Source organism: Tenrec ecaudatus, chromosome 10 (genome assembly GCF_050624435.1).
Source record: "Tenrec ecaudatus isolate mTenEca1 chromosome 10, mTenEca1.hap1, whole genome shotgun sequence".
NCBI lineage: Eukaryota > Metazoa > Chordata > Mammalia > Afrosoricida > Tenrecidae > Tenrec > Tenrec ecaudatus.
In genome coordinates, this window is record NC_134539.1 from 54536554 (window position 1) to 54608642 (window position 72089).

At 42.9% G+C, this 72089-nt stretch overlaps 1 pseudogene; it reads right to left on the reverse strand.

The window, feature by feature from the left end:
- Positions 1–18747: 18747 nt before the first annotated feature.
- On the reverse strand, positions 18748–34082 carry LOC142458516 (galectin-3 pseudogene; annotated as a pseudogene).
- Between the last annotated feature and the right edge of the window lie 38007 nt (positions 34083–72089).

Consider the following 72089-nt stretch of genomic DNA (forward strand, 5'->3'; position numbering starts at 1 on the left):
ATGGTAGAAAAGAGGGTCAATGGATAATGGCATGAGTATTTACAAGAGACCTGAGGGGAATGACTATAAACCCCAAATATGGAGTCCCGGAGCAACACAACCATGTCCCTGGAAATCGCTGTTCTTCTGTTTGAGGTGTCATAAATTTGCAAGCCCAACAGGTATTGCTGTTAGACAGGCTCAGAGGATGATTCTGGCACAAGCACCTTAGCCTCACTAAGCAGCAATATCTCTGTGTGTAAATCGGGAATGTCAAGTCCTACGTAAGATGATTGCAGTGAAGATGAAATGAATAGCATCTGTTAAGGATCGAACACAGAGTGCTTGTGATTAAGGAATTAGGATATTTCCTTTCTTCCATCGTCTCTCTACTCCCTCTGTCCTGGATGCAGAAATGTATTGAACTTGTATTTCAAAAAACATCATGAGAAAGGTGGGCAGAGTTTTCTCAAACTGAATAACACCTGGGAAGATCAGCCTGGAGCGAGGGGAAAATTTGAGGTGGGTCTTGGCATGATTAATAAACGTCAAGCCACGTTAGTTAAGTGATGCAATTCATATCCATCCTTCTAAGAGGCAATGCCAAGCAATGGGAAAAGACAAGTGTAATGGAAAGATTGGGCATTTGGTTCAGGTCTGGCTATGTCCTTGGTCTAGTGACCCAGGATCCCTCATTTGCCATCTCTAGTCTTCAGTTTTTCTGTCTCTCAAATGAAATGAAAGGAGGAACATTTGAACTCTACAAAGCTAGATGAGATTCTACATATTTTGAGTGCTGAAGGGGTGCGTTCCACAGAGCCTAGAGTATGTACATCAAGGATAGCAACCGGGGCGGAATTTACACAATCTTCTATTTAGATGCACCAGGGTCTCGGAGGGAATACTGGAATTGATTGGAATATTTGGGCCCAGACCTAAGTTCTAAAGCAGTTGATGAAAAGATAGGTCCTTTGGGAGCTGCAGGGGCCCTTGTGGTGCCATGGGTTAAATGCGGACTGCATTTGGAAAGGTTTATGGCTTGTACCCCCAGCTGATCCCTGGGAGAAAGATGTGGCAGCCTACTTTGGTAAGGGTTACACCCTTGGAAATCCTATGCAACCATTCCATAATGTCTACCGGGCCTCAATGGATTAGACTTGACTGGACATCAGCGGATTTGGTTCTCTTTATCTGGCTTGAAGTTGTAGTAATCAAGAGTCTCCCCAAATGTGAAATGTTAGGCTATCCTCCAAGAGCAACTCTTATTCCATAATCAAACCCTTTGCCACTGAGTAGATGACAATTCTTAGTACCCTAGAGGCAGAGTACCCCCGCTCCCTAGGGTGTCCCAGACTGTACATTTGTGTGGGAGCAGAAAGCCTCAGCTTTCTCCCATAGACTAGTGACTTCAAATGGCTGACCTTGTAGTTAGCAAGCCAATGTGTAACTGTCTGTGCCAAGCCTCCTTTTTCAAGGAGAAATAGCTGTAATGACAATTGTGCTAGTCTGGGTAGACTAGAGAAACAAATCACAGAAAATCATATGTGTATATAAGAGAGAGCGTTATATAAAGGGTAAGTGTACATTAAGGAAGCCTCACAACCCAGTGCTGCCCAAGTCCATAAGTCCAAGATTAGCCCACATATCCGACACCAATCTACAAAGTCCTCCTCAATCTCACAAAACAAACGCAATGATGTCGACTGTAGGAGGAAAGCCAAATCAGTCAGCATGTAAGCATCTCAGTACTGGCAGGGGTCTCCACACGGCTGCTCCAGCACCCAGGGCTGCATCGGGGTAGGTCCATGTGGCTTCTCCTTGGGGATGTCCTGCAAGAAGTGAGCCTTGCCAGCTGAAGCAAGAAACTGGCTAAGGCAGCTGGACCTTGGTCAGACCATCAGAGAGCAAGAGACCTGAGAACTAGAAAGTCAAGGCACACCAAGCCATTTAGCTCTCTGCCCTTCAATTAATCCTGCATGTGTTTATCAGCCAGGTTGGCACAATAAACCTTAACTATCTCAATCTACCCTTTGCCAACTTGGCACCCGTACGCAATTCTTTAGCCTAACAATTACAGTGAAGTAACACAAATACCTTAATCCTATAACCCTGTGAAAGTTTGTAAGCCAACTACCTCATGCCTTTATCCCCCCAATCTTGGGTATTCAATTTCTGTACTGCTCACTTATGTCAACCCAGTGCTCTGAGGAGACAGTCATATTTTTCAATGTGAAGAATCTTCATTCCATTTGGAAACTTGTGCAGTCCACATCAATAAGCAAAGTCAAATCAGGAGAGGCCATCCATAAAGTCAGCAACAATATGCACCAGATCACGTGCTCAAAAAATCTTCAACTGGTCGGGTTCTGGTCAACTCAATATGGGCTGCCTCACTCAGCCTCCACAGGGTGCCCATTGGTCACCTTGCCTTTAGACCATGGGCTCTCACCAATACTCAACAAGCCTACCCCCCTCGTGCTAGTCATGAGCCTTAGACCAGTCAACCCACTATAGGCTTCTTTTATTCCTGTAAACCAAGTCCACAGGTGTCAGTGATCAAACTCAACCCATCCCTTATTGCTGCATTTCTCCAACTTCCACTCAACAAGTAGATCCAGGGGGTTACCTAGCAAGCATCTCAGCTTGCCCACAGACTCTCTCTTTAATGTTCATTCCTAAGGGGGAGTTTTCTTCATGGTTCCAGATTCTTCCCAGTTTCTGACAAAGACCACTGGTTCCTGAGTACTCCAAAGCACTGGGTAGGGCATATCTTTTCAAAGCTTTCTTTGCAGTTGTGGCCTAAACCCATCTAAAGATCAAATGTTAATGGCTGAAAGAAAGTGGGCTTACAAGCTTTCTATTTTCATACTTCTCAATAAACATTTCTTTAAATCATTATATTGATAAGAAGAAATCAGTATAAAAATAGAATCAGATACTAAACTGAATTCTTAAAAGTGTCAAGTTCAATCCTTATTTAGCTTATCTAAATCCTATTTAAACTATTTGATTTATACCAAAACATGGGATTCGGTCTCTGAGAGCATTAAGCCAGATCCAGTCTTTCTGTCAGGCACTCTGACCTTCTGGCAGCTACTGTCCTTAAGCAGGCATGTTTTCTGAGAAATTCAAAAGGTAATTTCTACCCCTGAGCTAAAAATATACATTAATCACATTCATCTTCACCATTTTAAACAGGAATAAACAAAGACTACAACCAAATAGAATAATCAAAACTTTAACTTTCCATGTTCTTTCCAGAAACAACCGAGCAATCTGTACCTTTATCTGACTTCTGGCTAGCCAAAGAAGAAAAACTAACACGAGGGAGAGGTCAAATAAACATCTACTCTCCATTTTGATTTGTTTCTCCAGTACCCCACTCCTGGTATGATAATGTATTAGTCTGGGTACATTAGAGACATCCACAGAAAATCATATGAGTTATATATAAAGGGCAAGTGTACATTAAAGAAGCATCCCAATCTAGTGCTGTGCAAACCCATAAATCCAACATTGTCCCATATGTCTGCCACCACTCTACAAAGTCATTCTCAATCTTGCAAAACAAATGCAATGACGCCAACTACTGGAGGAAAGCCAAATCAGTCAGCATATAAGTATCTCAGCACTGGTGGGAGTCTCCATGCAGCTGCTCCAGCACCCAGGGCTGCATTAGGGTAGGTCTCGCAGGAAGTGAGCCTTGACAGCTGAAGCAGGGAACTGGCCAAGGCAGCTGGACCCTGGTCGGACCATCAGAGAGCAAGAGACCCAAGAACTAGGAAGGCGAGACTCACCAAACCATTTATCTCTCTGTCCTTCAATTAATCCCACATGTGTTTATGGGCCAGGTTGGCACAATAAACCTTAACTATCTCAACAATGATCATCATCATTCATTAAACATTTTCTCACATCTAGGACTACGTGCTCCACATGCAATATCTGGCATGTTTTCATACAACATTAGGTTGCTACTATTGTTCTTATCGTTTTTTAATTTTAAGTGACATAGAAGGTTCATGGCAAGGTAGGATGGGAACTGTGACTATCTGACGCCACAGCCTGTGATCTTAACACTTACAACCCCCCTTATCTCTGAGGATAGCTACAGAGAGACCCTACAAACGTCTGCACCGCCACCGCTGCTGCTGCCTTTCTGTCAAGGACCACAAATGATGGTGGTGACAGGCTACCCTTTATGTAGCTATCTCATACTTTTCCAGAATACCTTTTCATGCATCCTGCCCCACTGCTTCTCGCGATTGTCCTGAGGAGAATTCACGATGGTATCATTCCCATTTTTCAGAGAAGACGAGGAGGCTCCAGGCATGTAAGGCACTTGAATAAAACCATGTCCTTAGTGAGTGACAGAGGTCAAAAGCAGGACTTTTGGCTCCAAATGCAGCCCTTTTCGTGGGGACGAGGTTGCAGTCTTCCTGGAGTGAAATGCAATGGCCCTTCTGGCAAGAGGTAAATTGAGGCACTGACCAGCCCGGCTGGCCTTCCATGCTTCTTACAGGGAGCACATGGGGGTGTAAAGACTGGGTGTCCAGACTGGTCGCTCTGCTCACCGTCCTCTCTGCTTCAGCGGGCTCACTCTGTTCGCCTGCTGAAAGGTTCCCTGGCGTCAGTTTAGACGAGAAAAACAACCCTTGGCTTGATCAGGCTCCCTCAGCACACGTGCCTCAAAGAGAGGCACTCAGCAAAGAGAGCTCAGATGTCATTAATCACTGCTCCGTTTCCACAAAATGCTGTCATCCCCCGTCCCAGACAAAGGCAGACACCCCTGGGGGAGAAATTCTAGAAACAGAAGCCAAAGCATGTGCCCCAATGCCAGACAGGAAGAAAGGGGCTGCGGTGACTGGAATGTCCGGATCAGGGTTAAATCCTTAGAGGTCCTGCGGGGAAAGGGCTTACGTGCAGACCTGTCAGGCAACCAGAACCTCAGCCTCCAGAGCAATCACCCAGAATTAAATCCGGATGCCCTCTGTTGGTGCTTTCCTGTAATGTTAAGATTTTGGAGATTTAGAAAGGCAGCACGTCTTGCAAGACTCTGCCATAAACCGCATATGAAAACATACGCACAAGTGCACACACACACACACACACACACACCTCTTTTTTAATTCGCAGAGTCTACAAAGTGTAGTTATAAGTAGTCGCAGTTGGACCTGCTATACCAATGGATGTCAACCTTCCTAATGCCGCTAGTCCTCATGTTGTGATGACCCTCCCCCCCTCAACCATAAAATTGTTTTTGTTGCTACTTCATCACTGGCATTCTGCTACTGTTAGGAATCGGGTGACCCCTGTGAAAGGGTCGTTCGACTCCCAAAGGGGTCACAACCCAGAGGTTGAGAACCACTGTTCTGTACGAAGATGCTAGCAAAAGTTCATGAATAAAATTAAGTTAAAAGAAAGAGAAATGGAATTTTTCTAAGAACTTTCTGAAGCCTGCTTGTACACCCGAGTCTTGTGGTTTGGGGTTTTTAAGCTGACAGATATAAAGGGGGAGTGTTAGAAGGGAATCATTTTCTCAAGCAAAATGCTAACAATTTTCAAGGGATAGTTCATTGAACACGTATGCTATATGCCAGCAATGTGCCAAGTCTTTCACCCACACCACCATGTTAGATTTTTCAACAGCCTTATAGAGTAGGCATTGTGCTCTCTCATTTACAGAGGAGAAAAGTGAGGTGAAGGGATATTATTAATTGCTCAAAGTTAGCAAAGTTAGTACTTGGCAGTTCTAGGATGCCAACCCAGCTGGATTTGGCATCAGACACCATGCTGTCTCCCAATTTATTTAGAGATGGCCTGGATATTCTAACCCTCTGTTTCATGACCTCCTCACTACTGTGTACAACAATATAGATATCAGGCCACTCTCAATGGCTACCACTGTGGAACATACTGGTTGTTCCAAGAGATAATGTTCTGTGTTTCTACTCCTGTGTATAACCGATCGAGGAGACAAAGGGGGAAATTAGACTATTACCTCTGATACTGCTGCTGGGCCTGCTTCTACTTCATCCTTGGATCAACTCAGCTCTCTCTCACACACATGCACGCACACGCATGCACATGCACACACACACGTCCCTGCTACAGTGGATGATAGCATGTCTCCACCCACAGTGAGAAAACCTGCCCAGGTTCCAAAACTCCAAAAATACTGCCCGCATTCGAGGGATTCCGACTCACAGTGAATGACCCTGTAGGGCAGAGAAGTACCTCTCTGGGTTTCCAGACTTCACAATCTTGATGGGAGCAAAGCGCCTCACCTTTCTCTTGCATTGTGTCTAGTGGGTTTGACCCACTGGCCTTGTGATTTGACATTCCGTGTGCTGCCCACTCTGCTATCAGGATACCTTTGCCTAAGCTTAGCAAACAGCAACAGATAGCTAAGAACATCCTACCCCACCCCTGCAGACAGGAAGGTACTCCTACTCTACCCCTGCAGACAGGCAGACAGATCCTGGCAGACAGAACCGATGAAAGTACAGATTGCGTTTGGGATGCCCATTGCTTTATCTAGAGATCAGCTAGATTCTTTCTCCTCCCCTGGGGGTCAGAGTAGGGCAGCAATAAGTATGGCAATGCCCCCCAAGTGACAGAGTAAGCAGAGTTAAGTGTAAGCAAATCCAACTAAATGTTCTTTTAGGGGTCCACTAATTCAGAGTACATAAAGTTCCTTTTTGCATCATTGGTAAAGTTGCCAAGTACATTAAAGTTGCAATCAAGAATATGTAGAACAATTAGACTCCTAAAGAGAACAATTTTCAGGCACTACATTATAATTAAGGAGCCTTGGTGGCACTGTCAAGCGTTGGACAGCTAACAGCAAAGTTGACTGCTCAAACCCAACAGTGGCTCCTAGGGGACAGATGAGGCTCTCTGCTGCCTTCGAGGTTCACATCCTTGGAAACCCTGTATGAGTTGGAATCAACCCGATAGCAGTACGTGGGGAGCATATCTAGCCTATTACATGATAGCTAGGAATGAACATGTTTATGGTTTTCTAAGCATGATCCCAGAGAGACTTGAATTGTATATCATGGGCTTCTCAAGTAGAGGCTGACTTTCTCCTACAGGCTTGGCTACTAAAGGAGAGATTGGAACTCTGAGTCCACCCTGAGGAGCCTCGGGAAAAGGCCTGACGATTTCCTTCTGAAACATCAGCTACTGAACACCCGGCAGAGCACAGAACTACACCCACACGCAGGAGTCGCAGGAGTTGGAATCCAATTCAATGACAACTGGCTATTGGTTCCCCTAATTAGTCGAAAGGATCTGTCCTCTGTATGTTGATGAGTTATCAAGTGGAATTCTCTAAGTTACATCATAAAATGGAAAGTCAGTCCAGAGCCCACCTTTCACCAACTTTAAATTCTCTGAAAAGCCTTCTTTTGCTAACTTGTCGGGTCTCTGTCTTGACAGAAGTTAGAGGAAAATCAATCCCCCTGTTTGGGAGTGAGACTCAATCTGAAGGCAATGGTCTTGTCACATTTAATTATTTCGAAGTCCACTCACTAGGCCATGAAAGTGTCAGTTTCACCTGAGTGACACTGGGACCAGGAGAGGGAAATTGACCCAACTGTGGGAACACAATAAGTTGTGGTTAATAATAAGAGCAACATTTGAAAGTTAAGGTAGAAATTTTCCCCAGTGAAGGAGCAGGGATATACCTGCAGATTGATTTTCTCCTAAATAGTTCTCAGGAAGAAAAAACAAAAAACAGAAGAGCTTTTGGAAATATGTGCACAAAGGGATTTTAAAGATTATCAAATCAAGCTGTTTAGTTTATTAATACAGTGATTAAGACACCTATGATAATTCAATAATAATTCTACAGCAGCCATTATTTATTCACCATTGATGATATGTTGGTCACTTCTCCAAGGTCCCCTGGTGGTTAAGTGGAAAAAAGGGGCTTGAAACTAGGCTTTCTAATTGCTATTATGTATTTATACTAAATTCTAAATTAAATAAGTTCCATTTAAAACAGTCTATGTATGCATTTTTATCTCCTTCAAATTTAAACAACAGTAAAGTTCAAATGACTTATTAGTTTAACTCTAGCATAGATTCCTTGGGTGTTAGAAGTGATTAATAAGCTCAGTTGCTAACCAAATGTTTAGTGATTTAAATTTACCTACAGGCACTTTGGAAGAAAGGCCTGGTAATCAACTTCTGAAAAAATCTGCCACTGAAAACCCTAATTCCACTCCGATGTATCTGGATTCACATGAAGAGTTAGAATCAACTCAAGGGCAATCACTGGTAATGGTAGAAGCATAAACTAAAGCATTAAATACTCTGCCATGGCATCAGATCGCAATGAATAAATCTTTCCTTTTTAATATACATTGAACATCGAGAACATTCCCAAGAGGGAACCATCCCTTCCCTCATGTAAGGCTATGAGAGTAGTAAACGTTTATCCAAGCTTGGTGATTTTCAATAATTGGAATGGTGGACGAGTGAGGGCTAATGGTTTCATCAACAGGATTTTGGAACATTACAAATGATGGCTGTTCCAAAATGTTAAATGCAGGGGACCAGACGCCACAGTTAGTGAAAAGTAGACTTTCTACACAAAATAAAGGAATGAATGTAAGCATGTGCAACTGCAATCCGTGGGTTTGAACCACTGATTTTACAGTCCAACACTCACCCAACAGCCCCATCCAAACTCCTTTATAAATGACTGGAAGACAGCAATTGCCACTGATGAGCATTATAACAGTAAATCTAAAATTTCACCAAGAGGGTAAATTATTTGGGGGTACTAATTAAAACATAGGCCCCTGGTCTCTACCTACAGAGATCGTGATTCAGTGGACCTTTGATGACATCCAGGAATCTGGTTTCGAAGCAATCATCTCAACTGAGTCCAATGCAGATGTAAGCCTACATTTACAGGATATCCCCTTTATGCATAGAAAAATGCATCTTTAGGCAGGGAAAAAAAAGAAAGAAAAATGTATCTTTAGGTTAAATCAACTTGAAGAGTTTTTTCTTTCAGACAATTCTTCACCAGAAAACATTCTTATGAATGAGTTGGAAGGGAAATAGAAAGCAATTGATGACCCCACAAAGGCTGGAAAGATAATAATAGATGCATTATAAGGCTTAACTCAAGTTAGTTTGCTGTCTACTGGGTGCTCAATAAAAACGTGTTGAATAAAGAAATGAAGGCATATATATTTTTCCAGTCAAAATAAATAAATTAATAAGTACAATTCAGGCATATACGAGGCCTGAACCATGTTTATTTGAAGTGAAATGAATTTTGAAAAATTCTTTGTCAGAAAGATCCTTAATATTGACGTCAGAACCAGACCGTCTAAGTTAACACCTTCCTTCGCTGCTTAGAAGCGGGTACTCTTCGGGCAATTTAATGTTTGTGGGTCTCCTGCACAAGAAGGGCAATGGTGTATGTGCCACGTAGAAATGCTACGAGGGATAACTAAACACGTGCAAAGTGCTCAGAACAGTGCCTGCTGTATAAGCAAGAAACAAGTGATCGTTTTTATTATTACTCTTACCTTTTTGTTGTTGTTCAAAACGTTGATAATGTTGCAAAGACTCAACCAAGGCTCTGGTAGACAATCCTCATTTGTGTGCTGAAAGGGAGGAAAGAAAGTGAGCCTCCACTTGGACCCCCACTCAGCAGTTGATTTTCTGTGCTGTGGGGTGATGACTTGTGGGTTACCATGATGCTCGAAGCTGTGCCACCAGTATTACAAATACCAGTAGGGTGCTGCATGATTGACGGGTCTCAGTGAATTTCAGGGTGAGACAACTGAGGAAGAAAGCCTGCTGATACACTCCTGGAAATCAGTCAATGGAAAACCATTTACGCTATGACAACACAATGTTTTCTGATTGTTGGGAAAGCATTTGAACTATACAGTGCCTGCAAAAACAGACTCAGGCATGACCACAACCATGAAGGTGGTGCAGGACCAGGCACTGATTTGTAATGCTGCATGTGAGGTCAGAGGTTATTTGGTAGCAATGAAGAACAACAACATGTGTCAGGTCCGGTACCATATTCTCACCATTATATTTATGCAAGAGAAATGGAGGCTCAGAATACTAATATCTTGCTTGAAGTTGCGCATCCAGTAAAAGGAGAAAACAGGCTTCACCCCATGGTTATTCTGATTTGGAAATCCCTGCTCTCTTCACTCCTCCATGCTTCCTACCACCCTAGGATGGAGGGTTCCGACACTCGGAGTCAGAAACTTCCCCTCTTAGTGATACTAAACAAAGCATTTAACCTCTGGATGCCTTAATTTACCACCTGCAAGATAGGAGTAAAGGTAGTTAATTAAATAGGGTGAGATAAGAATTAATCAGTGAAGATTTGAAATGCAATGTGAAATACAAAAGTAGCATCTAATCAAGCCACTGTCATTATAAACAATAATAACATTGTCACCATTTAGTCCATAATCTAATCCATTAAGTATTGACTCACTGGCTCTGACTATTATTATTGATGATTAATGAGGATAGGACATGAATTTAGTGAAGATTTTTTTCATGGCTTCAAATCTTCACTAGGTAGGAGGAGGGGAACTGAATGCTTTTCTTTATCTGAAATGTACTGGATTTGGATTTGTTGTCTATTTTTGTGTTCCTTTCTCTCTCCTTCAAAATTCCCAGAGGCCCACTTGAGATAATGGAGTAAATGAGTCAGTCTGTAAAAACACATTCTAAAGCCCGCGGTGATGCCTACTGCCACACGTGGTAGCTGAGACAGCGGCCCATTAGGGAAGTGCTGGTTCAAACAGAAATGTGCCTGTTTTTCGGGATTCACAGGAAAATTCTTGAGAGGAAGACATTCCCTCTGTTTGTGAGCCTAGAATCCACACACTACCATTGACTCCATCCCAACTCATAGCAATCCTATAGGACAGAGTGGAAATGCCCCCGTGCGTTTCCAAGGCTCTATACCTTTCCGGAAGCAGACTGCCTCAGCTTTCTCCGGTGGCGTGGGTGGTGGGTTTCCACTGCACACCTTTTGCTTAGCGGCCGAATGGTACCAGCAGGGCATATTCCAGGGTGAGCATCAGAGTTTAACATTTCTGAGGGAACTCTGACTCCATGCTCAACCAGTTGTGTGGATTTAGTGAGTTGTGGCACCTCCTAAGGAGTTCTAGTGGGTACATATTAGGCTGCTCACCAAGAGCTCAAGAGTTCAAATTCACCAGCTGCTCTGCAGGAGAAAGTGGAGGTTCTTTGTTCCTGTGAAGATGCCCAGTATTAGAAGCCCAACGTAGGGCTGCTATGAGTCGGATTCAACTGGATAGAAGTAGCTATGTTTGTTTTTGAGACCTCTTCATGACAAGATCTGAAAAGAAAGGGGGAAAAAAAGGCACATTAGCTTTTCCTCAGATAGTAAGGTTGTTTTCAGGATCAAATGATGTGGCATACATGCTGAACATTTTATTGGGCATTAGCTCAACTTTCAGAGATGTTCAGAAAGAGAAAGCAAAACATTCACATCATTGGCACATATACTATTGTGCAATTTATTCATAGAGTCATTGTTAGAGGGTGTTAGAAATTTACTGTTTCAAACTGATGTATACCTTGCCTGAAAAGTCAAGCCACAAACCGCACCATCATCCAAGGCATAGACTACCTACCTGGGAACTTTGCTCATCCACAGAGAATTGGATACACAGTTCCTTTCTTAAGAAGTTTATTATTAAATACAGTTCCTCGGGGAGGAAAAAACCAAAAACTTGATTGGGGAAATTGCCCCACTTTCTTATTAATCCTAAACCCGGCACTCATTAGTTATGCCCAATAGCATGAGAAATGAGTCCAGTAAGAGAACCTGCAGAATTATTGCAAGCATGGCCACAGTTCTTCATTCTTCCCGTCTCCACAGCCTTTGCAGCCTTTGCACAGTTTGGTAGGCCTCCCATCAAGGCCAAAAGCTCTGCCCACTTGCCTAAAATGTGGCCTTACGAAGTCCTCTGGCTAAGGGAATGTAGTCAAAGCAAGAATGCATCGATCCTAAGTCTTGGCCCCATAGGGTCCTTTGACTGCCCCAACATTGCCCTGGGAAAAGCTACGGCTTCCTTTCAAAAGAACGGATACCTAATGGATGAAAGTCTGGTTGAGGGCATCCAAAATCTGCTCATGGTCAGCAGAGTTGCTAATTTGATCCTAGCTGACTGCATGTGTACAGGTGAGGCAAGCGAAGACAAAGACCACTCAGCTGACTGATGCTTGCTGTTTCAGACAGTTGTGTTAGGTGTGGTTTGTTATATAGAGGCTGCTAGTTTATCTCAATTTACAACAGAAATCTCCATGCTTAAGATTTCTTTTCATGATTGTATGAAGCAAAAAGTAAATGAAAAATTTTTCACTGAGCCTAAGTCCACTAGTAACTCGATTTGTCAGATCTCTAATTGTGGTTGTATTCTTCGTCATGGAAAATAAAAGTCAAAGCGCATTTATCTAAAATTTGAGGAAATTTATAATACTTCAGAGACAAATGGGAAGAAGATATAGGAAATCTATCCTGTGAAAACACTTGTGAAAGTCACCGCCTTAAGGCACCAAAACTCCAAACCAGACTCAATGCCATTGAGTCAATTCTGATGCATCATGACCCTGTAAGACAGGGAGAACTGCCCCCGAGACTCTAACTTTTGATGGAAATAGAGCAGCTGGTGGTTTTGAACTGCTGATGGCCATCATGCCTCTTCAAGGCACAGCCACGAGAGAACACTGATATTTAGTCAGAACGTCTAGAATCTTTCTCTAGTTTGCTGAGTAATAGCCTCCTACAAGATATCCCTAGTCAAATCGCCAGACACTGTGAGCATTGCACCTGACATGGTCAAAGGGACTATTACATGTGATTAAGTTGAGATAGGAGATTATCTTAGACTATTTGGGTTGACCGTAAAGGTAATTTCCAAGAGTTCTTATACAAGAGCTGTACTATAGTCAAAGGAGGAACTCAAGGAATGAAAAAGATAGAAACAAGAAGTTTCTTGTAGTGACTGAGAAAGTTCTCATGAAAAATACAGGTGGCCTGCAGAAACTAGAAAAGACAAGCAAACAAACTCTTTTGGCTTGCTTCTCCAGGAAGAACCTGCCTTTCTACCACCCATACAGTTCAGTGAAAAAGATTCAAGACTTTTGATTTCCCTAACTGTAGGGGAATATATCTGTGCTATTTTAATCTGCACTTTTTATGGGGTCAATTTGTTATAGCAAATTGGATCCAACTTTCTCTTCACTATACCTTAGTGCCAACAAGGTGACAGAATCACGATAGTGGTTTACAGCTGGAATAACTTCAAGATACACACTCTTCTGAGAAGTAGGACTGAATGAAGTCCAAATTTCAGAGGGGGTGCAAAAATTGGAGTCATATGAAGACCTTGGCATCTGTAGCCCAAGTAAAAATTAAACAAAGCCCCAATTCCTAGTGCAATGATCACACATCCAAACACCAAAGGCGTCCTTATCACAATTGTACTACATGACACAACATATTTGGTTTTAACAACAACAATAAAAATTGCAAGGCATGTCATAAGGCAAGAAAAGACAAAGTAAGCATCAGATCATATTCATATATGACACAGATGTGTGAAGTATCAGACAGAATTTAATATAACTGATAAATGTGTTAAAGACACGAGTGGAAAAAGTAGACAACATTCAAGAACAGATGGGCAATGTAAGCAGAGAAAGGGAAATGAGAGGAAAAGAGCAATTTAAGCGTAAAGTAAGCAGTAGAAATGAAATGATAAAGATTTTAGCAGAAAGCAATGAAATTGAAAATAAGTGAACAGAATTCATAAAAACCAAAGATGATTTATCAATAAAGTTGCTAAACCTCTAGCCAGGCTTACCACCAGAAGATAAGAGGAGACCCAAATTGTTAATATGAGAAGTGAAGGAGTTTTCGCTTTGATTCCATGGGCATAAAAAAAAATAATAAAATAAAACTACAATTACATGCTCCCAAATTGATCACTTACATTCAACGAACCGATTTCTTGAAAGATATAATCTATCAAAACTCACACAAAGAGAAAAGGCATAACCTATAAACCCCTATATATCATTTTAAATTTAATCAGTAATAAATAGCTTTCTCTAAAAAGTATATCAGACCTAAATAGTCTCACTGATACATTATACCAAACATTTCAGGAAGAAATAATACCTATTCTCCACAAATGCTCCCAACAACAGAACCAGAGGGAATGCTACCTAACTCGTTTGCTTAGGCTAGCATTAACTTCATATCAAAGTTAGATACAGACGTTGCTGTTAGGTGCCATTGAGCTGGGTGCAAGTCATAGAGACCCAGGGTATAACAGAATGAGAACTGCTCTGTTTTATCCTCACAGGCGTTCCAATGTTGGAGCCCATTGCTACAGCCATGTGTCAGTTCGTTTTATTCACTCTCCACTGCCCAGCTTTTGCATGCAGGGGCGAGCGGTGCACAGAATTACTAGGTACGGCTCTACTGGCCCTCTTGGTAGCTTTCACCAAGTGACTGGGTGAGGCCATGCAAATAGAGTGTATGGACCCGTAATGTGTTGTTTGGCCAGTTTTACATTCTCCTAGGTGCAAAGTGAGCTGTCTTCAAAGCTGTAATGGGGGAATCTCAGTGCCATCAAGAAAGAAGAACCAGGAGTGGAGCATGCCCTCTAGATCCTGTGATCCCTGTGCATGGAACCTCCTCAGTCCTAGAGACAGAGCCGTGATGATGGAGATGTGGTGAAGTGGGGGCAGTGGTGGCGGCAGCAGTACCAGCACCACCAAGAGCACATGGCAGAGAGGCAGATGCTCAATGTGTTAAAGATTGGAGTGGGAAAAGTAGACAATATGCAAGAACAGATGGATAATGCCAGTAAAGAAATAGGAACAAATAGGAACAAGAGAAAAGGAGCAATTTAAGCCTAAAGGAAGTAGTAGAAGAGAAACATATAAGGTTAGAATTCTGGTGCAAAGAGTATTGAATAGCCCCTGGTCTACCAGAAGAACAAACAAACCTGCTTTGGACGAAGTACAATCAGAATGCTCCTTAGAAGTGAGGATGGTGAAATTAGGACTCATGTGCGTTGGTGTTGGATCTAAGTGGAATGAAATCCTTATCTATTTGATCCTTTTTCCATTTATCATGATGTTGTTTATTGGACTGGGTGTGAGAATTGTTTTCCTTTACATTGAGATATAATGTATACTGAGGACGTTAGTTTTTGGTCATCAGCAAGTACTTCAAGTCACCGTAACTTGCAGTAAGCAAGCTGGTGCCATCTGCGTGTGATCCGCTATGATGTGCCATCCTCTAATTATGATATTGCATTCTTCTTCAGATCGCTCAGATTCTTGGACTGCCAGTTCTCTGTTGATATACTGACGCAATCATTTTTGAATTGTTCTCAGGAATTTTACTTGCATGTGATATTAATGATATTTCTCTATCATTTTCACATCTTGCTGTGTCATCTTTCTTTGAAATGGGCTCAAATATAAATCTCTAGTTTGTTGGCAAAGTAGCTGCCTTCCAAATTTCTTGGAATAGACCACCGAGCAGTTCCAGCAGAGTATTGGTTCCTTGAAATATTTCAATTTCATGTCCCATCAATTCCTGGTGCCTTGTGCTTCACCAATGCCTTCAGTACAGGTTGGGCTTGTTTCTTCAATATGATCTGGTCTTGATTATCTGTTACCTCTTGAAATGGTTGGACGATGGCCAATCCTTTATGGTATAATTACTGCTGTGCACTCCTACCATCTTCACCAAACGGTTTCTCCTCTGTTTGATATTTGCCCGTGTTGCTGTTAGAGGCTGTTGAGTTACTCTGATCCACAGCCACACATATACATCAGAATCAAGCACTGCTTTGTCCTGAGCCGTCCTCACCCTTGTTCTTCTTGAGCCCGTTGTTGCAAACACCGTGTCAAGCCATCTTGCCAAGGGCCTTCTTCTTTTTCTCTGCCCTTCCACTTTAGCAAGCACGATGCTCTCTGAGTTGGAATTCACTCAGCATCAGTGAGTGCTTTTCTCTTTCATCCTTAACAATTTTTGTAACTTTTCTTTATTTTTCTTTTTTCCACCATACTCGATGTAATATCTCTCTGAAGGAGCCATGGTGGCACATTGGCATTTGTGCTAACCACAAAGTTTGCAGTTTGAATATCTCCCTCGATCAGACGCACAAATATCTTCAAATTATGTTAGCAAATTGATCCTAACCATGTAAAACAGAAATATCCACCGTGAGCATGTCAAATGACATTCAAGGACTGCAATCCACTATGTCAGTAGACACAGTAAGAAAAGTTATAATCATATGCAGTTATACCAAGAAAGCATTTGTCAAAATTATTAATGACTGTGGTAGTTACATAATTTCATGTCAACTTGAAAAGAGAATGAAGGCGTTGAGACTAGCCTGTCAATCAGGTCAGAGTCTGATTAGTGCCTCTTTGTGGGTGTGGCCTTCTCATGAAGATTCTGGGAGTTTTCCTCTCTTCCTCCCTGGAGGTGGGACAAACACACACTTCCTGTTTCTCCTTCCTGGGAACAAACCACATGGAGCCACACTGATGGCAGCCAGAATCCTGGAGATGCGTCCGCTGCCATTGGATCTACAGGATCTACAGATCACCACTCCAGTGATCCTCCTGTAGTTGACATCATTGCACGTGCTATGTGAGTCTGAAGAAGAACGCATGGACTAATATCAGACTTATGGGCTTGATCTGGATGGGCTGGGGTGTTTTACTGATGTACAGTCACTTCTTGATGTAAAGTTCTCTCTTACATATATCTCTCTGGAGTTGTTTCTCTAGTCAATCCAGACTTATACAATGACAAAGAGCACACAACTCTCAACACTAAGAATAAGGGGCAACATTCTCATCTTGATAATGAACATTTACTAAAAATATATAGCAACATTATACCGAAAGGTGAGAGATTGGACAATTCTCCTTTAAGATTTGGAAATGAAGAAAGGATGCCTTCTTTCCCTATTTCAAACCAAGTTTGTAATGGAAATTACATCAAGTTCAGTGAGAAAAGAAAAACACAAGAAAGTTACAAAGATTGGTAAGGAAGAATAGGTAAAGCAGTCACTGATGCTGTGTGAATTCCACCTCCTAGTGACAATAGGCCAGAGCAGAACTGTACCCACCAGTCTGTCCAGGCTCTAGATTCTTATGGAAGTAAACAGTCTCATCAGGCTCTTGTAGAACATGTGGTGGATTTGAACTGCTGACCTTCAGCCTTGTATAACCAAGCCTTCTATAGGTAAAGCACAGGGGATTTTTTAGTACCGTGAAATTATATCATAGGACAGTTCTATGTTGATAGAACTTCCCAGTATAAAGGACCTTAATATATGCAAACTACAAAAATAAAACATCGCCTAAGAAGTCAGAGTTTCTGAGGCTACCAATGTTGTAAAACAATCTATATTATAAATGTGTAAAACCATATTACTGAACGAGAAGAGGAGGATAAAGATGCTGTTGTACCTAACTGTGGAAAGGAGTCAAGTGTGTAAGTCTTCAAGAAAAAGAAACTGTGCACAAGCGCTCTCCTCTGGTTGAAAGAATTGCTTCCCGTGGGGTCACAGGTTAACAATTTTGAAACCATTATCTATGCAGACTGGAATCAAACAATTAAGTACAGCTTATCTTCATTCTTTGCTGATTCTGTGCTTGCAGATTCACCTATTTGCTAAAAGTTACCCATAATGTCAAAATCCATATTCGCGATGCTTTCATGATCATTTGCAGACACCTGTGTGCACAGGCGACAACAATGATAACAATAACAAAACTCTCCCACAATGTCCTAGTGACCCTGTAGGATGGAGTAGAATCGCACTGTGTGCTGTAATCTCTGTAGAACTGCTTCTACAGAAGTGCCATATGTTTCTCCTGTAGGAGTCCAAATTCCTTACCTTTGGTTCACAGCTGAGTGTTGAACCACTGTGTAACCAGGGCTTCTCATTCCGCGCATGCTTAGAGTTGAAAAATTATATTGAACCTTTCCACTATTTTTTCCAACTGAGGTTGAAGGAGGCTGCTTCAAGAAAATTCAATAGCCAGCGTCCCTGACTCCTTTATAGAACATAACTGTTGTGAATACTGAGAACTGACTGTCGATGAGTGGCAGGTGATGGGAGCCAGGTTTCTAACTGTTGAAGTGGGAGGTTATGAGCAAGTGAAGGGAGAGGACTAGATTGATGTACATGATGATGAATTAAGCCCCAAACCCAACCCACCATAATGGATAACACTTTAGGATGTTAGACACAAGGTCAGCTGTTTTGAATCTGCCAATCACTCTGGTAGAAAGATGAAGTTTTCTGCTCCCATACAGATTTCCTGTGTTGGAGAGCCAATTGGGAAGTCTACTCGATCACACAGAATTGTCATGATAGTGGATGGACTGGAGTTGGGAATATCAGTATGAACTCATGGCCTACTTAACAGAAATTCAGCTGGCATGTATTATTGTTCAGTACCATTGAGCCTTTAGAGACGATGTGGCAAGTAGAGCCACCCTGTTTTGGAGGCTGTGAGATTCTTTTTTACAGATAACTCAGAATATTTATTAAGTTAATAAGTTACTAGGTGGATATTGATGGATAAACTTAATTTTTTCACTCACAGTGAACATGAAGCTTCTATATGCATACAGTTTGTATTCAAATTTCATTTTAGAAAACAAAACCTCTTCCTTTAGGATTATATCATAGCATTGGAAATTCTGGTGAGATCTATGCCACCAGAAATTCTCAGTTGGCTGATTTCATTGAGACTTCTCATCTGGTGACTGTACTGCAGCAAGTGAACATCACTGACGGCAAGCTTGAAGTGGCTTGCTTCAGACGGACTTGGATGTTGACTGGTTTGTCACTTTCAAAGGGGAACACGCTCTGTGTCTTCCTTTCCCCAATTTATCCCGCTTCGTGTTACAAACGATGACCTTCTTGTTGTCCTCATTGAAGTGTGGGTTGAGGAAGGCAACATTATTCCCTCTAGTGAAATCTAAATTAATTCTGTTGTTATCAGACTTGACTGTGTCCAAGATCACTTAAATCCTTCTGGCAAATGCAGCTTTTGAGGCAAAGTCAGGGGCCCATGAGGGATGCCAAAGGCCCAGGAGTCAGGTAAGCTCCAAGAGCACTTGGCTGCCTGGGAGGTGGGTAGCCTCCTGGTGCTGTGGGGCCAGGATATACTCCAGGTGGTCCTGGCTTGGCAGCCCCTAGAAGGGTATGGCCAGGGTAGGCCTCAGGAGGTATCTAGCCAGGGTGGGCCTCTGGATAGGTGAGGGTAACCCTGTGCCCCAGCAGGTTGGTTTCCCCAGTCGCCAGGCCATCCCTGAGGGTTGGCGGTTCCCAGATCCAGACAAGGCATCATAATGCAAGAAATTGTCCAGCAGTTTCCTGGCTTCCAGTCTGTGCTGCCCATTCTGTCTCTGAGTGCTCCTGGGCCGTCATCCTTACAGTGGGAGATTGCCAGGCTTGTTCCTGCAAAGTTGCTGGATAGGCTCCAGCCAGCAATGCTTAGCTTAGTAGCAGAGCCTTAGCCACCAGGGCTCCTTCAGCATATGTAGGAATATTTACAGATGTGTGCATGTACACGGGTTCGTATGTTTCTAACTCTGTCAGCTGAGAGGCCCTATGAGCTGTGGCCATCTAGCAGCAATGAGTATGCCCACTACCCATGCCTTGGTTTCTAAAGCCATTCTCTGAAAGGAGCCAGGTCTCCAAGGAGAAATGGTGAAGACCGGGAAATGGAAGATAAAACAGAAGTATCACCAAGTGAGAAAGTGTTTTAACCATGCCCAGCGTGCACGCGCACACGCGCGCGCGCGCACACACACACACACACACACACACACACACAGTAACGGACGTGGTCAAAGGGCAAAGGAACTGAGGTAGTTAGTTTATTGTGTCATCCTGGCTGATAAACACAGGTAGGGTTAATTGAAAGGTGGAGGGATAAAGGACTCAGTGAGTCTTGCCTTTCTAGTTCTTGGTTCCGTTGCTTTCTGATGGTTGGACCAGGGTGAAGCTGCCTTAGCAGTGCCCTGCTTCAACTGGCAAGGCTGACTTCCTGCAAGACATCCCTGAGGAGAAGCTACATGGACCTACACTAATGCAGCCCTGGGTGCTGGAGCAGCCATGTGGAGACCGTGCCAGTGCTGAGATGCTTACATGTTCACTGAGTTGGCTTTCCTTCTGCAGTCGGCATCATTGCGTCTATTTTGTGAGATGGAGGAGGACTTTGTGGATTGGTGTTGGGCACATGGGTAATGGGTTAATGTTGGACTTGTGGGCTTGGGCAGCACTGGGTTGGGATGTTTTCTTGATACTCACTTAACCTTTTTTTTTTTTTTTTATAAAACTCTCTCTTATACATGAGTTTCTGTGGGTTTGTTTCTCCAAAGTACGCAGACTAACAAAGAAGACTCAATAGCCCAAACTGGCATAATTTTGAGCAACCTAAGAATAAAAAGAGTCTTTAATTATGAATCAAAGCATGAGACTCTGAGTTCAACTTGATGTAAATAAATAATCAAAAGATAAATACATGGAGAAAAATAGATAATCCTCCTGTGCAGAAACAGCCTAAATAATTTATATATACAACACAGGTACCCCTCACTTTGTCAAAGTTCACTTTATGCCTCTTCACTTTTATGAAAGACTTACGTTAGCAGGTCTTTATGTCTTTCATAAACTGAAAGACGCCCAAAAAGGATTTTAACTTTGCAAAAAAGAAGACAAAAAGTGAAACGAGTGTGCTGTGTCCACTTTGCAGAGAGTTGTTAAAGAGTGGACTTCCCAAGCTGCCTGCCGAGGAATTGCACTTGGCATCTCTGAGTCAAGTTGGCAAAGTTTGAACTGCACCTGTGAACACCGTAGGCCAGTGCTAGTGGGTGTGATTTGGTCGGAGAGTTTTGGGGTCTGTGAACACTCGAACAAATCTCCCTAATAAATGAATGGCAATTGTTTCTGCACTTCATGTCATGTTGGCTTATGAAAGGTTTCAGAGGGATGCTTTACTTTCAGGTAATGGAGGAAAACTTTATATTTGTTTGCAATATACGAATATATATACATTATCTTAGTGGAGTTGGAACCTAACTGACCATCCCTTCAGTACAGGCTGTTTTTAATGACTTCCTTCTGAAGATGACTGTGTAAAAAGAAGGGTGGGTGTTAATAGCTTTACAATAGTGATACCTTGACAAACACTACCTAAGCCATGGGATCAGGTTTAATATTACCAGTGATAAGTCATGTTGATAGCATGTACCTTTGATAGGATGTGATGAAAATGGTACTTCGCCTCCTCCCCAGAACTCAGAAACCCAGTCTCATAATGAGAAAACATCATACCAATCCAAATTGAAGGACATTTGCCAAAACTTCCTGACCAGTACTCTTTCAAAATTGTCAAGGTCAGCAAAAACAAGGAAAGTCTAAATTGTGTCACAGTGAAGAGGAGACCTGAGGAATAAATGCCATTCGAAATCTCAGAACAGAAAAAGGGTGTTGGATAAAAATGAAGGCAATCAAATAATAGAAGGATGTCATTTAATAACAGGAGTACATGATGGTACAAATAGCTAATGCACTGGACTTCTCACCAAAAGTACAGAGGCCCAATTCTACCCAGAGACATTTTGGAAGAAAGCTGTTAGAAATTTACTTTTTGTGGTAGTTATATAATTTGTTGTCAATTTGAGACTTATGAGTGAAGGGAGTGGAGTTTAGCCTGTCAATCAGGTTACAACTTGATGATTTCTTTTGCTAAGGAGATAAATAGCTTGCTGGAGGCAGGACACATGCTCACTCCCTGCGAGACATTCCATGAAGCTGCACTACAACTCTAGAGCTGAAGGAGCCACGTGGAGACCCCTGGAAGTGCTGAGATGTTTCCACTGCCACTGGATCTATAAGACTTTCCGCTCACTGGCCTGTGATATTCCTGCATATGGTGTCATTGCATGTGTTTCCTGAGTCTGAAGAGGAATTTATAGATTGGTGTCAGACATATGGGCTAATATTGGATTTATGGACTTGATCTGGACTGGGCTGGGATGTTTTCTCAATATTCAATTGCTCTTGTATATAAAGCTGTTTCTTATGCATATCTGAGTGTCTATGAATTTGCTTCTGTAGTCAACCCAGACTAACATACTTTTTGAGAAAAAAAAACCAGCTCTATTGAGCACAGTTTTATTTAACATACATTAGGCTTGACAGCAACTGGCTAAAGTGAATAATAATGTTATCAATGTTGGTTCATTAATTGTGACATACTAATATGTTGTTGCTAGTTGCTCTCAATGGAAGTTAATGATGTTTTTTTTAAAAAAGAAGGTATTTGCAGTGGACAAGTCATTGATTGTGCAAAATCCTCTTTTGACATCCAGCTTTGTTTTCATCAACAGGGTGATATTTTCTGACCACTCTTCCGTCCTCTTTGTTTCCAGCTTTAGCATTCCAATCACTAATAACTGTCAATGCATCTTGATTACATGTTTGATCAATTTTAGATTGAAGAAGTTGGTAAAATTCTCCATTCACTTCATCATTTGTGTGTTGGACTGGGTTCTCTAAAGAAGTAAAAGTCATGATATCTATCTATCTATAAAAATTATATCAAGAAAAGGGCTCATACAGTTTGGTTTCAAGTTCAATCCATGGTCAAATGATAAGCTAGAGGCTCTCCTCATTTGAGTAGTTTGGGAGGCTGAGATACCCATGATCAGCAGGAACACCTCAGGCCTCAGAGATGGAGGATTTCAAGGTCAGTCAGTCAGATGGCAGGTATCTGATGGCTCCAAGGATTGTCAGGCAACAGGACAGGCCATTAGCTCAAGTTCAAAGATGGTGAGGTTGATGAGTCAGATGCAGGATCCAGACCCAGCAAAAAGTAAACAGGTTTCCCCACAGCCTCCATTTATATAGGAATTAGGCCACACCCCAGAAGAAACTTCCTTTCAATTTCATCAAGGATGTGACCGAAATAAGGGGTTGCACATTCCTTCATTTTTTTCCATAACTGCTTGGCTGCTCATGGGAGAACCCATCATGGAGTTGATTACACTATGTTAGGTCACCTCACTGGGTTTAGCCTCAATTATCAAACCACTGAGAATTCTGCCTCAGCCAGGTTGACATGATATGTAACTATCACAACTAGTCTTAATGGTTGATGAATAATAATTGTATTAGCAGCTTTCTTGTAGGCATACTGATATTATCCTATCCCAGACAGCATTGTACTTCAGGATAGATCTTGAAATCACCTTTTTGATGATGAATCCAAGGCCGCTCCTCTTGGATTTGTCATTTCTAGTGAAGGAAATCATATCATTTTCTGATTTGACTTGGCCGATACCGGTCCATTACAGCCCACTAATATTAAGAATATTAATCGCTATGAGTTACATTTCACTTTAGACAACTTCCAATTTTCCAATAATCATTCTTCCTGTATTCCATGTTTTGACTATTAATGGATGTTTATTCTCATTTTGAGGCATGCTACAGCATCAAATGGGCGTGTCAGAACTTTCCTCCATGCACCTCATTTCAGATGATTCGATTGTGAAGAGGCGGCTCTTTCTAAGCTACATATCCAGTACCTTCCAACCTGATGTGTTCATCTTCTGCCACTATATCAGGCAAGGTTCCACTCTATTCAAAAGGGCTTCCGTGGCTAATCTCTCAGAAGTGTGGAGTCTATTCCTTCTTGGTAGTTTGCTCTTAATCTGGAAGTTCTGCTGAAACCTATTCACCACAAGTATCTCTACTGGTGTTTGAAACACCCGTGGCATAAATTCTAGCATCATAGCAACACGCAAGCCACAACAGTAGCGAGGTAGCACACACACAGTGGTGATGGATATCCTCGCTGATATATTGTGACCTATGTTTCAACGATGTCTTTGAGGGTGGAGTATTATTTGCCATTGTTATTTGGACTGGTTGGCACCATGCAGAAAAACATTTCTAAGCCTTAAAACTAGTACAGTTCTTAGACCCGGAGGAGGGAGGGGTGGAATGTACAGAACTCAGAATGAACACTTGGACGACTCAGTGTAAACAAAACAGAATGTAATTGGTTGCTCTTGATATTGGAGCTTTTGCCTTCATCCTGTAACAAAATTTTTAAGCATGATTTTTTGTTGAGAGAACCAAGTATCCCGTAAAGCTGGATATACTAAGATATACCACACACTACCAGCATGACTTGTGATCAGTCTTTTATTTTTCTGTAGAGTAGTCTTGTCATAAAGAAAGGAGTCTTGTAGGTGCAATGATGAAGCACGAGATTACTCACTAGAAAGTCGATAGTTCAAACCCACCAGCGCTCTGTGGAACAAAGCTGTGGCCGATACACTGCTTTCATAAAGTTACAGCCTTGCAAACTCTATGGGGCAGTCCACCCTGTCTCATGCGGTTGCTATAAGATGACTCAACAGCAATGGGTTTGTGGTATTGTGAAAACAGAAAGAGACCATGCATGCAAAGCTCTCAGTACCTAATAAGTGTTCAATAAACATACTTTCTGTATCTGAACGATGCTGGATTTTTTCCCCCCTTCAGTTCACAGCAAGGTATTTTTCCCTTCTAAGAACATTTTTGGCCATATTTTCTTACTGAGAAAAGCCAAAGGATATTGTTCTCTCTCTTCTCCGTCCGCACAGCCCCAGGCCCTTTGGAGATTCCTCTGACCTGACAAACTGGGTTTTAATTCATCAGGGGCCCCCTGGTACCCAGGTGTCCAAAATATTTTATCTGGCATTTTCTTAGCCAACAGGTGGCTAAGAAAGGCAAGGCAAGGTGTGGTGTGTGGTATAAATCCAATAAGCCTGAGAACATTCTGTTTCTGGTTCATTTTGCCTTTCCTTTTGGAGCCATGCATTTTCAAACAGGCTCAGTTTTGCATCAGAAGCAGCAACTTTGGAGTCAGGCTATGGCTTCCATCTGCGACACTGCCACTTACTGGCACTGTGACCCTAGAAACCCAATTCATCTTTTTGAGCCTTGCTTTCCTTATGTGCACAATGAGGATACCAACGACTGGTTGGGAAGTTTATAAAGGTGATTTGATAATTAATTTAAATGCATCCAATTGTGCCTGGATGCTCTGACACATGTGTTTCTTTTCCTAACCTGCCATCCTTTCCTTATTACATCTCTGTTAAAGGTACCTATGAGAAATAGAATATTTAATGATTGCCAGAGGAATGAACATGTAATTCTTAGAAGAAATACAAAGTGCGTCTTCAAAGAGAGCTTGTGGAGACACCCTGGATTTGGAGTAGTCACCAGGAAAGACCAGTTCCTAGAAAAGAATATTGTTACATGGTAAGGAGAGAGTCAGCCCCAACAAGGGAAACCCACCATGAGATAGCTTGATATCACAGCTGCACGAGTGGGGCTTCAATGTACCAACTATCACGAACATGGTGCAGACTTGGCAACAGTGTGTTCCACTCTATCTATTCTAGAACTGGGATCGGCAATTGAGAGAGAAGAGCCAATCTAGTCCCTCCTAAAAATTTAAAATTATTCAAAAGCCATAAAGATATTTTAACAGATGAATATAATGACCATTATCTGAATAATATCCTTCAAAATTTTTCAATTTTATTTTGTGTACATGTACCAAAGGAACTGCATATGGTTTGTGAGCCATCAACCCTTGCTCTGGACTGTGTGTGTGTATGTGTGTGTGTGTGTACAAGAGGTACCTCCCAAAACACCTGCAACTTTTTCCAAAGCTATGTATTTAAGTTTTGTGGTTTTTTTTTTTTACAAAAAGAACATCGCTTTCAAAGTACTCTCCATTATACTTAATACATTTGCCAAACTTGCAATTCCATTTTTGGAAACATTTTTCAAACTCATCTGTTTGGATGACTGACAGCACCTCCCTGTTTTTTTTTCTTCACCTGTTCTATGTCATCAAATTGCTGTCTTTTCAGCTTCCTCTTCTTTTGCAGAAACAAAAAGAAGTCGCACAGAATGACGTCAGGTGAATAAGGTGCATGGGGCACGAGAGGCATGCTGCTTTTGCCAAGTCCTTGAGAACTGGGAGGGCGGTGTGAGCAGGTATGTTGCTGTGGTGGCAAAACCAGCCCCGCGTCTGCTACAAGTCAGACCTTATTTTTGTCGCACACTATTATGCAATCTTTCCAGAACCTCAAATAGAAAACTTGGTTAGCGGTCTGACCTAGTGGAACGAACTCCAAATGTACTATGCCCCTCACATTTAAAAAAAATGAGCAAAGGGTTTTTTGGGGGAGGATAGATAGATTTGCCAGGAATCAGAGACAACTTAACAACAGCTAATAACGACAATGAGATAGTAAATTATTCATTAATACATTCCCCCACTTTGCCTTGATTCGTATATCTCTCCATTGTGACATGACTATATTCGTAGGTGCCATGGAATTGTTTCTGATTCATAGAGATGCTGTGTACAGCATAACCAAATACTGCCTGGTCTTATGCCATCCTCACAATTGTTGTTATTTTTAGCTTGCTGTTGTAGTCACTGTATCAATGTATGTCACCTTGGGTATCCCTTCTTTTCAATGACCCTCTACTTTACCAAGTAGAATGTCCTTCTACAGGGATTGGTCTCTCTCAGCAACCTGTCCAAAGTATGTGAGATGAAGGGTCACATCCTTGCTTCTAAGGTTCATTCTGGCTGTGCCTCCTTTAATACAAATTGTTTTTCCTCCTGGCAGCCCATAAGAATATTTAAAGAATACTTAAAATTTTCTTCACCAACACCACAATTCAAAGGTATCCATTACTCTCTGGTTGTCCTCATTCATTGTTCAGCTTTCCCATTTTCAATTGGAAATACTGTGGCTTGGGCCAGGCATACCTTAATCTTAAAGTGGTATTTGTGCTCTTCAGTACCTTAAAGAAGTCTTTTGCAGCAGTTTGCCCATTGCAATACATCATTTGATTTCTTGGCCACTATTTCCATGCGGGTCAATTGTCGATCCAAATAAAATGAAATCTTTAATAATTTCAATCTTTTCTTCATTTATCATGATGTTGTCTATTGGTCTAGTTATGAGGACTTTTTCTTTATATTGAATTGTAGTCCATAATGATGGTTGCTGTCTTTGATTGTTATCAGTATGTACTGCAAGTAATTGATTTTCAGCAGGCAAGTTTGGGTCATCTGCATATCAAAGACTGATAATGAGTATTCTTTACTTCTGATGCTTTCTTCTTCTTCTTCTTCTTCTTCTTCTTATTATTATTCTAACAGTTTTATTGGTATTTAATCCACATATCACACAAATCAATAGTTCAATCATATCAAGAAGAGTTGTATAATCATTACCACAATCAATTTTGAACACTTTCTCCCCACCCCATGGTTAAATCATTTTTTAAATGAGTTGTGTAATCACCATCAGTTCTAGAGTTCCCTCCTGCCTTCTACATATATTATTCTCCCCCACTCCCCTCACCCTCCCTATCTTCCAACCCCCACCTCTATCCCCATATAAACCCTTGTATCAGTTCTTTATCTGTAGGCATCTACTCCTTTTGTGCTTCATAAACCGGAAAACCCAGCAGAAACAATAAAAAAAAGTGGTAAAGAAAAAATAATACAAAGATAAAAATACAAATAATGAGTAAGCAAGGAAAGACAACTATGGATATTTTAAAAGCCAAGGAAGAAATTTTTGGCATGGAACTAGCAAGAAATACACCTCTAAAATTTCAGGTTGAGTCAAGAGAGAGGTCAACTGACCAAGTATCAAGTTCAATCCAGTATAATCACAATTACCATGATCACTATCTGATAGTAAAGCAGTTTGAGACCCTTGCCCCAGACATTATTCAAATTGATAGTCAGGCAACATCTGTTTTCTTCACCACACTGTGCTGTAGCACCCTTATCTTTAGTGATTGTGTTAGTCTGGGTAAACTAGAGAAACTAATCCAGAGACACTCATATGTGTATAAGAGAGAATTTTATATCAAAGAGCAATTGTATTAAAGAAAACATCCCAGCCTAGTTCCAGATTAAGTCCATAAATCCAATATTAGCTCATTTGTCTGATACCAGTCTCAGTGCTGACATGGGTCTCCACATAGCTCTTCCAGCTTCAGGGCTCTGGGGGCATTGCTGCAGCTCCATGTGGCTTGTCAGCAGGAAGACCAAGCAGAGAGAGTGTCTTTCCTCCAGTGAGCTATTTATCTCCTTAGCACCTCCAAGTTGAGGTCATTAAGCTGTGACCTGATTGACAGCTAGACTCCACCCTATCTCAAGTTGTCAGGAGATTATGTGACTACCGCAGTGATCATTTCATGAAGGAGAGTATTGAGCAAGGTCATGTTATCAGAACCAACTGTTCTTGGATTGGGACTAGAGTTCAGTGGGGGTCCAGAATCCATCTACTTGTCCCTGGGATATGCATGATTCAGGTTTACTTTGGTGGCCATATTAAGACAAATTCAAAACCTCGTAAGACCAGCTACCCCAACAACAGCAACCAACCAGCTAGCAGACTATGAGAGACAACTAAACAAGCAAACAAACGAAAGTCAGAGAAACAAAAACCTAAAGAGGCAGAAAAATAAAGCATTGTCAATCATCCCCCTGGGTATAAGGCAAATGGACATATAACATCATCCATTTTCCCAATGACGTATCTCTCTGGGCCCTTCAGGGACGAGGAGACTATGCGAGTGCAGTTCCACCAGGAGCAGCAGCCCAGGCGTTGTTGCTGCACACAGTTCGATCTCCCATTCCTTTGGGCTCTGTCTACCTTAAGCTTGGAGTTGGTGCCAGGGGGAAACTTCTTGCATTCTTCTTCATATAATCCAGTTTCTCCGATTATTCATTCTTCATAGAGATTGAATAAGTGTGGTGAAAATATATAACCTCTCCTGATCTTATACCATGCAGTATATCCTTGTTTTATTTGAACCACTGCCTCTTGATTTGTGTGTATGTTCTAAATGAGCACAATTTAGTGTTCTGGGATTTCCTTCTTTGCAATCCATAGTGTGTTATGTTCCGTCAAGCTCCACACCATTAAATGCCTTTGCATAGCCAATAAAATACAAGTAAATATTTTTCAGGTATCATCTGCTTTCAGCCAAGATTCATCTGACATCAGTAATGATATAGCTTGTTCCCCATCATCTTCTGGATCTGGTTTAAATTCCTGGCAGCTACATTCATTGTTGAGTATAATAGATGCTTAAAAATCTACCTGACCAGACTTACTTTTACTCAGCTAGTTTCTTCAGCATGTGCCAGGCATTATGCTGGGCATGTCAAAATGAACACGGCATTCTGACTTCTAAGAGGGGGTCATAGCCTAGACAAACAAATAGGCATGCAATTGTACTCAGGGTAGTGTGGTTACAGAGGGATATGTAAGGGTTTGGCCAAACATTCAGGGCACCGAAACAAGACTCATCCTCTGGAAGGCTTCTTGGGACAGCTGTGCTGAGTTTGATATACCACTATGAATTAAGAGGGTATAATCTAAATAATTTCGTTTTGTTATCTCAGAATCATAAGTATTTCCATTTTACAAATGTGGAACCTGAGGATCAAGATGCACTTCAAAGGAACCTGACTGGATCCAAAGCTTATGCTCCCACCCCTTACGCTCGCGCGCGCGCGCGCACACACACACACACACACACACACACACACACACACACACACCCCGTGTTTTGGTAGAAGCTCATGCCTGGAGGCCTGATTCATTAAAGGAAATCCCATGGCCTCCTTCTCGGATTCTTTTCCAACGCTCTCCACCCAGTTCCTTCTTCAAGCAGCAGCTCATTCCTTGGACATGCTGGGGATTTAGAGAAGTCTGGGACTCAGCTCTTCTCCCTCTGCCCAGCCCCAGATGTCGACTGCAGGAACCTGAGCCAATTCCCAGTCATCATTCTTTCTTGCAGGGACAGAGTTATGGCCTCCGGGAGAGTCTGTTCCACCAGAGTAGTCAGTTACTAATGAGCTTCAGGCGACTTCCCCGCCCCCGGCTCCCCAGCCATTCTCCACCCCAGAGCTCCTAGGTCACCTTCATCTGGCAGCTGGAGACTGGTGGGAGTCTGTGTGTCAGGTGTGTAGGTGGATGCTCCGTCTAGAAGTGGAGCATACTCCTGCATCCTCCATGTACACACTGAGTGTGAGCCAATGATAGAGGAGAGGAGGTGAGCTACTTGGTGCAATGCCAGGAACACACAGGCCTGGCCTCAGTACATCCGCCCTGGTTTTACCTTCCTTCTGGGGTAAAGCCAATCTCTCGGATGCTCATCAAGCTCCTGCCCTTCTCTGCCAAGAATTGTAACACCTCTTCGAGGAATCTGCTCTGCTCGAATGACTGATGGTAGCAGAGTGAGTCACATAGCATTGCCACTGGCTTCCAGCTCATACAAGCACAGGTTGATTCCAAACAACACCAGCTTAAATAAATGTGTTATCAATACATACATCACTGCAGATAAGGGTTCAAGAAATTTAGTGATTTCTGAGGGGATCTACTGGGCTAGTTAAATTCAAGGCAGAGTGGACAGCTTAGAAGCTTTTGGCAACTGTTTGTTTGTTTTTTTTATTCCAAAGCGATAATCTTGATAGACTTAAAAAAAGTGAGCAGGATAGTTTTTCATGGTGAAGCTTTAAGATGATTTCAAACTGCGAGCCAAACATGAAGCAGTAAACTAACAGGGAGGTCTGTGGGGCCAGCCCAGCTATGTCAACCCCCTTCCCAGAACAACACTGAAGACACAGCCCGGGAGAGGGGCAGGTCTGCCCAGACCACATGGGAGCAAACTAAGAGGGAGAGAGGGAGAGAGGGAGGGAGGGAAGGAGGGAGGGAGAGAGAGAGAGAGAGAGAGAGAGAGAGAGATTGAACAGCATCCTGGCCCACCCACTAATCTTTGAGGACTACATTCCCACTTGGAGCAGCCAATGCATAGAGAGGACCATAGGGTCGACCTCACCACAAGACACAATGTCCTCTTACTGATCCATAGTACTATGGGGGGCAGCACCAGAGACACAGTGTGGGAATTATACCTAGTCTGATGCCCCTACATCAGGGTATAACACAAAGGGAGTGCAACAGAGCAGCAAGAGTAGCAAATCAACAAAGTCCCTGAGGAATTCTGAAATTTGACTTTGTACTCAGGAGGCAGGGCTGGGCACTGCATCAGACTCTATCAGAAAACATTCATAAGGGTCAGCAGACAGACTTGGAACTATTCATAGGCTGTTTTTCTTCTTCTTTTTCATGTCTACCTATATAAGATAGGCAGGACAAACAATCCCAAGGAGAAAACAATGGGACTGACGGTTCCAGGAGAACAGGAGAGAGGGGGTGTGAGCTATAAAATCCAGGCACAAGGGAACAACAAGGAATCTAAAATCAATGACCAGGAGGGCATAGAATCCCTGGAGGGGTTCCATCAACCAAAATGTAGCCAAGAGGAAGTACAGAGAGTCAGATGAAGGTCAAACATGATAGTGGGACAGGAGCAAGTAAAAAGGAAATAGAGGAAAGAACTAAGAAGCAAAAGACATTTCTAGAGGTACAAACAGAAGCATGTACATAAGTAAATATATTAATATATGTACATATATTTATTGGTTAAGTATTAAGGTAGCAGACAAGCATTGGGCCTCAACTTAAGTCCTCCCTCAACACAAGAATACTTTGTTCTAATAGCCTGGCATTCTGTGATGCTCACCTTTCCTATACGATAACTGAAGATAAAATAGTTAAATAAGTTAATGTGGGGAACAGAGCTGATGGTGCCTGGGTATTACAAGATATAGTGTCTGGGGTCTTAAAGACTTGAAGTTAAATAAGCAGCCATCTCACAGGGAAACAACAAAGCCCACAGGGAAGAAGTAAACCAGCCTGTGCAATCACAAGATGTCAATGGGGCCAGGTATCAGGCATCAGAAGACCCAAAACAAACAACCATGTTGATTTGAATGAGGATATTAGGAATGGAGATGCCCTGTAGCTCATCTGTAGAAAATTGGACATCCCCTCCCAGAAGGGTGGGTCACAAGGAAGAGATAAGCCAGCCAGGATGCAGTGTAGCGCTGATGAAACACATATTATTCTGCTAGTTCTTTAATGCCTCCGGCTCCCAGCCCACTATCATGACCCTATTCTACCTTACAAATCTGGCTAGACTAGAGCATGTACACTGGTACATATAAGAGCTCTTGACACACAGAATCTAGGAGAGATAAATCCCTCAGACCAATAACAAAAGTAATGATACCGTGAGAGTAGGGCGAAGGTGTGGGGAGAAGGAGGCCCAAGGGTGAACCAATCATGATGATCTACATATAACCTCCTCCCTAGGGGACAGACAACAGAAAAGTTGGTGAAGGGAGACATTGGCCAGTGTAACACATGAAATAATAATAATTTATAAATTATCAAGCGTTCATGAAGGAGGGAGGATGGGGGAGGGAGAGGGAAAATCAGGAGCTGATACCAAAGGCTACCAAGGGCTCAAGTAGAAAGAAAATGTTTTGAAACTGATGATGACAACAAATGTACAAATGTGCTTGACACGATGGATGTATGGATTGTGATAAGAGTTGTATGAGCCCCCAATAAAATGATTAAAAAGAAAGAAAGAAAATGTTTTGGAAATGGTGATGGCAACATATGTATAAATGTACTTGATACAATTTTTTTGTATTAAAAGATCATTTTATTGGGGGCTCTTAAAGCTCTTATAACAATCCATTCAATGATTGTCTCAAGCATATTGTACATGTATTGCCATCATTATTTTCGAAACATTTATTTTCTATTTGAGCCCTTGGTATCTGTGCTGGATACAATTGATGTATGGATTGCTATAAGAGCTGTAAGAGCCTCCAATAAAATGATTCGTTAAAGTTCAAAAGAAGAAGAAGAAGAAAAGGGGCCAGGGAAGCTAAGCCCAGGAGTTTTTTCCATCATGAAAATTCACCTGCTTATTCTTTGAGGTTAATCAAGAATGTCGAATGAGGGTTCTTTTAGGAAACCGTAACCCCTACCCACTACATGTCAGATCTTGCCCCTTCAAACCTCTTTTTGTTCCCCAATCACAGAGAACCTTTCAAAGGGACATGATCGGAACCCCTCAAAGAAGTCAAACAACCATTTGACGTGGTATCAATTGAAAGGCAGAATTCTTTGGAGAAGGGTTAGAGAGAGTGAAACCCCACCTTAGAGAGTCCATAGGTATATGTGGAGGATATGTTGCCCCCCCCAAAATAGCTTCACCGTTTGATAGTTTTACTTAATAAAGGTTTCTATGTTTTCATAGTATTACTCTTTGGTTTATCATGGTATAATATCAGATGGATTCAAATAGGAAAAAAATCAATATAATAACAACTACAGTTTATTTGAAACTTACTATATTCCAGGTACACATCCAATTATGCCCATTATACAGATGAGGATGTTAAAGCTCAGAGAGGTTAATATGAGCATTACCCTATCTCATGAAAGTGATGGAGCCAGGACTTTGTCCCCGCAGCCTGGCTCCAGAGTCTATCCCTAACTACCCGTGTGGAGGGAGAGAAGTGAATGCTCGAACACGGACTTGTATCAGGCCGAGCACTTAACTCAAGAGCAAATGCACGGCCAGAGAGGCGATGCCAACTCAGAGACCAAACAAGGCAGGTTAGAACTGCTCCTGTGAGTTTCCAAGACTGCGACTCATCCCCAGAGTATAAAGCTTTATCTTTCTTCCCTGGGGTGGTTGCTGGTTTCAAACTGCTGACCTTGCTGTTAGCAACCCAACTCATAACCACTGGTTGAACCCTTGGCATGGTTTGTCTCAGGGACTCCTCCCAGTCAGCCCATGGTATCTCTATCTTAAAAATTAGGAAACCCAAATTCACAGAGGACAAGGGGTCCTCGAGGTTTCACAAAAAATAGACAAATTTGGGGTGAAAGTCACAGGCAGCCTACCTATGGCGGCCATCCTCTTAGGGACCATGCTGTACCACTGGGGTACCATGCTATCTCCTTGAGAAGAGAGAGAGAGAGAGAGAGAGAATTCTCTTTTGCTCAAAGAAATATGATTCTCTGCTTCTAAATTAATTCAAAGGTGGGTACTGGCATTCCCGGGGTGGCAGTAAATGATCTGGAGTTGTCAGTGGGACCCAGCAGTATGAATTCTTCCCTGCATCATTACATAAGTTCCTACTGAACCAGGAGTGTATCCTTGGATTTACTCTCTGGCCTTGAAAAAGTCAGTTAACCTGTAGGCCTCGGTTTTTCATAGCTACAAAATGGGGGCAAATGTATACATTCTATTTCCCTCTCAAAGGTTAAATAATGCTGTGGCTATACAAGGTCTGATCCATGGCAACATAAAACATGTGCATTAGGTCCTATACTCACTCTTTAGGGATGGTGGCATTTTGGGGCAGAGTAGTCCATTCCCCAAAGGAGAGAAGAAGGCAAAGCTATTTTGAGGCGGATGGGAGTCCAGTGGGCTCATTTCAGTGGGCTCAATGCGAGGTAGGCCTGTGTGAACAGGAGGGCATTAAGGGGAGGGTGCTAGGCACGATTCGATAGATGTATTCAAGAAAGCCTGTGCTGACCATTTTTTATGTCCGATGCACTGGGCTAGCTGCTCTCCAGGGGTAGAAACCCTCCCAGAAGCGCCCAAATTGGGGTTGGTTTCGCTGCAGTAGCGCTACGCTGCACTTTTCTATATTTAGATTCCATCTTTGTCAAGCGAGACTTGCTTGACGGGGCTCTGATTTTTCATCTCTGAAAAGCCACTCACCCATAGAGGTTGGGGTTTGAGGGGAGAAGAAAGGGGGAGGAGACCTGGCTTCTCTCCCCCACTCCGAACAGATGGGATCAGAACAGGGCCCTTCTACATTTCCAGCCAAGATGCCTGGGCCTTGGCAGCCATCCCAGGACACAGACAATGGGGTCTGATGGCAGCTTCTCAGGCCTGGCTTTCCCTGGGTAGGAGGCTTCTCCTCGGGCTGGTGAAGCCATTTCTTCAGATTCAGAAGAGCAATTTGGGGAGAGGGAAGTGGGGGCTGCGGTGAAGCATGTGCTGACAGCTTACGCTGAAAAACTAGGACACGGCTTGTGGGATTCCGACCCAGCGGTTCTGCCACCTGACCCTTCTCTGTCCCTGTCAGGAACAGCGTCCAGGAGGACAGGCCCCACCGGCCCAGGGGTGCTGGTCTGCTAGGTGCTGAAAAGGGAGGCCGGTGGATGGGGTGAGGAGTGGCGGGCATGCTGCTAGAATGGGGAAGTTTGTTACCAGCCATCGTTTTGTTTTCTTGGTGAGGTAGGATTTCGGAAGGAAAATGGATTGAAGCAGTTGGTTTTGAACAAATCTAACAGAGAAGAGATTTAGCATCCCGTAGATGAAGGGGTCCCTCTTGATACAGACTGGACACATGAAGAGACCGTCACAAGTGCTTGCGTTTTCCATTCTAGCTTTAAAGCAACACAAATGCGACACCTGCCATGTCTCAGGTCTGAGCACAAAAGCAATGAGTCTCCTTTCTCTATCCAACGTCTTCTTCATTAATAATTAATCCCAGAAATTAAAAGCGATAAATTTGTCCTACCTGGCATTTCTTTACAGTTGTACAAGATGGGCTTCTCTACCAAAAATTAACACTTCAGAATATGATATATCCATGCATGCTGCGCTTTGCCTTTTTCACTACAAGAGATATCATTTTTGTTTTGTTTTTCATCAATACACATAGATCCAGCTCATTCTTCTAATAGCGAGCAACTCTCCATAGACTAGACGTCTCAGAATTACTCTGCTATTGAGGGGCCGGTGTGTGGTTCCCCGGCTTTGTTTTAGGCTATGATAAACAATCATCTAATAAAGATCCTTGGCTATCTATCGATGTGTGCTAGCATTTTCATTTCGGTATGCTGAATTCTTCCAAGTAGAATTGCTCTGCTAAAGGATATATACTTTCAAAATTTTTATTAGATACTTCCGGCTTAATTTCCTCAAAATGTGACAGCATTTTGTAGTCTACCCAGGAATGGGGTTGAGTTTTATTCTCCCACCCCTTATCACCAACTCAATGGAACCAAGATTGACTTTGTGTACTGGGTAGGTGAAAATATTGTTTCATTGTTGTTTGGATGTGTATTTCCCTAATAACCAGTGAAACCAAGTGGTCCCTTAGGCCTGTACTCACATGGATGATTAGAATTTCCTCTCTGATACTTGCCTATTCACATGGGCTTTTTCCTTCCCCTTTCTTTATTACAGTTATTATTATTGTGAGAGCTTTTAGATATTATACAAAAGGACCCTGGTGAGGTAGTGGCTAGGTGCCGGGCTGTTAACCACAAGGCCTGCAGTTGGAAACTGCCAGCTGCTCCACAGGAGGAAGATGAGACTTACTACTCCAGGAAAGTTCCCGTCTTGGAAACTCACAGGGCATTTCTATCCTGTCCTATAAGGTCATTATGAGTAGAATCGACTTGATGGCAGTAATTTATATATAAAACCCCATTTGTTAGAATTTCTCGGCAGGGTTTTCATGGCTGCAAGTATTACAGAGGCAGACCGACAGGCTTTTCTTCTGTGACACCACTGGCTGGGCCTACAATATCAATCTTTTTCCTAAACCATTTTATTGAGAACTAGTATGGATATCACGTCATCCCATAGTTCAATCACATCAAGCAGTATTGTACACTTGCTATCACAATCAATTTTAAAACATTCTCTTCCTTCTTGAATTTCTTGACATCAGCTCTCCTTTACATGTCCCCTACCCCTGTACACCCTCTTCACAAAAAACCCACCTTATTCCGCTGGCTGACTCTGTCGGTTTATAATGCCGATCTTTAGAAGATGAATGAGAACCATGGGTACCACCTAGAGACGGAGATGGAGCCCCGGTGGTGTAGTGGGGTCCGAGTTACACTGCTAACTGCAAGGTCAGAAGTCGGAGACCACCAGTTCTCCTCAGGAGGATAAGGCTTTCTATTACCAGAAAGAGTCATAGCCTCCGAAACCCACGGGGGCAGTTCTACCCTACCCTACAGACTCGATGCCATTGGCTCAGTGGCAGTAAACTTGGTTTTGGTTTGGGGACCTTGATACAATACATAAACTGTCACAAAAGCTCACTGCCATCAAGTTGATGCTGACTCAAAGGAACCCTATTTGGATCCCTCAAAGGTTCATGTTGAGCTGTGAACTCAAAAAATTATAGTCCTGGAACCCCAACGTGGACAAGGACATGGGGGTGCAGCATCCATCTGAACAATGGTGCCAATCGGGCTTACTAACTGAAAGGCTGCCATGTCAAACCTACCCCAGAGCTTCTCAGAAGTAAGGCCTAGCCAGCAATCTGGTCTGAAGTCACCGCTTTGAACGCTGATGGAGTGGTTCTCCTCTGGGCACAGGGGTCCGTATGAGCAGAGGTCGACTGGAAGCAACTAACCACCACCACCTCATTCCAAGTTTTTCCAATTGTGCTGTGCCCAGCAGGGCCCCAAATCCCACTAGCAAGAGCTTTTGTTCATTTAAGAATGAAATGATAATATTATTTTTCTCCCAAATTTTGTATATTGTTACTTATACCTAGCCACAAAGCTTTTTTTTTTTGACCAAATAACTCAATGAGTGCATGGAAATCTTATTTCTTTTTGCCTAGGGTGCTGTGAACCATGCAAATGTTAAGATGTCTGTTTTAGGATATTCAAACGCTGGACGATAGCATCCTGACTCTGGTCTCAGTACAGTGCCGTTGTTCAAGATAAGAGACTTAGAAAGGGATGTAAACAGGATTTGAATCCAGGCCTGCCCTCCTCAAAACCTCTAAACCTTCCCTCTGAAGCAATCTGATGTGACCTCTTCTTGATCCAAACCTCGAGTCTCAAGGGAAGACGACCCTCTCATTTGGAAAGCACAGACCTGCGACATTGCCTCTGTTCTCCCCTTTTATTCTTCCTGCTTTCTCATCCCTTTCATTTCTCTCTCTCCATGGAATCTTTTTCTAGTCTGTGAAAATGTTCACGTATTATCTTAAACGAAGTGGGGAAGAGTCCTTTGACCTCTATAATCCTTTAAGCTCTTTTTGCACCATTATCCTTTCTAATGCCAACTTCTCAAAAGTTTGCTGTAACACCTGACTTCCCTCTTTCACTCATGACTCCTTCACTTATTGCAATCCCACTCCCTGTACTGTACTGAAATGGTATTTACTAAGGCGAGCGAATGATTTTCTAGCTAAGTTCAAGACTCTTTTCGAGGTACCCCTCTACCTAGACCTTGAGGATATTGGAATTGCATGCACTACATCCTCAATGTGTCTTGGGCATAATTAACTTAGCATGTTTGCCTCCAACACCTTTCCTCGACTCCATGTCTAGGCCAATGTCTACTTGCCTTATGAATATCTACTCATGGAAAGATATTCTGAAAGGATTAGCTAAGCAAAACCAACTTTCCCAACTGCCTCTGAACTCCGCATGCCCTACACCTAAGTCTTCTACCTCTCCTCATTATTTCCCTGTCCTTGTCTCTCCTCCTCTCTCTCTTTGTGGCTGTAGCAAAAGCCTGGAAAATTTAAATCTATCCAGATCTGTTGGAATAATTCCTTCTGTGACCACAAGTGAGCCATCTAACCTCCCTGGGCCTCAATGTTTTCATCTGTTGACTGAAATAATAAATAATATGTCATCCTTATATAGATGCCATATTTTTATAATGGAGAGATCGCAAGGGAAGTATCTAATGCACAAGACTGACAATAGCATTCAAAAGGTGAAGATAGTGTGAGAGGAAAGTTACCAGCACCAGTGCCATCCTTGCCATTATCATTCTGTCCATCAAAATCACCGCCTTCTGTCCCCAGTAAATCCTCTTCTCGGTGTCTGTTGAAAGGGGTGGGTGGGTGCATGCATAGGATGACCACTAACCCTAGAGTCAGAATGCTCTACATTTAATACCCCAATCACACGGGCTCTATGTGACTTTGAGCAAATTACTCCACCCCCCTGAGCTGCTGTACTCTCTTGCACAAAAGAGAAATGGTATCATTCACCCACAATGGAGTCTCCCATGAGACAAGAGAGGACACTTTGTAGATTACACATTACAGCACATGCTTCAGTGCTGTTTGCTATTGTGTCCATTGGGCTGCCATTCTCACAGAAGTGAAGTTCAAAGTCCTCTCTGATGTCCAGCCTCCTCCCCTCCAGCCCACACCAGACACACTGCTGCCTTGCTGTCTGCCCTTGCCTGCAGTGCCCAGAGACGTGCGCGACACCCCCAAGCTCCTTATCTGTTCTGTGGTGACTCTGGATTCGCAATTCATATTGAACCCTGAGCAGGGCAGGGAATTTAGCAATGAGGATGCTGTCCCCGCATCTTCTTCCAACACCATTTGTGCCTGCTGCACCGATAAGGTTTTCTAACAAGGTGAGAGAATCCTCTTCGAGTATCGCCATATCTTAATAGAAAATTCTCCTGCAACTTTTCAGACACTTTATCTGTGATTAAATATTAACATTCCCAACCAGCATATTTTTCACTGGAAAGCGTGAAATATTACAAGATCCTCTCATGTCGCCTATTCAGGAGACTTCCTGAAGCCAGAGTCAGATCTGGAAGCTGATTGGAAATACAGAAAGACATAAAAGAGAAAGTTGATGCTTGGGGGGTGGTGTGGGAGGGGGATGGAGGAGGGGAAAACCGAGCGAGCCAGCGTGCAGACAGACCCCTAGATAATTGCCGAGGCTGGCTCAGAGCAGCGCTTTATTAGGTTTTGATTGGCAGATAGCTCTAGGTGTTTGCAGATACCCCGTCGCCGATGAATGTGCCCCTTGAGATATATTTATACGACTCACAAAACGGGGGTGGGGGGTGGGGTGGGCGGCGGCAAAATGTGACTGTCAAGAGGGTATTATAACCAGAATCACTTTTTAATGCAAAATCGTTAAGGCACCAACTGATCCATCTCCAGTAAAAGGTTTCCCCGTGTACACCTTACATCAGAACCCTGAAACACCGACAGGGAGAGGAAAGGGTTCGCTTTAACCGATAGCATTCACCGCTTCTTTACGGGGCTATTCGTCTAAGTGACAGAGCCAGAAGGCAAACCTATACTTCTTTCTGACTTTTTATTGCTTTCCATCCCAGTGGGAACCAGCAGACGGGGAGGGGAAAAAAAAATTCCTCCGAATGGTGAAATGTGCTTAAGACACTTTTTTTTCCTTCCAGGAGGGAGGGAAAAAAAAATGACCACCACATAAGATTTAAGCTTGTTACAGGCTAGAGAAAAATGGTGAAGCTTGGCTGCTGCACTTTCTATGAGAATGTGGTGGATGCATCAAGAGCTGCAGGGTGGGCGGGGACAAAAGGGGAAACAATGATTGTGACTTGCATTTTGGCAGAATCTAAGAAAGTTCATTTAGAGACAGTACTGTGGACACAATGGACCATTCCCCAATGTAGTGAGGGCCCCATCATCATATGTATTCAAGCAGATGTTGACTAACCACCAGAGGGTGGTGTAGACAGAACTCAGATCTCAGAAAGTAAGTGAGATGGGTGGCTTTTTGGCCGGTGTGTGTGTGTGTGTGTGTGTGTGTGTGTGTGTGTGTGTAGGGGGCGGTGGGATGATCTTAAGGTCAATTGAAAGAAGGGAGCAGGGGGATTTGGCAGTGAAAGTATAAACATTTTTGTTACCTCTTCTGACCCAGCTGGAGTTGAGTTGTATATTTCAGATCGTGATTGGAGGGACAGACGGTGATAGTAATATTAATGTTTGCAGTAACCACGTGATAGTAGCTAACTGTATATTTAGTTCTGGCCACGTGCCAAGCTCTGTGCTAAGCACTTTCCCAGCATGCTCTCCTTCCCTCCTCAGAATAACCTTATAAGGGGAGGATCTGTAATTATTGCTCCAGATTTAGAGCTTATAGAACTGAAATTCAGAGAGGTTGCATAAGGTCAAAAGGACCTCTGTGAAGAAGGGGAAACTGGACTCCAAAGGGTTAAACAATTTATCCACAGTCTTGAAATCCATGGACATCAGAATAACCACCAAAGTTGAGAGGATTTAAGATGAGAAGACTGGGGATTCTTTATTCCTGAGTATTGAATGTTCATGATATAGTTATCACGATTGTCCCTGATGGAGGTCCTGATAACACAGATAAAATCACATTGTGAATTAAGTGTTAATTATTTCACCGCTGGCTTTCCTGATGATAAGTCTAGGAAGAATCGCCTAATTTCTTCCTGTTTTCCTTACCTGGTCAAAGTTCTAACTAGAGGCCAGAACCTCAGGGGGTTCAGAAGGCAGGTCAGTGCTCGTTAAGCGGCAACGTCTCCGTGCGCATTGGCTGTGCACCTGTCAGTAGGTGAGAGTGGATGCAGGCATCCCTCCCCCCAACAATGTCCTGTAGAGGGCTTAGAACGTAGACAGGGCAGAGGAAACTGTCCTTTGAGCGAGCCTGACATGATGGAATGAAGCACATGATGGGGTTTCTTTGGCCTGTTCACAACTGCACAGCTATTGTGGAGAAGCTTCTCTAGAAGCTTCCATCTAGAAAGTTCTTCCCACCCTGAAGCCTCTCCTATGTGCCTCTAGATCGGACGACAGAATCCAACTGCTCAGGTCTCCCAAGGTACACACACTGTCTTCTGTGGTGATCCTAAAATCACTTCATAATAAGTTCGATGGAAGACAAATTTCTTCACCATAGAATATCAATAGAAGAAATAGCCAAGTGCTTAATGTTACAGACCACTTGGAATATTCTGCAGTGAAGGCCTCAAATTTGACTCCTACCTCTGCTATGAAACCTATTGCAGCCACTTCAGGATCCCACGTTTACAGGAGTGGAAGGAAATGTAGGAGAAGTAAATCAGAGGGAAACCTGGGGATGCCGAAAGGTTCAGAGCAGGTGCTCATTCCATCCTGTAGTGACAGCAGCCAGCAGTGAAGGCTTCTCAGAGGTGTGGTGCCACCGAGATTTGAAGGAAGGGTCAAAGTTCGCAGAGATGAGTGGATGAAGGGTGTTCTGCAGAGGGAGTCATGCATGGCCACAGAGACACAGTGTGTAAGGGTGCTGGGTGCCTTAAGGGAACTCACAACTTTAGATGTGGCCAGAGCAGAATCTGAATATCAAGGAGTAGGGAGATCAGATCATGAAGAACATTGTCTTTAGCGTAGAGAGTCATAAAGAATGTCAATAAAGAGATGAAGGAGGGGGTACAAGCTAAAAAGGTCACCCTGGTTGCCAGTGTATAGTAGGGTCAAAATCAGTGGGCTCAAAATCTAGGAGCAACTGGTGCCAAGTGAAGTAGAAGGATAGTGAGGCCCAATCAGGAACAGGGAAAGAAGGTGGTAAGAATCTAACGGTACATCGACGGGGATTCCCATGGTCCAGCTCTCCCATCTGCTCACTTCTAATCTCTCCTTTTTATGTCCATCTCTGTTGTTGTGGTTGTTGTTAGATGCCAATGAGTCTGGTTCGATTTACAGGGACCCAAGCACAACAGGATGAAAACACCACCCGCTCCTACATCACCTTCACAATTCTTCTACTTGAGTCCGTCATTGCCGTCACTGTACCGATCCGTCTTGTATGTCAACGGTCCTCCTCTTTTTCACTAACCCTCTCCTTTAGCAGGCATGATGCTCTTCTCTGGGGATTGCTCTCTCATGCCAACATGTCCAAAGCACATGCCATCCTTGCCTCTAAGGAGCCTTCTGGCTGTTGTTTCTCTCCATAGATAACCTGAAATTTCAAGAGGTTATGTATTAAGCTGCATTTATTAGAGGATAATAGGTTTTCCAATAAGTATCAATTTTAGTTGATAAAATTCCCACCAAAAGCAATTAAAGTCAGATTTTATTGGGGAAATGTCTGGTTCCCATTAGCATTTTTAAAATATTGGAAAGAGTTCGTGGACTCCCATTACACCTTCTGAGCTCTCCTTGCCAGAGTCTGTGAGAACGAGAATTTGGAAACCACTGAATCTGTTGATCTGTAAGTTCGCCTCAGAAATTTTATGAGTCCAGGAAATAACCCTATTTGGTAAGTACTTTGTAAAAATCACTATATATCACTACATACATGTGAGGGATTGTTATTCCTTGTTATGATTATTTAAATCCCCCTTCCCCCAGATATCAAGCCTGAGATGTATGAGATCGTAAGACGAGTGCTGCTATCATTCACCATATGAGACACTGGATGCTCAACACGATTGAAGACTGGCTAGAATATACCAGTTGAGGAAGCAGCAATAGCTTCCCCCTACTCCTTGCTTATGTATTTCCTTGGATAGTTACGGAAGATAAAGAATTGTGGGAGCCATCGTCTCTCCATCTTTCAAAATCCCCACTCAGCTGCAAGTGATTCATCCTTGGGGCAAGAAAGAGAGCAGAGCTCAGGTAATGGTGGTAATAAGAAAATCAAAAGGACACTGTGCGAACAAGGGTGTAGAGGTGATTTGGGAGAGAGGGAGTGGAAGAACGTGGCTTGTGCCCAACCCCAGGGAGGAGAACTGGAACAACGAGCAGTTGGAGGGAAGCTGGTAGAGCAAGACCGTGGCTTGTTTCAGGAAGGTGTCTAAGGGGACTCAGGTTGACCCCTCAGTGTAAGGAGAAAGGGAACCAAGATTATAAAACCAATAAGAAAATGTTGTCAAACTAAAATTCATACTAACCTGAAATAGCAATGGGAGGAACATATGGATTTTACATTAACCATTAACATGCTCCTAACTATAATATATGGTGCTGGTGGTATAGTGGATTGCTTGTTGGGCCGCTAAACACAAGGTCAGCAGTTTGAGACCACCATTTTCTCTATAGACAGCCTAGTCTTTCTCCTCTAGTAAAGATTCCCACAGGGGCGGTTCTACTCAGTCCCATAAGGTTGCTATGAGTAGGAAATGAGTTGATGGAATGCGTCTGGGTTTAGCTATGACCTAGTTGCTCCTGGGTGTCATAAATAGTTAAGTGTTCAACTGCTACTCAAATCCACTCAAAAGACAGTCCTGACACTCTGTTTCTGAAAGGTCCTAACCTTGGAAAGCCTACAGAGCACAGGTCTTCTCTGACACCAGTAGGTTCTCCAGGAGTTGAAATCGACTTGATGACAATTAACAGCACCAAGAATAACACATTTTAAAGGTGCATTATGGGCCAATAGATCCAATATCTCATTTATATATTTTAAAAGATTAGCAACTCTGCCCATGATTTCTTATTTGTAAATTAAAGGTAGGTACCTATTTTATAGTATCTGAGTCAGAATTCATGAGTTAATACATAATGGCTTAGAACCTGGCCTAGCATGCATTAGCACGTGGAAGTATTTGATATCATATTTATTAGATTACTGTACATCATAAGACTGTGGCTGTGTAGAGCAGATTTGGGGGATTTGTACAGTCAACAGGGAAGAGTACTTCCAGATGGGGAAGATAAGGTAATGAATGTGTAGACTGAGGTCTCCCCTTCCATAATTATTTGCTCTGTTTGATTTAAAATTTTATTTTCCTCTCATGTTTATGTTTTTGAGTGAAAATATTTTTGTGTTACAAAATAATAAAGCAAAGTAGGCTTATTTGGGGCTCTGAGAGCATAACAAATAGCTCTGAAAATGTAAAACAAACAAGTAAAAATTTTAATTTCCTCACCCATTCTTCATCTGATCAGTACCTATTGCAACTTTCACATGCTAGGCACTGCTCTGGGCACCAGAGACATAGCTGTAAGCAAATCAGTCTAACTATCCTTGCTTTCCTGTAATGGGTAGAGACACAATGAACAAATCTGTGAAATAGTGGGTATGTTAGATGCCCCTTCTTTTGGGGGTAAATGCCAGTTGAGGGAGCTGGTGGGAACGCCTCAGGATGAAAAGTTATAATGCAGATGGTAGGAATGGTCTGAGAAGAAGCATGTAAAAAAAGACCTGTGGTGGGAGACAGCCTTGCAGCTATTTGAGAAAGATCACTCCAGATGTTATTTCATTTCAGCCTCTCCGTAATCCTCACATTAACTCAGATGTATCTACTATTAACATTTTCATTTTATAGAAGGGGAAACTAAGGCTCAGAAAGCTGTGGAGCTTGCGAAGTAGTAAGTTGCAGAATCAGGACTCAGAGATGCTTAAGTTATTAGTCTCCCCCCTAACCCACGGCAGCTCCTTCCTTCCTGTATGGAGCTGAAGCAAAGAATTGTCACGGTTTGAGAACGGTGGGGCAGCCTTCAGCCCGTTTAGAAGATGTGGGTCTTGGGATGAGTCCTGTAGGATTGCCTTGGTTGCCACCGGAGCCGTATTTGAAGGTGACACAGCTTTCCTCCCTCCACTCGTTCTGTGTCCCTCCTCCTTTCTGTCCTTGCATCGTTTTCTGAACCTAGGCAACAGGCAAAGGTATAGGCAGAACTCAGCAGATCATGGTGAACCTTCTCACAAGCCTTCCTCTCAAACCTCTGCGCCTTCGGTCTTTCTGACAACCTGGCAAAGGAGGGGAGGCAGTGCAGTGATGTGGAAAGAGCATGGGCTTTACAGACCAAAGACCAGACACCTTTTTTACCTTCCAAGGGAACAGGGTTAACCTTCCCAGAGCCTCACTTTCCTGATTCCACATTGCCCAACTCACAGATTTATGTTGTATATCAAATGAGAAGTAAACAGCTTGATTATACAAGGGGGTTTCAAAAAGTTCATGGAGAAAACGGAATGACAAGAGAGCGAACTATTTCCATCAACTGTTTGCAATCCCTCTGTGTGTGTGTGTGTGTGTGTGTGTGTGTGAGAGAGAGAGAGAGAGAGAGAGAGAGAGAGAGAGAGAGAGAGAGAGAGAGAGAGAGAGAGATATCCTGATGATACAACTTCCAAGTTAGTTCTTTCCGGGCTGCTAAAAGAAAGGTTAGCAGGTTGAACCTACCTAGTCGCTCTGTGGGAGAATGACATGATAACAATCTGCTTCTGTACGGTTTATAGTCCAGAAAACACTATCGGGCAGTTCTAGCCTCCCATGAGGGTTTACTATGAGGAGCCAGAATTGACTTGACAACATCTGACAAGAACTCTCTCTCTCTCTCTCTCTCTCTCTCTCTCTCTCTCTCTCTCTCTCCATCCATCCATCCATCCATCCATCCATCCATCCATCCATCTATCTCTCTCTCTCTCTCTCTCTATCCATCCATCCATCTATCTATCCATCCATCCATCCATCCATCCCTCTCTCTCTCTCTATCTATCCATCCATCCATCCATCCATCCATCCATCCATCCCTCTCTCTATCTATCTATCTATCTGTCTGTCTGTCTGTCTGTCTGTCTGTCTATCTATCTATCTATCTATCTATCTATCTATCTATCTATCTATCTATCTCTCTATCTATCTTCATCTATGGCAGAAGCAAGATTTGGGAGCTAGGTATTCAGTCTCGCTCATGCCAGGGTGGAGGAACAGGTATGAAGTTAGAAACTTTGAGCAAGGAGGGCATGTGTACATGTAAGTGGCAGGAGAAACAGCATCTTGAGAAAGCAAGTTCCAACCTGAACAACCTGATGCCAAGGGAAGTTATAAGATAATTATCTGATATTATTAGGGCAATGAGAAGTGGCAGAAAAAGACAACTCCCAGGCAGGGACAAATAGATACTGGCACTTTAATTGCCTGAAACAGCCTCAGCGTTATATACCCATCCCGCTTAGTCCAAACACAGGATCCCAGCTCCGTCACTACTTTGGGTTTTTGGTCAGCTCTCACATCAAGTGGACCCCTGATTGACCTTTTAGAGCTCGTGTTGGCACAGTAACACCATAAAGTTGATCAGTTGTCATAGCTGATGTTTCTTTATCTGGCACATGCCACTGGGTCCCTTGTGTCTTTGCTTTTCCCAGGAAGGAAGATGAAAAGGAGCAATCAGATCAAAGGAATTACTGCAAAAGGATAAAGAAATGGATTTTATGGGTGCCTCCTTCATTTGTTGGAGACATCTCACAGGGCGCTATTTCTTCTACTTTAAAGGTGGGAACAGCTGAGGATGGAGAGCATCTCCTTAGAAGTGTCAAAGTTAGCTACCACTGAGCTGAAACCTCTAAAGTTCTTTGAACGACACCAAGCTCTAGCTCAAAATGTTTCAGGTATCAAGGTTGAGAAATCCTACTTTCCATCATTGTCAGATTCAAGTCCCAACTGGAGTCCTTGGAAAGCATCTAGTTCCCTACTACAGGATAAACGGAGGCCCAGAGACTTCTCTAATGGTACATAGAGAACCAAGCCAAATGCAATCATTTCTTCACTTCCAATTCAGACCTAGCATCTACTGTCTTTCCCCAGCCTGAGCTTGAGTCAGGTACAGACAGACAGCGTCTGATGGAAGAGAAAAGAGAAGTTATTTCAAAGCTGTCAGAGTTTGCTTTGACCCAAGTTTTATAATAGTCAACAATCACCCTAAATTAGGAAGAAGAAAAAAAGGCAGATCCTAGTGGAAAAATGATCATGATGCTTGCGATGCACATCAAACATGAACACACCAAACATGAACACACAGATATTTACATGTCTGGCCAAGTTCTGTGCTCAGCACTTAGGATTCAGTAAGGAAACAAGGCATGGTTCCTGCTCTCTCAGCACATAAATTTGAAACCTCACTGTCATTGAGTGGATTCTGACTCAAGGAAATCATACTAAGGACAGGGTAAACTGTATCTGTGGGTGTGGTAGTTACATAATTTCATCTGAATTTAATAAATAAGGTGTAGAGGTGAAGTTTAGCCTGTCAATCTGGTTACAGCTTGATGACCTCATTTGGAGGAAAGATTAAGATAAAGGGTTCATGGGAAGCCAGCCCTTCTCTCTCTCCTCCTTCACCTTCATGCCTGAGAGCCATAGTGTGTAAACCCTGGAGATGCTTCCACTGCCATTGGATCCACAAGACTTTGTACCCACCAGCCTGTGTTCTTCCTGCATTTTCAGCATTGCTTGTGGTTGAGTGAGTCTGAAGAGGAATTTGTGGACATGTATTGGAGTTATGGACTTGACCTGGACTGGGCTGGGATGTTTTCCCAATATACAATTACTTCTTGATATATGAGGGGATACAAAAAAAAAGAAATGGATTTTTCCTTTCAAAGCTATGCATTTAATTTTTTAATTTTTTTTTATTTTAACAATTTATTGGGGCTGATACAATTCTTTTCACAGTTCATACATATACATACATCAATTGTATAACGCACATCTGTACAGTCTTTGCCCTAATCATTTTTTTCTCTTTTCTTCTTTTACATTTTATTAGGGACTCAAACAACTCTTACCACAATCCATACATATACATACATCAATTGTATAAAGCACATCCATACATTCCCTGCCCCAATCATTCTCAAGGCATTTGCTCTCCACTTAAGCCCCTTGCATCAGGTCCTCTTTCCCCCCCCCTCCCTCCCCATTCCCCCCTCCCTCATATGCCCTTGGTAATTTATACATCGTTATTTTGTCATATCTTGCCCTATCCGGGGTCTCCCTTCCCCCCTTCTCTGCTGTCCCTCTCCCAGGGAAGAGGTCACATGTGGATCCTTGTAATCAGTTCCCCCTTTCCAACCCACTCACCCTCCACTCTCCCAGCATCGTCCCTCACACCCTTGGTCCTGAAGGTATCATCCACCCTGGATTCCCTGTACCTCCAACCCTCATATGTACCAGTGTACAGCCTCTGTCCTATCCAGCCCTGCAAGGTAGAATTCGGATCATGGTAGTTGGGGGGAGGAAGCATCCAGGAGCTGGGGGAAAGCTGTGTTCTTGATCGATACTACCTCACACCCTAATTAACCCATCACCTCTCCTAAACCCCTCTATGAGGGGATCTCCATTGGTCGACACTTGGGCCTTGGGTCTCCACTCTGCACTTCCCCCTTCATTTAATATGATATATATATACATATATACACATACATATATACATATACACATATATACACATACATACACACACTTATATCTTTTTTTTTTGCATGATGCCTTATACCTGGTCCCTTGGGCACCTCGTGATCACACTGGCCGGTGTGCTTCTTCCATGTGGGCTTATTTGCTTCTGAGCTAGATGGCCGCTTGTTCACCTTCAAGCCTTTAAGACCCCAGACACTATCTCTTTTGATAGCCGGGCACCATCAGCTTTCTTCACCACATTTGCTTATGCACCCATTTGTCTTCAGCGATCCTATCATGGAGGTGTGCAGTCAATGATATGATTTTTTGTTCTTTGATGCCTGGTAACTGATCCCTTTGGGACCACTCGATCACACAGGCTGCTGTGTTCTTCCATGTGGACTTTGTTGCTTCTGAGCTAGATGGCCGCTTGTTTATCTTCAAGCCTTTAAGACCCCAGTCACTATCTCTTTTGATAGCCGGGCACCATCAGCTTTCTTCACCACATTTACTTGTTCACCCACTTTGGCTCCAGCCGTTGTGTCGGGAGAGTGAATACTCATTACATGTAATACATTTGTCAAATCTACAATTCCATTCTTGGAAACATTTCTCAAATTCATCTGTTTAGATAGTTGACAGCACCTCCCTCATTTTTTCTTCATCTCTTCGACATTATCAAATTGCTTTCCTTGCATGTCTCTCTTCATTCGTAGACACAAAAGGAAGTTGCATGGAGTGAAGTCAGGTGAGTCAGGTATGTTGGGCAAAAGAGGCTTTTTTGTGTGTTTGTGCCTAAAACTGGCACACTCAGATGACTGTATGAGCAGGTGCATTATTGTGGTGACAAAACCAGTCCCCCATCTGTCACAAATCAGACCATTTTTTTCCACACAATGTTACACTACTTTTCAGATCATTTAAATAGAAAGCTTGATTAAAACAGGGTGACCTGCTGGAACGAACTCCAAATGTGAGTATCGTCTTGATCTTTGATTTCACTTGATGAGTTTTCGGGGTGACGGTGGCGTCTTCCACTAGCTTGACTGCTGTCTGCTTTCAGGGTTGTAAAAATAGCACCATGTCTCCTCACCAGTAATGACCTTGGGGGAAAGTCTGAGTCACTTTGGAGCTGTTCTCTCAAAATACAGCATGTTTCCACTCACTGTTCTTTTTGCGCCTCCATCAGAACCGGGGCACAAATTTCACAGCGACCCTTCTCATTCCCAAATCTTCCATTAAAATCCACTGAATGAAGCTCCTAACTAATCCAGATAACGTCCCCATCTCTTCAATAGTCTGTTGTCAGTCTTTGAGCAAAAGTGCACACATTTTGTCCACATTTTCGTCCGTTCAGGAAGATGATGGATGTCTAGAATGAGGTTTGTCATCAATAGTCAGTACACCTTTTTTGAAACGAGAAAGCCACTCATATACTTGGGTTTTTCCTCATAGTTCTCTCCTCATAAACGGTGTTCACCATCACAACAATTTTTATGGAAGTTTCCCCAGATTAGGAAACAAAATTCGATAGTCACACACTGTTATCTGAAATTGGCCATTATAAAAATATGAGGTTTGAGCGAAACTGCTTTCCCGAAAGAATTTCCCATGAGCAGAGAGAATCTTCTCAGGAGATGCCACTGGGTGCACTAACTCAGAGGGAGTTGCTTGATGCTCACTTAGGGAAAATGTGTGCTATGAAAGCTCCGCCCAGCAGAGCTCTTTTCCATTTTGGGGTGGGTGGGGGTGGGAGGGGGAACCCCTGATAAAGCTCGTTCTTACATAAATATGAGTGTCAATGGATTTGCTTTTCTTGTCCACCCAGCCTAACGCAGTGGGTTTCCAGCCTGTAACTCTTTACAGGAGGAGAAAGGCTCATCTTTCTCTTGAGGAGTGTGGCTGGTGGTTTCCAACTGCTGAGCTTATGCTGAGCAGTTCAAATGCATAACCACCTAATAGGCATATAGATAAACGCCTCATTTATCAAACTTTAAGTTTCTGTGACTTGAATTCAGTAGATTCAAATGAACTTATTTCATATACTCTTCTGCCTCTTTAGACACATAATTCAATCTCTCTAAACTGCAGTTGTTTTCTTCAAGCTGTGAAATATGAAGATCAGCGGTTCTCAACCTGTGGGTCACGACCCCTTTGGGGATTGAACGACCCTTTCACAGGAGTCACCTAAGACCATCAGAAAACACGTATTACCAATGGTCTCAGGAACTGAGACACCGCTCCTCTATCTGTCTCCAAGACTGTCCACCCACACGCAGATATGCCCACATACGAGCACCTGGCATGAAAACTGTTACCCATGCTACACCATGCTTCTATTTGTAATTATAAATAAACATTTCACAATAGATAATTACATGTTTTTGTGATTAATCACTATACTTTAATTATATTCGATTAGTAATAATAAAAATATATCCTGCATATCATATATGTATATTATGATTCATAACAGTAGCAAAATGACAGTGATGAAGTAGCAACAAAAGTAACTTTATGGTTGGGTGTCACCATAACACGAGGAACTGTATGAAAGGCTCACGGTACTAGGAAAGTTGAGAACCACTGCTCGAGATGCGAGGATTTTAGAATGTTTTATGGTGTAGGAAACGGCAAGCTGAAACAAGAGCAACAGTCGAGTAGAACTTGTAGTTACACTTATTATAGATCAAATTGAAGCAAAGTCTCTGACATGAGTTGATCCTAACTCATGGCAAACTAATGTGAGTCGGATTGGAACTAACCTCCATAGGGTTTTCAATAACTTTACATTTTTAAGTGTAAATGGCTGGGTTTTTCTTCCTTGGCACGGCTAGGTGGATTTGAATAGCCAACCTTTAGGTTAGTAGGACCATAAATTGTTTGCACCTCACAGGAACTTTCATGAACCCCTTTTATCTTACTTCCCCCATGATCAGCTGTGCAGCCTTAAACAATTTACTTCCCATCTCTAGGTCTCAGCAAAAATGAAAAAGTTGAACCATGGGCTAAGGATATCATCCACTCAATCCTTGAACAAATGACTCCCGGGTCCCTCACCTTGCTTCTACTCTGGAACCTGGCTCCCAGTTCTAGCCCACTCCGATGTAGTTCCGGCCCCAGCTCATCCACAGTTCAGTCAAAGCCCAGTGACTGAATGCCGGCAGGAAATAGAAGTGGTGACCAAGCTGTGGTTACAGGTAGGTAGCTTCCAGGGCTACCCACTGGCTGCCCCAGCTGCTTGGAACATCTATCTGTGTCAGTCTGCAGTACTTGTGAAGAAAGCCACTCAAATGGAAATGGTAGGGTTTTTATTTTTAACCAAATGATTCATCCCCCTCCTCAGGCTATGAGCTGTTTAAGGCTCAGGGAGGGGCAGGAATTGATAGAAGTGCAAGTTCAGAACATTTTGGCCCCATTTGGGGCCAACCACGGGGGACGCCACACACTCTGGTTCAGTTGAACGGGGGCTGTAAAAAAAAGTGTTTAAACCAAAAGTGATGTCTTAGAATGGGCCTTTAAGGGCCATGGAAATGACGGGCAATCACACAACGGAAAAATGACAATGGCACAATTAGAACCCTGACTAAGGGTAAGGGTAGTTGCCAACCAAAGCCAGTGTTATGAGGGTACAGGGACAGCATGGATCTGGGCCATGGTTTTGCAGATACTGGTTTAGATCAGGACTTTAGAACCGCTTCCTCCGGAGTCATATGGACTGTCCTGGCGCCCTTAGAGTTCCAGATCTCTGCCTTGTGTCAACCTGTGTGCTCTGCATGTATCTGTTATCTGTTTCACTTACTAAAACCACATGCATTAGCATATTCAATAGGTCCTCATGTGCCAGGTTCTGCATTATACACTCCATGGATCTAGTCATTTAGCTTCATGACAACCTCATGTGACATGTACCATGATCACTGCTATTTTCGACTGTGTGCAATGGAAGCTTAAACCCAGGCACACCTTTTGCCCCAAATCACAAGGCTAATGAGCACCTTTGCCGGAATTGGGACTCACACATGCCTGTCTGCAAAGCCCCTCTTCGTGAGCATAGTGCTGCACGCTGCCCCGCTGGGCTTCCATGGAAGCTCTCATTTCAAAAAGAGCTCCATGCTTACTTTAAAAGGAAAAAAACAGAAGTTGGAAAGTGACTGATGAGATGTCCCAAGAGCCCTCCCAGCTTCAAATGTCCAACTTTTATGGTTTACAGAAGGGGAAAAAAGCAGAGGCTCAGTGGCAAGGCTTGGTGGTGAGGGACAGTGGACAGGCTTTGGGATAAGAATAGCAGCGAGTGTCTGATCACTTAATGGGCCAGGGGATGCTCTAAGTCGTTTGGACCCATTAACTCAATCTAATCCTTGCACCAACCATAGGCAGTGAGTGAAGTGATCGCCATTCCTATTTCCACATGAGGGAACTGTGTACAAGGAGGCTGTAGCTTATCTGAGGTCACACAGATGGAACAAGAGAGACCAGCACTTGAACTCAGGCAAAGGGGGTCAAAAGCCTGCGCTTTCAAGGTTCTATTCTGCTGAGATCACTTAGTCTGAGGAAAGCCATTTTCATCACTATGGACATTTTTCAAAATCGCATGCATGCAAATTTATGCAAATAGCCACACACAGATCAGCTGCTACTCTAGCATTTGGTGCCAGCTTTCCATCCCAGACTTGAAGTAACAGAGTTTGGCCATTGGTGCTGATCGGAGTGAACACAGAGGCAGACGTTTCAAGAATGCCCAACATTTCTTAGACTTGGGGAAGCACACGTAGAGCAGGAATGCTCCAATAGAAGCCAGGATGATGAGATGTCATCTAAGGGGGTCCTGTCCCTGGAGAAGGCCACCATTCCTGGTAAAGTGGAGGGTGGGCACAAACAAAAAGAGGAAGACCTTCCCTGAGGAGATGGATTGACACAATCACGGCAACAATGGGCTCAGTTGTGGCACGTTTCTGAGGGTCGGTCCAGGACTGGGCAGTGTTTTGTTCTATTGTTTTGTTGGATTTTGTTCACTATGGGTGGAAACCAGCTGGATGGCATTCAACCACAGAAGATATTATATAGTTATGAGGGGGCTTCAAAAAGTTCCTGATAAAAGTGGAAAGAAAGGATCATAGAATTTTTCGAGGAACCTGATGAAACTGCTCCTGGATGGGTCTTTCTGAGCTGCCTATTGAGTTTTCTTTCCTAGAGATGTTTTCCCACTGTGGATCGTTGGCATCCACTGAAGAGAAGATGATGATGCCAGGTCTGTCAAGTACATATTTTCATATGCAGTCTTGCACTCCTGTGAGGAATGTGAAGCCACCGTGCATCAGTGGAATTACAACAGGAAAGTGGATCTCTCCAGAAGGTGTTAGTCTGGTGTTGGTTTTGGAGTCTGTTAGCCTTTTTTTCCTAATACTTTTTCCTAGCACTACCCTACTGCTCTTTCAGTTGGATATGTGAAGAGATCAAGTGTCAATTTGTTGCACAGAAAGGGGAAGGGAAATGTGTCACCTGTGCCACTTGGAAAGGAGCGTCAGCACCCCCAGTATAAGAACGGCAGCTGAAAAGGAGAAAGAGCAGGATTAGGATGCAGCGAGCACCTACACCGTCCCTGGCAGTGTGCTGTGTGCTTTGGATATCTTAGCCATTTATGTAGCATCCCAAAGGGGAACATTTTCAGAGAGGAAAGGCACCAGGATCATGGGCATACACAGACTGTGCAGCCATCCTCATGGAAGGGTGCTACTCATTTCTGATTCACCAGAGCCCTGTAACATAGGTGGCTTCTGCCCCTTCGGAATGTCAGAAGGGTGAAGCTTGCCCAAACACATGGCCAGCTAGTCTGTCTGATTCCAAAGCCCGGAGTCAAAGTCAAAGATAGCGTTGAGGATTCTGGGCAATCGAGCTGCACAAACCCTGACTCTAACAACTGCTTATTAGTCAAGGCTTTCTTCTCCCCATGTTTCCAGCTATTGTCCTTGGTCATGGGATCACAGATGGAGTGTGAGGACTGTGCGGTACAGCAGAGGGCAGTGTTGCCATGCTGGCCAAGGCCAAGGGCTACAGGAAACAGGCAGGTTTGGGGCGAAGCAGGCCTCCTGGCTTGGGAAGCATCCCTAAAACAGCCAGTCTTTGAGAGCTGCCTCGGAGCCAGCTGCTTCTCTGGCTCCCATTCCCTTGATGCTTCACCGTAGATAAACCAGTTGTCCTCAGTGTCTGTCTGTTGGCTCCCCCTACACCACCTGAATACATTCAAGAGCTCTGGGACACCTGGGGTAGAAGGAGACCCAGAAAGAGTTTGGAGATTGGTAACAGGAACTGTTGCCATTTGCTTGTTTGTTGAGAATTACTCCAGGGCAGGGAGCGTTGTTGACATACGTGTTACCACTTAATCTTTCATAAGAAATCCTTTTAGGGGGGAGCCAAGTTCTGGATCTGTGCCAGTGGAGATAATTACATTCCCGAGAAGAGGAAAGCTGGGAGGGCGGTGTTGGTTTCCTCTGCAGACAGAGCCAGGGGCTTCAAGGATGCAGGTGAAGCGTGGGGGAGGGGTGCCAAAACCTTCCAGGGGAGGAGGAGGAGCAGGCTACCATGAAGAACAGAAAACCATCAACGTGTCACTCAGTAACAGTTGCTGCTGCTTCTTTATTTCCCTGGGCCTCATTCAGAGCAAGATCCGTTTGTAGTTTTTGTCTGTAACTAGGAATTCAATTTTGGTTTTTAAAAAGAGGCGGCCTTACAGGGGTGTGTGAAACGACGCAGGAAATGAAAAGACGGGGGAGGGGGGGGTGAAAAGAAACAATTCAAATGGAAAAATAAATGAAAAGGGAAAAAATCCTTTAAAAAATTTCTCTCATCTAAAGTGGTTGGGACAGCCTTTTTATATTAAGTTCAGCAGTCTGTCGGCGAGGATGAAAATGCCTGTGATCCTCCCACTAAGGATTACTGGCGAGTTTATACCCTCCTGCTGGCGGAAATCTTAATCAAGCAGAAAACCTCAAAATGACAAACAAACAAAAGACAGCTTTGCTCTCTGAGGTTCATTAGCTCAGGCCAAGGTTGAGGAGCGGCAGGATGCTGCTGCAGGAGGCGGCCTTGAGAAGAAAGGAGCTGGAGAAATCACTCTGTGGATAGCCCCCCACTCCACGAGGCCCGCTCTTCTCCCTCTGGGAAGCGCTGGCTTGCCTTGATTGTTTCCCCATGCATACACTGCTGGAAGCCAGTGGTGAGATTCCCCATGCATACACTGCTGGAAGCCAGTGGAGAGATTCCCAATGCATACACTGCTGGAAGCCAGTGGTGAGATTCCCCATGCATACACTGCTGGAAGCCAGTGGAGAGATTCCCAATGCATACACTGCTGGAAGCCAGTGGAGAGTGGAGCTGAGGCCCACGGGCTAGGGGAGGAGGGGAAGGCTCCTGGGTACAGACTTCTGTGCAGCCCGAAGTTCCTTGTCTCTGCTTTACGGGCCCCCTGTGGGTGCTGATGGGTGAGTGGCGGCCTGCTAGTTGAAAAGTTGGTAGTGCAAACCCACCAGCAGCCCCTGGGGAGAAAGGTGAGACTATCCGCTCCAGTGAAGACGTACAGCCTCCGAATTGAGGCATGGGCTTGGTGGCAGGGGCTCTGGCCAGGGTTGTCAGGAGTCCTGGTGGCACAATGTTTCAGGACTCAGCTGCTGGCAGAGAGGTCTGCTGTTGGACCCCACCTGCTCTTTGGCTTCCACCATGATCTGCAGCCTCGGAAGCCCTGTATGAAGCAGTTCTACTCTCTCTTCAGGGGCACTGTGAGTCAGCATTGACCCAGTGGCAACGGGTTGGGTATGCAGCTTTTAGCCAGGTGTGTTAGTCTGGGTTGACTAGAGAAACAAATTCATAGAGCCTCCTAGGTGTAGAAGAAAGAGCTTTATAGAAAGAGTAATTGTATTTTAAGAAAATATCCCAGCCCAGTCCAGATCAAGCCCATACGTCCGATATTAGCCCATATGTTCCTTACAGTATATAAATTCCTCTTCAGACTCATGCAACACATGCAATGATGATGAATGCTGGAAGATCACAGGCCTGTGAATGGAAAGTCTTGTGGATCCAGTGGTAGTGGAAGCATCTCAGCGCTGGAGTGGGTCTCCACCTGCCTCCTCCAGCTCCAGGGCTCTGGCTGTCATCAACGTGGCTCCAGCTGGTTTGCAACAGGAATATTTCCAGAGAGAGTGTGTGTCCCACCTCCTGGGAGGAAGACTGGAGTTCTCAGAATCCTCAGAAGACCATGCCCACACAGAGGCTTCTTTGGCTGTGACCTTGACAGGCTAGATTCTATCTCCCTTTGATCAAGTTGACAATAGATTATGTAACTGCCACACACCACCTCTTGTCAACTTGACACATTTACACAACTCTTTATCCATATATAATTTTTAAACAGAACAATAATAAAATCATATATCTGTATATAACAGGATAAAACTAAAATGCAAACAGTTCAATATGTGACAGTCTCATTTAAACATAATATTCTTTTAATGAAAACATAATATTCTATAAGTAAACAAAACCACAACAATCTATGCCTAATAATTGCAGTTAAATCACCTACACCATAACCCTATATTCCTACTAATACACTCCCCAACCTGTCCTCTTATATATATATAAAATCATAAGTGTCCTAGTTTTGTTTCTCTAGAGGACCATGCCTAACACAACAGGATTATGAGAATCACAGCAATTCCAGACCAAGGTCCATTCATTCTTCATCTTGGGACCTAGCATAGCTCTTCTTCCTCCACTCCCTCATCTTGTTCTAAAGCCACCACTGTAGCCAGGACATCAGATTAGAAATCCAGAGTCAACTGTTTCTACTGACTTTCTGCTTCTGACTGGTTTTTAAGTTCTGCCAAAATTCTTCCAAACCTCCTGCTTCTCCTCTTCTTCCTCTACTCTCCGTCTGGCCCTCCATCTCTCTCCTTTCAATAGCTTCTTGGCAGTTCTCCCTTCTCTCCATGGCAGCAACCAAAGTATAGTTCTTAAGATTCATTTCAGGTAGTAGAATTTCTCTTTCCAAGATTCATCAGCAGTTCACTGCTGCCTGTAGAATCAAATTCCAACCCTTAGCTTGGCATTCAAGGCTCTTCATGATTTTCCCCCAACCTGTCCTTCAGACCTCCATTAGCACCATGTGCCTTTCCTATGGCTATACTCAGCCATGCAGAGTAGCCTGCTACTCCTGGGCACCGCTTGCTTTACATGCATGTGTTCTCTCAACTCACCCCTGTATTCTCATCGGCTTCCCTTGGTCTAAATGATAATGCTAAACTCTGTCTGCTCTTCTTGCCATAGCCTCCAGATCTCCTTCTCGTGAGCAACATGGAGGTAAATCTTCTCTTCTGGGGAACTTCTACAATACTTTACTTAAAGCACTAATCGGTACTAATTAATTATTTAGCCTTTGAATGCAATATATTATTCTCTCCTCCATGTGTACTCCATGAAGATAAGGAATCATATTCATTCCATACACAGCTTAATCTGGTGCTTTTTGTATGATAAAATTTGAACGACAGTTTGTTGAATGGATGAATGAATACTTTTAGGGACTATGACAGAATGAGTGAATCAGTGTTGCATGCATGGATGCAAGAATAAATGACTTTGTGCATGAACAAATAAGTGAATTTGTGTATTTATTCACTCAAATATAACTTGACAGACTACTATGCAAATTAATCTAGGAATAGATGAATACATACATACATGAATGAATAAAAACATGTGTGAATCTGTGAATAAATGATGGGGTGACTGGACCCGTGAATCTTGGTATTATGCCACACAGAAAAACAGACTTAAGTGCTCTTAGGTACTCCTAGTCAACTGTATTTTGTACCAGTATCTCTGGGGTACAAATTGATTGCACTACTTTATAATAACCTTTATAATAACTCTAGGTTAGAAAACACAAAGGACGAACATGCTCAGCATAGCCTACGCTGAAAGAACTCCAGAAAGAATTCAAACCTCTAGTTGCAATATTGAAAGATTCTACGGACGAAATATTGAACAACGCAGGAAGCATCAAAAGAAGTGGGAAAGAACACAGAGTCCCTGGAAGCACTAACCAAAAGCACGTCTCCAGGAATTGATGGGGTACCAACTGAAACAGTTCAACAAGGTGATGAAGTACTGGACGCACACAGGCATCTGTGCCAAGAAATTGGGAAGACGCCTTCTTGGCTCACTGACTAGAAGAGATCCATATTTGTGCTATTCTAAAGAAAAGTGACCCAATACGTTGCATAAATTATAGCACAATATCTTTGATCTCACATGCAACTGAAACTTTGCTGAAGATCATCCAACAATGGTTGTTGCGGTACATTGACAGGCAGCTGTCAGAAGTTCAGGCAAGGATGGCCAGACTTTGTCTTACGCACTTTGGACATGTTATCAAGAGAGACTGTCCCCGGAGAAGGACATCATGCTTGGGAAAGTAGAGGGGAAGTGAAATAAAGGAAGAACCGTGCCAAGATGGATTGGCACAGTGATTGCAACAATAGACTCAAATACACGTAAGAGCAATTATGAGGATGGCACAGGCCTGGGAGGTATTTTATATTCATTCTATTGTATGTTGGGGCTCTACGTGGGAACTGACTTGACAGCATCTAACAACAACAACAGAGACCTTTGACTATGTTGACATGTTTACTAACTAAATCATTTTTCTTTCATGACATTTAAAAACGAGGCTGTGAGGCCATTGTTGTTAGATGGCATTGAGTTGATGCTGACTCCTAGCAATCCTGATACAAGAGAAGAAAACATGCCCTGGCCCGCCCCATTCTTACACTGCTGTGTGGGGGCCCATTATGGAGCAACTCTGTTAATCCAAACCCATCTCATTAAGGATCTTCATTTTGCTGACCCTCCACTCTACCAAATATTACGTCCCTTTCAGGAATTGATTTTACCACCTTTCTCAAACCAAACTCACTCGCTGCCATGAGGTAGATCTGACTCATAGAGACCCTTAGCAATCAATAAATGCCACTCATGACTAGAGGGGGAAGGACAGAACCACGGAAACCACCATCAGCAGTAGCATTTATTCCAAGCAGCTGCTCCTATTGTCTAAATTTTCCCTGAGACCTTTATCTCGCTCTTGGTTGTGCGTGATTTCTTCTTGCAGTGCCCATTCCTTACTGCTGGGGCTTCTTTCTGTTAACCCAACCCAATGGACCCTTCAAAGGGACCATGTTCTGATCGTATTTGTACTGAAGTAGTTTGGGTGGCCTTCCTGGGAAGGCAATAATTGATTAGTTCTTAACCACTCACAGAAGGTCAGCATCTTTTACTCTCTGTATCACACAGTAGCCAGTGTCTCTGGTTGTCACTTTAATCCACAATAGTGATCATCCTTATTAGAAGATCTGATTTGAATCAGATGAGAGCCAGCACTTCTCAGAGGCTCATTTACAATATCTGATATTTGATCAGGAAATTCTAATAGACATACTAACTATCCAATCCTTTCCAGACTCCACAGTAAAGGAAGTACCTGAACCTCTTGGCAGAAATTCCTTTCCTGAGTTACAATTTAATATTTTGTTCTTTACTTTTTACTTTTATGGAGAACTGGTAGGAAAATAGCCTAGCAGAAAACCGCATTTTTATATTTGGCAAAACTGTCATTGAAGATTATATCCTGATTTTACTTAGTGAATCTCAAGTTCTCTCTATACAAACAACAGAGGAGTCCTAAGATTAAATACTGGGCCAGGCCATGAAATGAAGTACAGAATATGTGGACTGTGTTCTACTATAATCTCCGTGTCTAAATGAAAAGGTATGATTGAACCAGTGCATGACATGGGTCATGCCTGACACAAGAAAGATCACAATGTGGAATTTAGGGCTTAGGATCAGGCGTGGGCTACAGATATTTATTGGACAGAATAGGAACTAAAAAGTCACTAAGCTTTGCTTTTCTTCTGTTTGCTTCCCTCATCACCAAGTATCAGAGGTGGGGGTGAGAAAAAAAAAAGAGTTCTAGTAGTGAGGTCAACAACCCAGGTCTATGAGCTGGCTACCTGTTTGATAATTAACCACATTGGGACATCAGAACACAGATTTGATTGGATCACTAAGATCAGTGGTTCAAGCCCTCCAGCCTCCCTGAGGGAGAAAGTGGAGAGACTCTCTGCTCCTGTAAAGATGTCTAACCTTGGAAATACTGTGGAGAGACTGATTCAGAATGGACACGGTGACAGTGGGCTATGGTGGCTTTCATGCTACAATTCCAAGGTTGAGTATTTTCTACAGAGACTTTTTTCTCACAGAGCCTAAGATACATACCCTTTGATCCTCTAAGAGAAAGTTTGCCATTTCTAGTCCTGGAAGCAGATGGTTTGAGCTAGCAACAAAATGTATCCAGATCTCCTATGTACTCTCTGAGACTTGCCACCTCAGCAGTAAAATGAGATGATCAGTGCTGTTGTATAGGTTTTGGGAAGCTCGAAAGAGAAATCAAAGGGCTTGACATGGAGAGCCACCACAAGTCATTTGCCCTGTTGTTCCTAGTGAGGCAAACATAGCTGGCAGGACAGGAAGACAGTTTACTCTACAGCCAGACCAGGTAGGATTGCTTCCAAACGAAAAGCCATGTTCCACTTTCTCCCCAGGAGACCCCCCTCAGTCAGCATAATTTTCTCCAGTCAGATCTAGAGGAAGACCAGGATCCTGTCAGAAAGCAAAGAAGGGAGGAGGGGGACAATCGAACTTGCTCTGTCAGCCCTTCGTTTTGCACCAGAGCCAGACATAGCTAATCTCAGGTGAGAAAGGGACAGTGCATTTCTTCCAGTACCTCATATGTCAGGGATGATTTTAATTTCAGATAATGTCCAAACCAGATGAGATGCCTGCCGGTAGTGTGAGAAGATCTCTTGGCCCTGTCCTCGGTGCCTATGGATAGCACCCTGCCCCTGCCCAACCTCCTCTCAGTTCTAAGCTAGGTGCAACCCCATCCAGAGGCAGATATACAACTTTTCATTCTCCCTTTGTTGCCTGAGGTTGGATTAATGATTGAGAATTGCTTGAATACCCAAGTTTGCTCCAGTCCCCAAGATAAGCCTTTCCTAAAATGCTTTCATGGCAGCGGCTAATGGCAGGGACTGGTGCTTGCCCACCATTGTATCACCATTGTAACCAATTTAGACCATCAAATTAGGGCAGGCCCATCCAGGAACACAAATGCAGAGGACAGAACCACATCGGCACACATATTGCAGACACGCAGTGAATTCAATTGATTTGAATGAAATCGGTATTGGGCTTTGCCAGTTCTATGCTAGAGATGATGATGGTGGTGGTGGTGGTGGCAGCCATGGAGGTGATGGTGAATTGATGGAAGCGACAACTAAGGGATCAGATTGAGGCTTTAAGCAATAATAATTGAGGTGTGTATGCATATTTATCTAAGAACTGAATAAATATTGAAAGTCTAATTTGCTGTTCATACTCATACCCTGGACACTCTCAACTGAGTTGAGTACACATAAGAACAAAATATCCCTAGGCAAGACAAAGCTCTTTTCTATGAATAGTTTGTTACACATACACAGGGCTGCTTTGAGTCTGAATTGACTTCATGGCCATGAGTTTGATTGGGTTTTGGAGTCGGCAGAGAATGGTGCTGTGTTAGCAAGGTTCTCTAGAGAAACAAAACCAGGACACTTATGAATATATATATATATGTATATATAAATATATATATGTATATATATATATATTATACTAGAGAGAATACCACAACTAATCAGTCTACATAGCAGTACAGAGGACTCAGTTCAACCCATTTTCGGGACAGTTAATACACTGAAGGTCCTTCCCACTCACTCTGAATGCTGGTTCAATGTACAGGAAGAAGACAGGGCAGTAGCTACTGAGAGATGCAGTCTTCCTCAGGTAAGACTAGTCGGTACACAGGCAGCAGATATCGTGAGTTGGGTCAGCAACAGCAGGAAGATGAGGTGTTGAGGCAAAGCCAAGTAGCAAAGCAGGTCGTGATGGAGCCTCAAGGTGCAATGATGACACAGCATGGCAGCGCGATCTGCCATGATCCATGGGTTGGCTTGGCCCACAGTAGCACAGAGCTGCTAACTCAGGCAGCAGTACACTGGTCTGATTATTAGAGAGAAAGAGGAGGAGGCCCGTCCTGAGGATCCATTTATCTAAGTCACCCTCTAATCAAGCTGTGACCTGATTGACAGACCTAATTCTGCCCAATTTTTCTTAAGGAAGCCATGTTAGCACAAAAAAAGCCAATGATTTCAGGTGCAGACTGAAGAGGGTTTTGTTCTGTTTGTGTATAAGGTCACTCCAATTTGACTCAATTCTCAGGTACCTAATAACAATAATTCCACAGAGCTGGGTACAGTATACGTTTTCAGTTGTAGGCATAGATGAGGCAGGATATACAGATGGTTCATCTTTCTTTAAGGAGGCAAATTGCTTCTGGGTGTGCATGCCCCTTGGAAACAGGAAGCAGCCCTATACCCTGGTAACCATGGACAATTCAACTTCCTGGGATGACTCATCAGATTGCATACTAAAGGGGATGACAGACATGGAAGCTGTAGGACAGTGGTACTCAATCTTCTTAATGCCACAACCCTTTGATCAGTTCCTCATGTGGTAGTGACCTCCCCAACCATAAAATTGCTTTTGTTGCTACTTCATAAGTATAATTTTGATACTGTTATGAATCAGACAACCCCTGTGAAAGGGTCATTTGACCCCCAAAGTGGTCGAGACCCTCAGCTTGAGGACCACTGCTTTAGGAGATATGATAGAAATGTTCTCCCTACATTTTAAAAAATACTACAACACTGTTAATTATTAATACACTTAACTATTAAACAAACCAACTTGGAGATATAAAAAAACATTTTTTCCAGGTGAGGAAATGCAGTCCGAGTAATTAAATGTTGTGCCATAGGTCACTCAATTAATCGATGGCTGAGCTCCATTTTAAACCCTGTCTCCCTGACCCCAAAGCCCACGCCAGCAGCTCAGCCTCACTTGGAAGTCTGGAAGCATTTGAGAAATGCAAATGTCTGAGGGCCATCCTACACACAGCAAATCAGAATCTGGATTGTCTTATGATTCCTGTGTATTGAAGCTAGAGATGCGCTGTGCTACACAACACTGCTTAGCGCTTGCTGCTTTTTTTTCCCCGGAAAGCACGAACACTCACTGTGGTCGTACTGTGAGTACCAAGTTGATTTGAACTTGGGACTGACCTGTGACTAATCTTATCCTGCTGTATTTGAAACTCAAGGGAAATAAGACAATGTATGAGTATACTTAGCTGCTCTATCAGAGAAAGAAAGATGAAACTTTCTACTCTCATAAAGAGTTATAGTCCTGGACACCCAGAGGACCAGTTCTATGCTGTCCTATAGGTTCACTATGAATCAGAATCAACCCAATGGCAGTGAGTTTGGTTTTGAGACTTGTGTTGCCTATAATGTAATCAATGTCTCCAGGTCCTACCCCACCTTCCATTCCCATGGTCATCAAGTCCTAGCAGATACTGAACACATTTTATCCAAAGCTCCCGGGATATGGCTACACTATACTTATTTGTGGTATTTTTCTTTGAAGAAAAAAATTCATGGATACACATGTGTAATCCCATGAGAATAAAGTCCCTGGATAACCTGTGCAGACAGACTCTTATGAATAAGTGGTTTTACCCCCCACTCCTTTATCCAGTGTTATTGCGGGTTAGTTTTTACTCAGTGTAATTTCTAATGGAAGCTCAAGATCTGTACTGTTTCAAGAAGTACGATTCAAGCAATGCATGAGAGAAATTTGAAACAAGAGATACATTTGTTGACACTTGTTCCTCAGGCACTTGACAAATATTCCATCTCTATATTGGGGATGCAAATGGTTAACACACCTGGCTGCTAACGGAGAGATCGATGGCTCGAACTCATCTGGAGATGCCTGGGAATGAAGAGCAGGAGGTGTACTTGTGAAAAATGCTTGAAAACCCTATGGAACACAGTTCTTTTCTGACACACATGTCCAGAAGTGTGACCAAGATTCAAAAGTATATATATATATATATATATATATATATATATATATATATATATATATATATATATATATATATATATATATATATATAAAACATACAAGAAGACACAGTCATGCCACCAAAGTCAGCCACATCATTTCCAGGTTACCTTGTTTTGAGGTGAATGATAAAGCGATATGCCTCCTGGCAAAAGATGTCGATCTATAAATAAAACATTGAATCCCAAAGCAATCACTTGGCAAAGACTTAACATGAGGGTGTGGTAAAATGAATAAATTTAATTAGCAGGTATCGTTAACTTAAAAAATAATAAAACTTAACCATGAATACATAAGGAGCAGGAAAATGTGGAAACATAGAATGAGATAGATATTTCAGAAAACTGTTGAACTTACAAATGGCTTTCACTACAATTACAGGCTGAAACCCTAAAGATATACTTTCACTCGTTTCCCTTTTGTCAGGGCTAAAAGCAGAAGAGAAGTAACATAAGCCGCCATAGTAACAACCTAGAAATCTTCTGGAGCAATTATCCATTGACATGGAATAAAGCATCCCAAAACTTGGTGGCTGTGATAGGTTTATTGTGCCAAGTAGGCCAATAGGAACATGTGGATGGGGTTTGGAGGATGATTAAAATAAATAAAGACAGCTGGCATCTCAGCTCCCTCTTGCTCCTTGATCAGGACAGCATGCTGCTGCTTTCGCTAGTTCTCTGCCTCAACCGGTGTGCTACACTACCTGTGGACCAAGCCAACCCATGGATCAAGTTGCTAGAGCTTGAGGCTCCTTTGAGACCAGCTTTGCCATGCTGCTGGTGTGTTCATTGCTTGAGCTTGATGCTGGTGGATCTTGTCATGGTGCTTGAGGTCGAGATTCTATCTGGACCTGCTTCATTAAGCTCCTGAGTTACTGACTCTTGCTGACCCACTCTGCTGTCTGGTGCCTGTGGGCAGACTCTTCCTGACTTTGAGGGGAGACTTTGCTGTCTGCTTCCTTAATCATAAGTGTCCTGGTTTTGTTTCTCTAGAACCCTGTCTAACCAATGTAGCTTCATACATTTCTCTGATTTCACTGTGTCTGAGAAGACAGAATCAGGATGTGACTTGGGTGAGTTCTATGCTTCAGGGTTTCTCCCATACTGCAATCAGGCTAGCCCCTCATCTCACTGAAGGCTTGGGTAGGGGTAGATGTCTCCTTTTCCAAGATAATTTAGTGGCTGTTTGCAGGATTCAGCTTCTCATGAGCTGTTGGGCAGAAGGCTTTAATTCCTTATTGATCGTCAGCCTGAGGAACCTTGATCTCATGTAACATGGGCTTCTCCAATATGACAAGTTGTTTTATTCAAGTGTGTAATCTGAGAAGTAGTAGAGAGATGCTAGCAAAATGAGAGTCATGGTCATTTATAACCTAAACATGGAAGTGATATCTCATCACTTTTGCTGTACTCTATTTGTTAGAAGCAATTCAGTAAAGGAGGGGGATTACACAAGGGCATGAACACCTTGAGGCAAGGATCGTTCAATGAGACCCTTCTTTGAAATGTCACACCACACACAGCTTCTATTCACCACGGGTCTGTCATAAGCCTGGAATTGCTAATCACTTGATTTATATGATCTCATTTGTGAGTCAAGACTCTTAGATGAAGTTGGGATTACAATGCCCATTTTATAAATTGGAGAATTGAGGATAGTGAAATTAAGGGACTTGTCCAGGATTGCAAATTTGGCAAGACCAGAATGAAAATTATGATTTGCATCCTACCAAGGCTGATGTTCTTAAACGTTCCCCATAAAACCTTACTTTATTTTCCGTGGTCATTATAGGAATCAGAGACTAGGGGTCCTTCTCTGGTCAAGTCATTAGTAGCAAGGGGGCTAACACATACCAGGGCATGCAATCCAGAAATATTCATCCTAACTAGATGCACGTTTAGTGAGTGGGTTAAATGTACATCTATTTACATGAATTATTGTCCATCAAAGTCGGAAGTCAGAAAGTAAGAAAAGAATCAGGAAAATATTAATGGGTGGGTTTGGTCTTTGCCACCATCTTGTCCACGGGATCCTTACTTCAAACACTTCTGAGATAGGTGTTAGGAACAGAAACGAAGGAAGTAGTGTTTGAGCAAGATTTTTAGCTATCAGGGTTAGTACATCACGGAAATGATTCTTTTATAATAAATACCTAAATCATACTGGCTAGAAGTTCGTAAGTAGTATGGCGTCAAGTTGGTTTGTTGAACCATCTTTGTCGTGTCATAGACTCAGATTAATCCCTGTATCTCTGTGCTCTGCCTTCCACAGTGTAGACTACCTCTTAAAGCCGGTTTTACTCTTTGGTAATAACATTATCATCAAAACATCCATGGTAAAATTCTTCCTTACACATATGTATAAGCTGTCTCTAAGAAGTCAAGATTACTAACCTAGATGCAAAATAAAGAAGGTTCCTTACATCTTGCTGGCGTGAATTTTGTCATATATTCATCTAACAACTGTTTACAGTGGGGGATTCAAGCCAATTAGGTATATTGAACTACATGCCCTATCCTTAGATCACGGAAATATGATAAAGTTCCTTCTTTCTTTCTTTTTTAACCCAATTTGAAATCCCATCTGTTTCTTGTTATAATTGAGGCTCAACATCCTGAAAATAGTTCTCTAATCTCATCTGTACCAATAACTTCCCCATGTCTGGACATAGGAATCAGGGACTGCAATGTATACTGAAAAAACGCTATGAATCAAGATTCCCCTGACTTAATCATTTCCCATAAAGTGAGTTTGATAATTCTTTATTCAGTTAACTAACTTAGTTAACTAAGTCTATTCTGGGGCCATGCATGTGTTATATTCTATGAAAACAGCAGAGTACAGGAATGATATTTGTCCTTGAACCTATGGGGGTTATAAATGGGGAGATAGACAATACATAGATACTTATATTATGGGCTAAATAGTGCACTTGGAGAAATATGGAATGCTACAAATTCACAAAAGAGAGGTGTGTCATCTATATTTCAAGGGGAAAGATACTTCCATTGGCATTGGAAGAATGTCTTAACATCAGATTGACAGAGGGTGGGAGTGAGAAAAGGGAGGTCTGCACACAAAGGGAGGTCATTAGATATCTGTGATGTCTGTGATCTGTCTGTACTGTGGGTGAAGGAGGTATTGCTAAGTAATCTTGCAAGTCTCCCACTTAAACTATTCCGAGACTCTATGTTCTGGGATAGAGCATGGTGGCACAGGGCGATGCTAAGATAATGTCTATTATTGTGAGATCCTAACCACCCCTGGCAGCAGAGGACCAGCAAAATTGGCCTCCACTACCAATTTGGCATGAAGTTGGCATACCAATGGCACCAGTTCCCAAAGGATAAAAGAATCATTGGCAGAAGTTTTGAGTGTGGATTATGTTTTCAGTTGGAGGAGAGAATGCACTGTGATTAGGGTAGAAGGAATATGTCAAGTGTCCTCTAAAAGGGAATTTGTCCGAATTGTGTCAAATATCCATCTAATAACTGTGAATGGGGCTGGGTTTGTTCCAATTAGCTAGAGTGACTAAACAAGTGTCAAGTGCGCTCTATGAGAAAAGATTCACAAGTTACAATGCCATGTCTGCTTCTGGATGTAGCCATTGTTTTTCTGCCCTAGGATGGGACAGAGAGGCATTTCGTCTCGCTACATTACTCAGAGCTCCGAGTGTCTGTGAATGCAACCTAAAAAATATAGTTTGTGGTTCAAGAAGAGAGAAAATTTAGCCTTAAATTTCCACACACCTCTTTAGTGAAGGACTACTCAGAGTTTGGGGTAGATATTAGGCCTCACATTACAAACTGGTGTCTAGAGGCACCTGCTCCTTAACTTGTTCAATAAATCCTACCTCCAGGTGGTTCACATCAGAGGAAGACACACTGCTGGTGTTAGACAGGTGGCGTGGGGGTGGGGGAGAACACAAAACTAATAGCAGATTTATATTGATTTAATTTTCAAAGTCTGAATGTTAGATAAGTGAAACAATATTGTCCATACATAATATAAAGTGCAATTCTAAGCCAACCCCGTCCTATGGTTATACTCATGACCACATAGCCAAAAGCACCCAAAGGCCATTATATACCTTCAAGTCTGTCCATTCAGGCCGTGGGCCCCAGGTTATGGTAGCTTTTTCTTAAATGTAAACTGATTGATCTAATCCATGTGATATCAGATTAACAGAAAAAAGAAAGGCATCTTTGAAGAGAAAAAAAATTAGAATCGATTAGGCAGAGCAGAATTGAATGGCTGCACAGATGTCAAGAAAGCCACATGCATGTTCAGGAATGCCTGAGAGACCTGGCGAAGTCAATGCACAGGTGTTGATGGTGGGAGAGGAGCTGATGGCCTAATTGTATCTATATATCATTACAAGCCAGGCAAAAGAAATAAAGGATACTTTATAGAAGCATATTTAAAAAGGTACTCTTACCAGTGAGCATCCATTAAAACCAAATCACTGTTCTGTCATAAAGCGTGTTCCATCGCAGTACATAGTGTGCAGTGACAGCATGGCCCTCTGTGTAGGGCATGACCTCTTGTTGATGTCAGGCTCAGCACTCCACAGGCACAGCATGGCAGAGTTTTTAATAGGCAATGACCAGGACTCTACATAAGTCTAACTGATAGAGTGCCTTATTTTTCTGAGAGATGTTTTGGCAGATAGTGGTTTTTGAGCATTAGCTTGCAATTATGTAAATGTATGTATATTATACATTAATTTAAAAAATCATTTTAGGAGATCTATCTTCTGAAATATCATTGCTCCAACGACAGCAAGTCCAAAACATTTTCTTTCTAAAATAAACCATCTTTGACTGCTTTTTCCAGCTGGTCCTCTTTCTTCTCCACTTCTACTCATTGATGTTGTAAATCTTCAGGGAGAGATTTCCTTATTTGCTCTCCATATGGATTTAGGTCTGGCAATTCTAAAAATGTTTAATGTATGTGCCTAGGAAGAGCCCTAGTGGGTGAGTAAACACCCAGCTTCAGCAGTTTGAATCTACCAACCTCTTTGTGATGGTCTGCTGTCTGAATAATACACAGCCTTGAAAGCCCTGTGGGGTCAAATAGACTCTGCCCTGTTGACCACTCTGACCTGAGTACAAATCTGCGCCCTGGCAAAGCTATTTTTCAAATGGATAGATCTGTGTTAGAGCATTACATCCAGTACCTGGCACATAAGATAGACTCAGAAAGAGGTGGGTGACATTACAGTTATGGGTATTCATGGAAAGCTTATTTCCAGTTTCGAGATTCCAGTCACAGCCCTGGATTGGAGTTCATGGGTTCTGGATGCCCTCACCGCCATGGAGCCCATCCTGACACATAACCACCCTGTAGCCCAGAGTGGAGTCGCTCCTGTGAGTGTCTGTGACTCTCTATAGGAGTAGAAAGCCTCATCTCTCAAGGAGCTGCTGGCGGTTTCGAACTGCTGACCTTGAAGTTAACACTCTAACACATAACCCCTACACCACAAGGGCTCCATCACTTCTTGTCCATCCACTCAACCAATTCTGCATCTCTCACTAGCTGGACTACTTCATAAAGGATACAATTTGCTATCTATCAGTTAGCCAAGCAATTAGACAAGCCATTCTGACAAAGAAAAACAAGACTGAGTTTATTTTTAAAAACCCTTTTTGATCTTTAATCACAGTGGAAGATAATTCAATCTGGTCTTCAGTATTACCATGGTTTATAACCAGCAGCTGCCACCCCTGACTCAGATAAATGTTTTCCCTGCATTACTACAATGAGATCAACACCATAGAATGAGGTTTTTCTTCTTTCTCCATGATATCATCATAGAGGATTAATGGTCTAGTGTCTTCATTCCTACCTCATTGTCTGGTAGGAGCCCTGATGATATACAGCAGCTGAGCGCTCACCTACTAACTGAAAGGTTGCTGGTTAGAAACAACCAGTGAGTCTGTAGACATGTAGGAGATAGAAATATTTACAGGCTTGGAAACCCCCTGGGGGCCATTCTCTCCTGCCCTGTAGTACGTGTTACAATGTGTTGGAATTGAATTGATGGCAGTGGGTTTGTTTCATGGATTAAGTCAACCCTTGGGTCAGATACTTTATTTGACAATATTGAAGCAGGGAGAACTCAGTCATGAGTTCAACAGGTAATAAAAGTCAGGTGTGCAGACATCAGTAGGAAATGTGCCAGGTGGCACACAGTCAAATCAGCAAAGAGAGGAGGCACAGAGAGTGAGCATCAGTGGAAGCTTTCTCCACAAACAAGCCATTCGATGGCATTTGTATTGTCACCAGAAGAGGTGTCCCAACTTCATCTGAACAGTTGTTAAGTGTTGGGGCATTGTGAAATGGTTCTTGGCTAAGGGACTCATGAGAACTGTCAAAACCTATCTTACTCCATTTCTCTTCCCTGAACAATTCTGGGGGTAATTAATGTATAAGTGATTAACACACGGTCAATTCTGACCTATAGTGATCCAACATGGAGGACAGTAAAACTGGCTGTTTTTTCTTTTGTTTTCCCAGATATAAATCACCAGGCTTTTCTCCAGAGCTATCCTAGGTGAACTAGGAATTCCAACCTTTTGCTTAGCAGCTTGGAAGGAACCGTATTGGAAGCTGTATGGCACAGTTCTACACTCCCCAGCAGAATTGCCAGGGGCTCAGAACTCATACACTCAATGGCAATGGCTTGAATATGGCAGGAAACCACATTTAATTGCTTTGCTATTCTGTAGCTTAGATTCTGAGCCCTAGATCAAGGGCTAATGGGTGTCCCACACCTTCATGCTCCGGAGTTAACTCTCCCTCAAAACAACCCTATAGTACATTGTAGGACTGCTACATAGGGATTACAAGGTAGGAAATCTTTACAGAAGCAGACTAGCAGATACTGCTCCCACAGAGCAGCTAATGGGTTCGAACCACTGACCTTTCAGTTAGCAGCCAAGCACTTAACCAGCAGGCTGC